Source organism: Acanthopagrus latus, chromosome 10 (assembly GCF_904848185.1).
Source record: "Acanthopagrus latus isolate v.2019 chromosome 10, fAcaLat1.1, whole genome shotgun sequence".
Lineage (NCBI taxonomy): Eukaryota > Metazoa > Chordata > Actinopteri > Spariformes > Sparidae > Acanthopagrus > Acanthopagrus latus.
Window position 1 is genome coordinate 11,649,289 of NC_051048.1, and position 72,089 is coordinate 11,721,377.

Below are 72,089 nucleotides of genomic sequence, written 5' to 3' on the forward strand. Positions count from 1 at the left end.
TGACTCTAATCCTGTAATTCTTAAGTCCACTTTGGCATGGTTTTATGAAAAAATAAACTGATACAGGGAAACTCATGACAAACACAATGTCCCCTGGTTAAAATCTTGTGTGTGTGTGTGTGTGTGTGTGTGAAAAGATTTTAAAATTGCAAACTATATAGAGTCAGTGTTCATAAGTATGTATTCATTTGTGTTTATCATCTCTTTTTTCTAATGAAATTATATGGACACACTGTTTCTATGTACTTCTAATGTATCAGTGTTACAACACTGACAACATGTCACCATGTCCCAGATTCACAGCTTCCATCTGTCTGCAGGAGCAGCACCAGTTCTGCAGTGTTTCCATGTGGCAGCTGGATGCTATTAGCAGCTGTTTGGACAGTTCAACTACCAGAGCCATGTTGTGACAGAAGTACAATACAGCAGCTATATTAGTTACTGTTAACTGTATTTGTTAGACTCGACATGTTTAAAGTGAAAATGTGATATATGGGTAAAAAAAAAAAAGAAAATTAAAAAAATTAATCACATCATCCATGTTCATGACTGTCACCCACAAATTGAAGGAATCAGGTACTGCAGGTGGATTGGGTGTCATCTCCTCTGCTGTGATATTTATTGGCTACATGTGAACTAAGAACTTCATTAATATAAAATAATCACATTATATTCAGCCTAGTTTTTGGTTTATTGGACTCCTACAGCTGAACTGTCTGTGGTCTGTTTATGAGGAAATCCAATATTCAGTTCAGATTGTTAATTAGTCATAAACAAAGTTAAGTTAGATCAACTCAAAGTTTACGGTGTGATTTTTCTTGACTTCAGAGTTCATTATATTTCATTATTCGGCAGTTTGTCTGGAAGATATTTTGAAGTGAACTGGGTGCATCTTTCTGATTTTGTCTTCTCCTCCAGCAGTTTTTGGGCAGTTTTCAGTTTGTGTCTCCAAAATGTCAAACTCATTCATCAAACATTCCTAGTGTACAGAGATCTGAAAATAGATTCAAATATCAAGTTCATATTAACCAAACAGTACAGTGGATTATGTGATATATTTAAAATTCCAAACGGTGATGTTGAAGCAACAAACTGTAGCTTCCTGGAGAAAGTTAGTTTATTGTGACGTCTCATCTACAGGTCATCAGATTCTGACATTTTGTTTTCACATCTGATCCGAGCTGCCAGTCAAAGGTGTCATTATTAGACGACCCGGAGATGAAACTCAACATCAACAAATCTTTCTCCAGGAAGTTACATTTTGTCACATCAATTTCAAAATCCAACAACCCATCCCGGTCTATAGCTCCTGTTCTGGCGTTGTTAACACCAACACTCCCCCGGTGCTTCGAACACTGCACAGCTTCCTGAGTGGATGAGCCAACAACAGCTACAGTTAGCAGCAGTTAGCAGTTTGGGTATGAATCTGACAGGTGGCCAAATTCAACCATATTGCACCTTTAAATACATTTGAGACGTTTTATTCATTATAAATACTCGCTGCCTGGTGATTTCTGTTCAGCCAGCTGGCTCCTCATTTAGGTTTTTTCTAGTAAAAGTAGAAGGTGTTTGTGTAAATAAGTCTTCAGTTTAACTTCTTGTATGAACTTTTTCTCATGCATGACGTGCTTTCAATTTGAATGACAGGACTGAAAATGGAGACAGGTCATCGGGCTCAGTTACGTTCAGAATCACCACTGTGATGTTACCAGTTATTAATGTGTCCTGTAAAGCAGTTTGTAACTGCCTTCAGTTTATGTTTTCTCAAGAAGACTCAGAGAGACTTTGTGTCAAACTGGAAACACAAAGTAATGTGTTGGAAAATCGACGGCAGGCCTACAAACAATAGGTCATGTTTTATAAGACTATTTGATAAAAAACAAAATGTTGTCAGCTATCATTAAGGTAAAGAAAACAAGACCATCAAACTCTTTATGTTTCAGTTCTCCTCCTCTTCCTGCACAGACTGTGAGTAAATCTAACTGGAGCTCACAGCTGATGATGTATCTGATCTTCTCTTCAGCAGCAGCTGATCCACATGTTGTTACAGGTTGGAAACCACTGGCGCCACCTGCTGACATTAACACATGACTGCAGCTGAGAAGGTTTTATTTTACTGTTACGTTAGACGTCCTCAGGAAAAAGAGAAGCAGGAATCCATTCATCAAAGTGTTATTTATTATATAACACCTTTATTATATAGACCTTTGTCCTTCACACCAAAAGGACATACCAGTTTTTCATTCAAGCACACATACAATGACACAATGACAATCAATAACAATAAATGAAAAAACACAAATGAAAAAGCAGCACTTCATTTTAGTTTAAACTGCACATTACAACAAGTAAAAGTTAAAGCTCTGCAGGAAAAAGTTACATATATTAAAAAATTGTGGACAGATGGTCAAATATGAAGGATTTAAAAAAACAGAAAAAGTAAAATAACAAAACACAGATAACCCAAAGTGCATATAGAGGGATCATATACAACAATATTAAAGACAAATATGTCTTTACAAATGTTTCTAATGTTTTCAGTGGTTCACTGTTCTTCAGTTCACTTAATGTTTTAACTTTAACTGAATGTTCTCTGTTCTATAGTTCACCTGATTCTTCTTTACATCCTACAGGAGGCCAGTACAGGATATACTCAACTCAACTCAACTCAACTCAACTCAACTCAACTCAACTCAACTCAGCTCAACTCAACTCAACTCAACTTGATTTATAAAGTACTTTAAGCAGCCATAGCTGCGACAAAGTGCAGTACATAAATAGGAAATACAGCATGAGAAATAAAAACACAAAAGACAATATCAAAAACAATAAAACAATAACAATAAAAACAATAAGACACTAAAACAAGAGCAGAGTCTCATGCTGGGTTGAAAGCCGAAGAATAAAGATGGGTTTTAAGATTAGTTTTAAAAATGGACAGTGAGGGGGCTCGTCTGATGTGTAGCAGGAGGACGTTCCAGCACCGGGCAGGACCGTAGGGATGGAGCAGCTCAGAGAGGTAAGGCAGGGCGAGACCATTTAAAGAATCTTAAGATGAACTCTAAAGTGCACAAGCAGCCAGTGGAGGGAGGCCAGAATGGGAGTAATGTGCTCCGTCTTACGTGTTCCAGTTAAGAGGTGAGCAATACATATACAGGATATACTGTCAATGTTAATGTCATATCTTATTAATCATATAGGCAACAACATAAAATGTACAGAGTTACACATGTTTCTCAGCATTATTTCAGTAACGTGAACACACAGCAGATTTCAGATCTGTCTAATAAGTGACAGAGTTTGATGAGACGTTTTGTCAAAATAATGGACAACAAAAGTGAAGAACAAGGTTTCCTTGATCAACTCCATTACTGTTTATCTCCTCTGACTCTTTTATCACGGACACTTACTGAACAACAGGCAGGATGTGTTTCAACCGTTTCCACCGATCTTGCTGAGCTGTAACCTTTCTATAATCCTCCACTGGACTTTGTTTCTTAGACAGTGAATAAATAAAAGGCGACAAAGAAACCACACAACGACCACTGCTGCTGTCAGTCCCAGTTCACAGTAGAGGGTAATCCATATCCAACTGACCCTGTTCAGCTATCGTTGTTAAAAATCATTAAGTTGTGGATCAAACTCTTTCCTTGATCCTGCTGAGCTGTAAAATTTGCTCCACTGGACTCTGTTTCTTAGACAAGACAGTGAATAAAAAAAGGCTTTGAAGAAATCACACAACAAACACTGCTGCTGTCAGTCCCAGTAGACAGTAGAGGAAGATCATTCCCCAACTGACCCTGTTCGCTCTCTCACTGTTGGGTCTCTCAGGTTCGGGCCAATCCCTCGCTGCTGTAAAGAGACCAAACAACAGAACAGCTGAAGTTGTGACATATTTCTCAGATACTGTGAGAATGAAATGAAGGATTGTGGACTGTGGTCATCTTCAGTACTTTTCTTCAGGTTCTTGTTGATCCAAAAAAGCTGCTGAATTGAACCTGTTAATAAAGTTCTCAACCAACTTACCAGAAACATTGAGCCGACATTCACCAAAGTCCACACCGTAGTTTGTCCTCACATCACACAGGTACCAGCCTGAGTCCTCAGTCCTGAGTTGTCCGTCACTGAGGGCATCTTTGTCCAAATGGACTCGTCCTACAAACTGTTGATCCTGAGACTCTGGGACCACAACACCTCCATGTAGTAAAAACAGGACTAAGACTGTGTGACCAGTTTTCATCTCACAGAATATTACAAGAGAGTCAGGGGAAGTGTCAGCTGTGGTTGTGAACGTCCATTCCAGTGTGATGTTGTGGTTCTCCTCTGCCTGATAGGAGGTCTGTGTCACATTCACTACAAATGTTCCTGTTGAGGAGACAGAGAGGGAAAGTGAGGAGCAGACACACTGACAGCTTTAACATGGCAGCCTTTAAACTCCATCTACATGTTTCTGTGGACAGTTTAGTGACGTCTCAGAGCTGCAGAGGCTCATCAACATCAACTGTTTGCTCACATGTGGGCGACTTTAACTGATTGATTGAATCACAGTGTAATAAAGTGAAGCTGTAAACTAACCACAGACACAGTTGAGGCTGATGAGCAGCAGGATCCTGCAGATCATCTTCTCCCTGTGAGAGGAGACAGAGGTGAAGAGTCATGTGATCACAGTTCAGTCCTCACATGTACCACAACCAACATCTACTGTCTGTCTTCAGTCTTTACAATACTCCTTTGTCTTTATCATCCTGCTTATTACACACAAGGATTCTTTGACTGGACACAGTCTTGATGCGCATGCTAAGCTGCTGTATTGCACTTCTGGCAAAAGATGGCGCCAGTGGTTAAACCGTAAATATGAAGAGTTAAATCCAACAGCTTTGATGGTGAGTCAGTGAAACATATGAGCAGCTGTTTGATTCAACAGATGAAACTGAAGGCACAGAAAATCATCTAATTTCATAACAAAAAGAATGAAATTCTCAAAAGTGTGTGGACATGTCAGTAAGCAACAACAACGCAATCTAGTGAGAACAACACAAAACAAGTGGTACATTAGACTTCAGTGTCTAGCTGTGGTGAAAATATTAGTGTTGTTAACAGTGTCTACATATAAAGAAATGAGATAACACCTGGAAATAAACACAAACAACCTTGAATTTTGCATCATGTGTCTCTTAGTTTAACATGTCTCTGTATGAACCAACGTTTAAAGTCAAGAAGAACTAATCATTACCAAAGACTTTGAGAAAAGGAAAGTTTCTTGTAGAATTTAAATCCTCAGCTGACAAATACAATCTAAATGAACACTTACACATGTCAGGTCGAGAATCTTTTCCAGATGAAATCATGATAACAGGACAGACTGGAGTGATCTGTATGATGAGTGTTTCTATACCATCTTTTACGCCCAAACTCACCAGGTGCTGGTGTTTTTATAAAGCGGACCCGCCCCTTGCACACCTCAGAGACCTGATAGGCTACATGTGTGAGAGTAAACTCACATGACTTCTTGGTCTGCATGTCAACTTTAGAAATAGATGGTACGAATCCTCTGTATTCTCCAGTCACACAAGTCTGTACACTCGCGTATTGCGGGGTTTATTCGAGTGACTCGCGTTGGTTAACAGTTTTCAACACTGTGATGTTACTTTATATTCACTTCAAACAAAACAACATAGTTTGAATTTTATTCTTTAAATGCCGTAAAACATCTCAAATCGGGATTTCATTCAGTTTTTTAAATGTTGTCAGACATTCATGAGGCATTTAATGCTTGAAGCTTTATGATGTCATGAACAATATGTTCAGTATTATGATTGTTGATCATTTCTATTAATCAGAGGATCTTATTCAAGAAACTGATACAATAAAATATCTCGTGTCTTGTATCTCTTGTGTGTCTCTCCATGTTCAAGTAACTAATGTGACCTGCAAATCAGTTTGTTACTGTTATATCTGTAAATAAAGTTTATCATTATTATTATTATTATTATTATTACTATGATGATATGAATATCATCCTCTCACTTTATTTATTTGATCTGAATCTTTGCCTTCTGATGAACATTTTTACAATGCACTGCCTTTACCTGATGTCCTGATTTTAATTTGGACACACTGTAAAAATCCATTAATATTAGCAAATATCAAATCATGTACTTACATTTAATCAAAGAAAACGCAATGCAATAGTGTGATTGTGGCGCTTCTGACTTTCTGTGACTTCAAGTACAAACATGTCTTGAAAATCCTAGTTGTTTTTGTGGAAGCCACTGTGATTTGGTAGTACTTTGAAAGCCTAAACCATCACAATGGAATGAAATTCCTGTCAAAGCCTGTCTGCTTCCGTGTCTGAGACAACAGAGTACAGTGTTCTGTGTGAGAGACCTGAGCTGACAGGTCCATCACGCCTCAGCTACAAGGTCCACAAGGTCAGTTTTGAAGAGTGCTGTTGGTTAATGCATTGAGGAATGAACTGCTAACTCCTCCCTCAAAGCACTGAGACTTTCACCACCTGAGGATTGTGTGTCAGTTTTCTTTTAACTGAACCCCTCTGTCTCTTGAGTTGTGCTTGAGGGACGTTAACATCAGTGATGTTTGGACACACAGCGGTTACTCCGAGCCTGAGCAGGAAACACCAGAACACAGTCAAGTAGTCAGATCAGTATAAGAACTTGTACCCCAAATGCTTGTGGAAAAGAGATATGAGTTTACATTTCATTTAAGTTAATACACCCCTATTAACTATGGTTACAAGATGAGAGGTTGTGTCAGTTAATATGTCAGATGTATAACTCCTTCCTGATGGAAACATTGCACTGTCATGGTCTGTCTTGTAGCTTAGCCCTTGATATCTGTGGGTTGTGAAATCCTGATAAAGATCTGTTATGAAGAAGCTTCTTAGAACTTGGAAAAATCCCTGTCCTCCCAAGTCTTCTCTTCCCGTCATTGCACTGTGTAATCATGTAATCCCACTCTTGTTTTCCTGTAGTAAGTGTGATCGTATTTTATTTGTGTCTTGTGTGTTTGGTGTAACCATTCTGCTTTTGTGCTGCTGTCTTGGCCAGGTCACTCTTGGAAAAGAAGTTTTAAATCTCAATGAGTTTTTTTACCTGGTTAATTAAAGTATATTGAACTGGCAGATATCATTACACATAAGTTTGAACACTGAAATTCCTCAGTCCAGTCAGAATGTACTGACTATTTGACCAAGTTGTGGTGTGAAGTTTCCTGTGCAGGTTCAGAGTGAAATCACAGTTGTTCATGTTGTTTCCTTTCCATGAGAGATATAAATGAGAGAAAGGTGGAAGGAAACAACATACCTTCTTGTGACCCCTGGAGAAAGTCACCAGACTCCACAAAAAAAAAAAAAAAAAAGAAAAAAATTACACTAAAACTTGAGGCTTTTGAAGTTAAGAGAAACTGTATAAACTTTGTCAAAGCCTGTCAGCAACACATCACTATTGGGCCCATTTGACAATTCAGCAGATGTTATAGTGGTAAAAAATGTACATGGTAATCATTTAACTGGTCAAATAAAATCATCTAGATACATTTAAACAGCAAGAAAACTTCAGATCAAATTTCTTTCCATCAGGGGAAAAGTCGAGTGTTTTCCATCATGCACTGTGTTCTGTGGAGAAAAGGGGAAAAATCTGCAGCTGTCTTTATGATTTAATCCTGATGCTTCAAATACATATTGATATATACAAAGGGAAGCTGGAAAGAAAGCAATGTAACAGTGGTTTGACACTGAGCCTGAGCTGGAAGAACCATAACACAGTCAAGTATTCACATCAGAGCTAAGTAAGGGTGCAAAACAGGCATCGGAATACTTTCATACTTGTTGTTCTGTCACTGAGAAATCTCAGTTATGATGTCTGATGCCAGATAGCAGTGCAAGCCCCGTGCATGGAATTCAAAGTACAGCAAATCAGCCCAAGGAACTCGCCTGGCTGTGACTGTCTTTTCATAAAAACAGAAATGCCATTGTTGCAAGCTAGTTTGTCATTTGTTTATGACATTTTTTTTCTCATACCAGCCTAAACCTTGTCATGCAAAATTCCTTATTGAGAATGTTCTGACTACTTGACTGTGTCCTGGTGTGATGTTTCCTGCGCAGGTTAAATCCCAGTGGTTCAAGTTGTTTCCTTTCCAGCTTCCTCTCCTTTATATTCATATGTGTTTGAAGCATCAAAATTAAACAACAGAGACAGCTGCAGGTTTATCTCTTCTCTCTACACAGAACACAGTGCATGATGGGAAGCACTCGACTTTTCTCCTGATGGAAAGAAATTTGATCTGAAGTTTTCTTGCTGTTTAAATGTAACTAGATGATTTTATTTGACCATGTTCATTTTTACCACTATAACATTAGCAGAATCAACAAGGAGGCCCAATCGTGCAGGTAATGTATAACAAACCTTGAGAAGATCTGCCTTCTGCACTGCACAAGTACTTTTAATTAAAAATCAGGATTTCATGACGTTTTTAAATGTTGTTGATGACGTCATTAAATTCTCGAAGCTTTGTGATGTCATGATCAATATTTTCAATATTATGATTCAAGAAACTGATGCAATAAGAATGTATCTCTTGTCTGTCTCTCCAGATTCTAGTAATTTATGCAACCTGTAAATAAGTTTGTTACTGTTATATCTGTGAAAAGTTTTATGACATAATATGGATCTGTTTGATATAAATATCATCCTCTCTATTCATTTGATCTGAATCTTTGTCTTCTAATGAACATTGTTACGATACACTGCCTTTACCTGATGTTCTGTTTATAATGTGAACATACTGTGAATAAATCCTTTAAAAAGAGAGAAGCTGTTTTCATTAACATGGTAATCATTGAATATGTCAATTAAAATCATCTGGTCACATCTAAACATTAAGAAAACTTCAGATAAGACTTCTTTCCATCAGGGGAAAAGTTGAGTGTTTCCCATCATGCACTGTGCTCTGTGGAGAGAAGAGAAAAATCTGCAGCTGTCTTCATGATGTAATTCTGATCCTCCACCCCATATGGATATATACGAGAAGAAGCTGGAAGGTAAACAACATAAATAACTGTGGTTGTACTCTGAGCCTGAGCAGAAACCTGAGCAAGAACCACCATAGTGGTCAGGTCAGTACATAACTGAAATCAGTGAACAAATAAATTGTCAAGCTTTTTGTTTAATCTTTGAAGCATTCTGCCCGGACAATGGGCTTGTTCTGCTTATAAAAATGGTAGCCCACATAACATACCTGAGTTGTATGTTGCTCATATCTGATAGAATGTTATTCACTGGTGTGGCAGAAAAAAACCTGAGGCATGTCAACGATGAGTGAGAAAATAAGCTGTTACAAAGTCATATCATGTGCTGGATACCCTAATTACTGGCAAAGATGCTGTACTTAACTAGTATTTAGAAAGAAAGGAGGATCAGAGTTTTCTTAATGGGATAAAATTTATTAAACACAATGTTCTGACTACTTGACTGGGTCCTGGTGGACAGTTTTCTGCACAGGTTCAGAGTGAAATCAGAGTTGTTTATGTTGTTTCCTTTTAGCTTCCTCTAATATTTCGATATGTGTTCACAGCATCAGAATTAAACCATACAGACAGCTGCAGATTTTTCTCTTCTCTCCACAGAACACAATGCATGATGGGAAACGCTCGACTTTTCTCCTGATGGAGAGAAGTTTGATCTGAAATGTTCTTGCTGTTTGAATGTAACTAGATGATTTTATTTGACCATGTTCATTTTTAACACTATAACCTGAGCAGAATTAACAAAAAGGCCCAATTGTACTTTAGAGACACACCGACATCTTGTTACAGTGACTGACTCTGTGAGCTGTGGGATGTTAACATCAGTAATCAATAAACATCATCATCAGTACATTTAAAACATCAACATGTTTCTTTCTTTGTAAAAAATATCATTTTCCATCTAGGTCAAAGCCAACTGAGTACAGTGTTCTGTGTGAGGAACATGAGCTGAAAGGTCCATCATGCCTCATCTACACGGTTCACGAGGGCAGTTTTTAATGAGTGCTGTTGGCCCTCTAACAGTAAAAGTGTTGATTGAAGGGAGTGTCCCTCTCAGGTTGTGTTAAGGCTACTGGCCTGTTGGTGAGGTCCAGGTCTAAAACTGATCTTTAACTGTACCCCTCTGTGTGTTGAGTTGTGCTTTAGGGACGTTAACATCAGTGATGTTTGGACACACAGCAGTAAAATGGTGGTTTATAAACCTGCAGTCTTCACCACTGTGATGTTATCAGTCATTAATGCGTCCTGTAAAGCAGTTTGTAACTGCCTTCAGTTTATGTTTTCTCAAGAAGACTCAGAGAGACTTTGTGTCAAACTGGAAACACAAAGTGATGTGTTGGAAAATCGACTACAGACCTACAAACAATGTATGACACATTTTATAAGACCATGCATACTGACTCACCACATGGGCAAACACCTGGACACCCTACAGAACACACTCATTCCACCAGATCAGCTCAGGTACGTTGTCAGATCAGCTCTCACGTTGAAACCTAAGTTCTCACCGGTCCGCTCTGGTTCGTAACTGGTTCACTGCCCAACTGCGCTTTTTAGTTGTTTATCTCCCTCCATATTCTTTATTCCTCAGTCCTATTAAGAATTTTTTTTTTTTGCCTGAAGATGGAAATGCGTTTACCCCTTATCCAAGCTATGGAAGATACACGTAGAGATACAGCAGTTCATGCATTTCATGGCTGGATTCTCCATGCTAGGCGATATTTCGATAGAGTATGATGCACGCTCTCAGAAAATGTGTGTTAACATTCGAGAACAACTGTATTGTATATTTGCACTTTCTCTACGTACTTCATATACAGTACTCTAATCACTGAGAAGTAGAATTCCTAAAAGTGGTAGCAACAGCGGTGTGTAACTGGTTCAGACAGAATTAAGTAATATGAAGCATGTGTGTTTCACATGGTGAAAAACTAGGGTTTTTATGAATTAGGGTATAGTTTTGACTAGAGTGTTTCATTTTGCAAAGGGTCTGAGGTGTTCTGCTGATTGGGTGTTTGGTGTGCTAATTGTGTGTAGTGTTTTGAGAAAATGGGCCCTGTTTTCAAAATCGTGCTGAAGCACTCGAAAAGAACTGTAACACAGTTTGTATCACTATGATCTTTATTTTCACTTAAAAAAAATAACTTTACAACTGTAAATAAATCCATTAATATGAGAGAAGTTGTTTTCATTAACATGGTAATCATTGAATACATCCATTAAAATCATCTTGTCACATCTATACATTAAGAAAACTTAAGATCAGACTTCCGTCCATCAGGGGAAAAGTCAAGTGTTTCCCATCATGCACTGTGCTCTGTTTTGAGAAGAGCAACATCTGAAGCTGTCTTTATGATTTAATTTAGATGCTTCAAACACACGTCGATATTTACAACAGGAAGCTGGAAAGGAAACAACATAACTGTGGTTTTACTCCGAGGCTGAGCAGGAAATACCACAATGCAGTCAATTGGTCAGATCAGTATAAGAACTTCTACACCAACTGAAATTTGTCTCTGCGAGATAATGCTCATTTCTTACAGCTGGCACAGTTTAGAAAAGCGAAACATTGACTTGTGAAAGAATGTTTTTGTATTTTAGTTAACAGCAAGTGTGCGTTGGGGCAGAAAGATCTGATATGAGTATCTGCAGAGAACAGTCCTTTCCTGACTTCTGTGATCTTGGGATTACCCTGTGTTCCTTTCTGTGCTAGCAGTCCAGGCAATTGACATATCTTGTAGCTCTCAGGGGTTTCAAGACAGTTATAAAAGAGAGAGAATTAAGCTCAATTGATGAGCAGCATGACAGGGCATGTGTTTGGTAAATTAGTGGTTACACCATGCCATCCACCTATCCATCCATCTTCTTCTGCTTATCCGGGGCCGAGTCGTGGGAGCAGCTGTCTGAGCAGGAACGCCCAGACTTCACTCACCCAGGACAATTCCTCTAGCTCCTCTAGGAGGATCTCAAGGTGTTCCCAGGCCAGCTGTGTGACATAGTCACTCCAGCGTGTCCTGGGGCCTGAGCCACCCCAGCTGGCTCCTCTCGATGTGGAGGAAACCCTGCGGAGGAAACTCATTTCGGCCTCCTTTCGGCTCAGCTCTCTCTTAACTATGACAAACTGAGACAACGACCGCATTACTGTGGCCGCTGCACCGATCTGCTTGTCAATCTCGCGCTCCATCCTTTTCTCACTAGTGACATTCCATATCCCCATGGCCAGAGTCACCTTCCAAGGATTGGGTTGTTGGGGCTTCCGCCCATGTCTGCTACCCAAATCACATGGCACCAGCCCCTTCTTACACCACGCATATTAAAGAATAAAACAAATCGATGGTAAACATGTCACACTTTACAAATACAGCAAATTAACTACAATAAAGTGCTTCTTAAGACCCTTGGAGAAAATCACCAGACTCCACAAAAAAAGAACGCTAAAATTTGGGACTTGTGAAGCTAAGAGAAAGTGTATAAACTTTGTTAAAGTCTGTCAGCAACACATCACTATTTGGGCCCATTTGATAATGGGTAACATAAGATGTTGTAGTGGTAAAAAATGTATATGGTACACATTTAACTGGTCAAATAAAACCATCTAGTTACATTTAAACATTAAGAAAACTTTAGATCAAAATTCCTTCCATCAGGAGAAAAGTTGAGTGTTTCCCATCATGCAGCAAAATATATGTTATTGTTTCTCTGTAAATTCTGCATTAAATACAAAACATTGATATGTTTCTTTCCTTGTAAAAGGATTTAGTTTGTGGCCTTATCGCTGTCAAAGCCTATCTGAAGTTTTTTTCTTTTACCTATATATCACATTTTCACAGTAAACATACATTTTGCAAACACAGTTAACAGTAACTAACATAAGCTGCTTCTCTTTCCATCAGGGGAAAAGTCGAGCGTTTCCCATCATGGACTGTGTTCTGTGGAGAGAAGGTGAAAAATCTGCAGTTGTCTTTATGATTTGATCCTGATGATTCAAATACATATCGTTAATTACAAGAGGAAGCTGGAAAGGAAGCAATATAACTGTGGTTTTACACTGAGCCTGAGCTGGGAGAACCATAACACAGTCAAGTAGTCAGATCAGACAAGATCTAAGTAAGGCCTTGCAAGATTTATTCATGTCTCATCCTGTCTCTTGTTCTCTCTCTAATAATCTCAATAATGATCTTTTGCATCAGAGAAGAAAACAAGTCTCTCAAATGGAATGCAAAACATAGGAAACTCAGCTGTGACGCTCACTAGTGATAGGAATGGCACTTATTCTTACTGAACTGAATCTCTAGAATCCGTTCAGTAAAATTATTCGCTCAAAAGATTCGTTCTCTGAATTGTTCAGTGCTCTCCAACTCCCTGAACTGATAAACAGCCAAACGACCCGTCATTCAGTCAATAATTCAGCCCTGAGGTTCACGTTCACTTACTGAGGGACGGTGCACTGCTCCGAGTGGTACACATGCACTAAAATTATTACACGGTGAAAGTGTCCTCTGTGAGCAGTAAAATCACTTGACATGATGCTACACGGATGTTGGCAACACAGCGCTAATTTTAGCAATACAGTTACTGGACGTGAATCATCTCCTCTGCCCTGGCTGAGTGAGAGACTCGGCATCACTTTCAGCACAATGCGTGAACGAGAGTCACGCTCTCAGCGTCAGTTCTCTGCCTGCAGTAGGTTCGCCAATCATGAATGAATCACAGCGTGAACGAGAATCACGTTCGCAAACTTGAGTGACGGCAGCTGCTGAGAAGCACGTTTGCGAACGTGAGTTACTTTTACTGCGCAGTAAAACCACTTTAGATAATGCTACACTGATGTTTGCAGAATCACGCCCGGACAACTCTCTGGGTGGGTCGCGGAAAATACATTCCCGGCCGAATGAATCGGCCCATGAAGTGGCAACTTTATTTTACTCACTGATAAGAATGGTCTGCTGACACATCAAATATCCGACCGACATAACACTAGTTTTGACTACGTACTTGACTGTGTTCTGGTGTAATGTTTCCTGCGCAGGTTCAGAGTGAAATCCCAGTGCTTCAAGTTGTTTCCTTTCCAGCTTCCTCTCCTTTATATTCATATGTGTTTGAAGCATCAAAATTAAAGAATAGAGACAGCTGAAGGTTTTTCTCTTCTCTCTACACAGAACACAGTGCATGATGGGAAGCACTCAACTTTTCTCCTGATGGAAAGAAATTTGATCTGAAATTTTCTTTATGTTTACATGTAACTTGATGTAATGTTAGCAGAATTAACAAGGAGAACGAGAGAGAGAGAGAGAGAGAGAGAGGACAGAGTGAAATATCATAACACATCCTTAATCCTGACATCAACTTAAATCTTTTCTTTCTTTTTTTTTTTTTTTTTTTTTTCTTTTAGGTCATTAAAGACCAACTAAACCAAACCTTGTGTTGAGCACAGAACATGATGGAGTGTCAGATCACCCTGCTGTGACGGAAACTTAAATACTGACACAGACGAGCTTGTAAGTGATCGGTGGTGTGTGGATGAAACTGTGATGAGACAACAGAGTACAGTGTTCTGTGTGAGGGACCTGAGCTGACAGGCCCGTCACACCTCAGCTACAAGGTCCACAAGGGCGGTTTTTAAGGAGTGATGTTGGTTACAGCACTGAGGAATGAGCAGCTAACTCCTCCCTTAAAAATTCAAGACTTTCACCACCTGAGGATCAAGAAATGAGAAGTCTTCGTCATGTTGTGTTAAAAAAGGTGAACTCCAAACGGGCTGTCTGTGTTGTGAGGATGAGGAAGTAACTTCGGCTCAACTTGTGACTTTCACCACTGAAACACTCAAACACAGACTGCTGACATCTACTCGTTTACATCGACTGTAGTAAAGTTTAACCACAACCAGAATAATAAAAATATTAGATACATATGAATAGAGAATATATTTATATCAAAGATATTCATTAGAAAAACATTCTCAAATACACTAATTTGTCTGGTCTGACAGTTTAAGATGGAAAAATGTCTAAAATGTCTTTTATTATAGCTGAGGTGGTTTCAGGTGTCTCTCATAGTTTAACGTGTTTCTATATGAATCATTGGTTAGAGTCGAGAATAAGACTGTGTCTTTAAAAGTAGAGGCTGTTTCTTTTAGGAATGCCCTCACATAGGTGACTGATCCCAGTGACAACTGGGTCAAAAGTGACAGAACAAGATGTGATATGAAAACATGAGGATACACTCTTATTTTAAATTCATGTACAAAAGTTCCCTTTATGATGTCTTTTTGTTAGCAGCTGCCTCATGTTCTTATGTGTTGTATGATATTACAGGACATAGTGAACATGAGAACAAAAGGAAAAATTTGGGCAAAGTGAGTGTGGAACCTTTGTTTTTCCCTTTTTGTGCCAAACTTGTCGAACTTGCATAAGTAAGTCAGCTGTACGAGGGATATTCTACGAGAAACATTGTTTCCCTGTTGTAACTCCTGTGTGTGAGAAGATTTTGCTGATGGAAATTAAATAGAATCAGTTTTGATATTTATCACATATTCAAGGTTGTTGTTTGTGTTTATTATCAGTTGTTTTCTTATGGCTTTATATGGACACACTGTTTAAATGCATTTCTAATGTATGAGTGTTACAATATTGACAACACGACAACATGTCCCAGATACACAGATTTCAACTGTCTGCAGGAGCAGCACTAGTTCTGCAGTGTTTTCCTGTGGCAGCTAGATTATGCTATTTGCAGCTGGCTGGGAAGTTCAACTACCAGCGCCATCTTGTGTCAAAGTACAATACAGCAGCTTAGCATTAAGGTGGAATGCTACTTTCTTCCGGCAACAACTATCCACGCGAGATCTCACGTGACTTTTCTGGCTTTTGATTTTAGTATTGTTTCTTATATGAGGCTCCTTCTTCAACTTTAAGGTCAATATTGTTTTTCACAAAGGACAAAACAACAAATTATATGTGCATTTATATGGAACTAAGCTTTAGGAGCGTTCCACCTGAGCTGTCCGCAGTGTTATGTTGCATTCGGAGATCGATACTTGTTAGAAAACACTACTGCTAACGTGAGTTGTTCAAAAACCTTCTTTTTAGTAAACTCTGTGTACACAAACAATGTTCTCAATGCTGGTGTTCATGTGTAGAGACCCTGGTGATACTACCAACAAAGTTTCATGTTGTGTCCAGCCTTGTTACTGTTTTGAAAATAGTGATTTTGATGCTAACATAGTATTTGCACCTAGCGCTCCGTTGAAAATGAGTTTGACCAAAAAACGAAAATACGGTCAATCTTAAAAGTTGCGCTTACGGCGTGATTATGCTTTGCTTTGTCTTTCTGTGTTTTTACGTTCTCTGTTCTGCCTTCTTGTTTTAACACACATTCAAGTCGGCTTCTTTGCATTTGGCTCGACTTTATTCTGTAATATTGTCTTGCTGAGTTTCAAAGCACTTTGAAAACTCTCTTTTTAAAGGTGTTATGTAAATAAAGTTTATTATTAATATTATTAAAGTAATTTTGAATATAATAAACTTAACTTTGCATTGACATATTAGCCCTCTCCTTCTGAGCATGTGCTGATATTGATAAGTGTGTTTCATGTGCAGCGCTGCCTAAGTACATCTTCAAAGAGCGATCAAAGCTCGGAGAGGTTTCACTCAGCTGGTTTTCATCACTGAATGAATGTTATGTCCCTCTTGATCAGGGTGTTAGACAGACCATGTTGACAGTGTGCAAAAACTTCAATACCTCTTGAGGGGTAAAATGTGTTCTCACCTCAAGAAAGACTATGTCTGACATTTTCCATACATTACTGTACAACTGCTACATACTACAAAATAAAGCAATTTGCACAAGAATTTTATTTCTTTGTTTCTTAAAATTCAAATCCAAATTTCAATGATTATTTTAAAAATTGTGAGGAAACCGGAGCACCCGGAAGAGACCCACAGAGACCTGGGGAGGACATGTTGACTCCACACAGACGGCACACATACAGCTCAGAGCTACTGACACAGTGGGGGGAACATTTCTGATTAGCTCCCTGTACAATGTCTGCAAGTTATATGTGTGCTGCTGTGGGAGGTAACAGTGATGGACTGCCCCCCTCATGCCCGACCACAGGTGACATGTGGTATCTACTGGCTGTCCACAGTAGAGAGGTCTTCAGTTTGATGGTTGATCAACTCAAGCTCATGTTTTGATGAGCAAATGTGACAGCTTGCATCTTATTTCTTAAACTTCATCAACCGTTGGAAAAAGTCAGATATTCTCTTCCAGAAAGATTTTTTTGTTTTGACTGGGAGATTCTTCCAAGAGTCTAGCTGTTGAAGATCCAGTGATATTAAGGGGAGCCCCCACTCATCACACAGGTCCTCGTCCTCAGAGTCTAGAGGCACGTCAAACTCTTCAAGGGCCGGTGCTGTATAAGTCAACGGCCACTGGTGCAGCAGCTCCTCCTCAGAGTCTAGAGACAAATCAATCGGTTTAAAGAATGCTGCAGTGGAGGTGGACGCCTGCTGGTCTCACAGCTCCTCCTCAAGGACTTGAGTCTCGTCTGAAAGTTCAGGGTACGGTGCTGTCAAGCAGCCCCACGCATTTCAGCAATGAGTTTTTGTGAGCCTTGGCTTCCTCGCCGAGTTTCAGCGTGTTGTCTCACTGTCATGATTTCAGTTTCATACCCTTGGCTGATATCATGTTGTGGCTCACTGATTCTGTCCAGTTTTTCATGGAGAACGTTGTTCGCCTGGTATAATCTGACTCAGAAAAATGCTGTTGTCTCTGAAAAGAATTGTCCGTATCAGACGTCTTTCTCTTTACGCTTCTCGTTGTGTTAGTGCTCTTACGTTTTCTCAGCTGTGTTAGTGGTAGACTAAGAGCTGGACTGAAGAGATGTTGTCCTGTTGACCTACTGTTAAATCAGAATGGAATGTTGCTTTGATGGAATGGAGGTTCTGTTTGGCTTTGATTCTATTGCTTTGATTCTATTGGCTGGATGCTATTGGTTCTATTCTATTGGTCTGATTCTGTTGCTTTGATCTCAAACACACACACATGCACACACACACAACTGATTCCTTGTCTAACAGCACACAGTGGAGAACCAACAAAGCTCTTGTAGATGTTTCAGTAACCAAATAAAAAATGGCTGAGCAAAGAATTGTTCGGTCTCAAATCCACTTTATTTTTATATTTTTAATGTATTTATTTATGTTTTTGCTGTCCCTGCTCGCAGCTTGTCTGGTGCTAACAGAACAAGTATGAAATATAAAGTACCTGTCAAACACATCTCTTACGCTCTGATCAATGATAAATATGACACCTGTTTCATCGGCTCCTGTGGTTTTTACATACAAGAAATAAAAAATAAATAAGAATGCCAATCCATCTGAACATCTGTTACGATGTGACGGAACATGTCGGATCCCTGGAGGCGACACTGTGGAGTGAACTTGGCTCTGACCTGTCGGGTCATGGACACGGAACCTCTGAGGGTATCCAGAGGTGTCTGGGTCCTTTGAGTCCTCTGGGATGCGAGGTGGGACCCTCATGGATCAGACTTGTTCCAGCACGTTCGATGGATGCTCAGTCGAATTGGGTGCACAACAATTTGGAGGCCAGGTCGACACCCTAAGCTCTCTGTCACGTTCTGATGGTTGAGCAGCGTTTGGGTCAGATATACAAGTCAAGTTGCATCCACATAAATACCAGGACAGCAGTGCAGTTTGAGAGGAACGACCACAGCAGAAACCAAATGTATCAAAGATTTAGCTGAGAGAAGTCTGCAGTGTGATACGTCCTGTGTTGCACAGAGCAGCAGTTTATTTCTCAACCCAATCAGTGAACGGTTGAGTTTGAAAAGTGTTTCCAGAGATGACGAGCGAAAAAATCTTTCCCATTTATTTTTATGGGGAATTTTTCAAATTTCGTTCTGCTACTAATTCAGCATACATTCAGAGAAACAATCAAAATGTTCAGCGTTTTAAGCTCTTTCAGCCTTGTACTTTTCAAATATTCAGCTTTTTCAAAAAAATAAAATTACAATATAAGTAAATGGGAAAATGAATATTGTATATTGTCAATATTTGCTAATTATAAATATTATTACACCTAAAAACTGCAGATCTGCATCTGGATCATTTTCAGATATTGTGAGAAATTAGAAAAACATATTGTATATTTTCAGTTTTCTTGTCCACTTAAACTAGTTTGTTCTTATTTCAGTGTTAAGTAATGTGCTGACAGCTGATGTGTTAAATGTCACAGAACAGCCGATATTGCTAGAAGTTAATGTGTCTGCAAACCGGATACATCGACATCCGACAACAACAACATGGCGAACACAGTTTTAACACAGTTACCTAAATGTCTGTGGGAGAACAAGGTGTTTCTGTAAGGACACCTGGGCACATCAGCTGTTTTATGGTCGACTACAACACCAAAACCAAACCGAGATGTTTTCTGAATCCTGACTGAGTGGGTTTGGCACCTGAACCTCACCGGAGCATCAGCACAGCGTTGTGACGAGAGAGAAATGTAAAGTTTAACCCAGACGAATGTAAAGCAGCAACACTAAGAATCATCTGAAGACTGTCTGCAGTCAACATGTTAATAACGTCTCACTAAAACAGCTTAAGCGTAATTCTTCTTCTTCCTGGTGCGTCCTGTAGAAAACATTGTATATCAGATTTATATTAAGTTAATAAATGTCTCCAAGAACTCAAAGACGCCATTTGAAAATATGTTACCATTTGTACTTTTCATTATGTGATTTGTGACACACTGAAGCAATAAAAGCACATTGATTCATCTCTTGTCTGTCTTTTTATATTCTATTCATTAATGTGGCCTGAAAGTCAGTTTGTAACTGTTTCAGAGTGTTAATAAAGTTTATTATTTAAACTTTGTTGCTGATAAACTCTTTGACTTTACATCTCCTGGGATATTAACAGACTTAGAGAGGAGTCAAAACAACATCTCTCATATAAATATAGATTTATTTACAATATGTACACATTATAAACAGAACATTAGGAGAGGCAGTGTACTGTAACGATCAGAAGGCACAGAGTGAAAACTCTCCATACAGTGATTTACTGAACCAGCTGTGACATTTAGAGATGTGACAGTGAAGGATGTTGAATGGACAAACACAAATCAAACAGCAGCACTTCATTTCAGTTTGAACTGCAGCATTACAACAAGAAGACGTTAAAGTTCCACGAGGGAAAGTTAAATCTGTTCTTAAAATCTAGACAGTAAATAAAATCTTGATAATAAAACAACACAAACAGAAATGTGAACATAACAAACATACAACACAAAGTGAATGTTCTCTGCTCTAAGTTTCACCTAATTCTTCTTTACATCCTGCAGTACAGAATATACAGGTTATACTGTCAATGTTGACAGTTGTCATATCTTATCAATCAGATGCAACAAATGCACAGAGTTACACATGCCGTACAACAGAGCAGATTTCAGATCTGTCTAATAAGTGACAAAGTTTGATGAGACGTCCTGTCAAAATAATGGACAACAAAGGTGAAGAACAAGGTTTCCTTCATCAACTCCATTAACCTCCTCTGACTCTTATGTCATGGACACTTACTGAACAACATCAAGGCAGGGTGTGTTTTAATGGTGTGTCATGCTTAAAACTGTTCACACTGATCCTGATGAGCTGTAACTTTTCTCAAAGCCTCCACTGGACTTTGTCTCTTAGACAAGACAGTGAATAAATGAAGGTGATGAAGAAATCACACAACAACCACTGCTGCTGTCAGTCCCAGTCCACAGTAGAGGAAGATCATTCCCCAACTGACCCTGTTGGGTCTCTCACTGTTGGGTCTCTCAGGTTCGGGCCAATCCCTCACTGCTGAAAAGAGACCAAACAACAGAAAAGCTGAAATTGTGACATATTTCTCAGATACTGTGAGAATGAAATGAAGGATTGTGGACTGTGGTCGTCCTCAGTACTTTTCTTCAGGTTCTTGTTGATCCAAAAGAGCTGCAGAATTGAACCTGTCAATAAAGTTCTCAACCAACTTACCAGAGACATTGAGCCGACATTCACCAAAGTCCACACCATAGTTTGTCTTCACATCACACAGGTAACAGCCCGAGTCCTCAGTCCTGAGTCTGGACACATGAAGTCTGAGTCGTCCATCTCTGAGGACGTCTTTGTCCCACTGGACTCGTCCTACAAACTGTTGATCCCGAGACTCTGGGACCACAACACCTCCACGTAGTTCAAACAGGACTGAGACTTTGTGATCAGTTCTCATCTCACAGAAGATAAAAAGGGAGTCAGGTGAAGTGTCAGCTGTGGTTGTGAACGTCCATTCCAGTGTGATGTTGTGGTTCTCCTCTGCCTGATAGGAGGTCTGTGTCACATTCACTACAAATGTTCCTGTTGAGGAGACAGAGAGGGAAAGTGAGGAGCAGACACACTGACAGCTTTAACATGGCAGCCTTTAAACTCCATCTACATGTTTCTGTGGACAGTTTAGTGACGTCTCAGAGCTGCAGAGGCTCATCAACATCAACTGTTTGCTCACATGTGGGAGACTTTAACTGATTGATTAAAATCACAGTGTAATAAAGTGAAGCTGTAAACTAACCACAGACACAGTTGAGGCTGATGAGCAGCAGGATCCTGCAGATCATCTTCTCCCTGTGAGAGGAGACAGAGGTGAAGAGTCATGTGATCACAGTTCAGTCCTCACATGTACCACAACCAACATCTACAGTCTGTCTTCAGTCTTTACAATACTCCTTTGTCTTTATTATCCTGCTTATTACACTCAAGGACTTCCTGACTGGACACGGTGTTGATGCAAACGCTAAACTGTTGTATTGCACTTCTTACACAGGGTGGTGCCAGTGTTTAAACTGTGAAGATGAAGAGTTCAGTCCAACAGCTTTGACAGTGACTCAGTAAAAACACATCAGCAGCTGTTTGGTTCGACGAATTAAACGGAGAAAACAGAAAATCATTTCATTTAACAATAAAAACACTTTTTTGTTTCATTAGATTTTTACAATAAAAACACTCGAAGTGCCCCGAAAATATGTGGGCAACTCCGGAAGCAATAATGGCGCCATCTAGTGGTGAAGAACATAAAATACCCCACAGAGAGCGGCATACCCAGTAGCATGACGTCGGTGTTTGATTTAGTATTTCACTTCTTTAATGATTCAAACTGATGTATAAAACTTATATAATGTTGTAAACATGTGACACTGAGACATCGTTCACATCACTGTCTCACAGGACATCAGGAGCTCACAACTCACTGTTTGACTGAATACTGATGAATGAATGTGTTTAACTGTGTAGATCTGACACCTTATATTTCAATGACCTCAGCATTTTATTTTATTTACCTCAGTATTTTATCCTATTTTATAACTGCTTAAGCATTTTATTGTATACAGTACTTCTGTGTTTTTGCATATTGTATATAGACATTATTGTTTGTTATTGTTTCTATATTGGCCCTTATATTTTGATTGTACTTGTATTTGAATATATCTACTGCTATAATGACCTTACGGGAACTCATCGATGCAGATATCAGAAGGTAGAGGTAAATATAAATACTCACTCTGGTTAGTTTCTAATCAGACACAACACGAATGGAAATTAACTTAGTAAAATGTCGTGATTACAACAACTGGGTTCTCAGGACAGACATATCGTATAGTACTCACATATCAGGTCTGCTGAGCTGAAGACAACTGCTGCTCCACGTGCATGTAAGTTTCAAAGATAGTTTGTGTTTTGCGTAGAAAATCTCACACATATCATTAGGTTCCCCTGGTTAGTTTCATCGGTATATTGTAATGAAAGACAACACAAGGGTAAGTTGTCTCCCGTTTAAAATGTGATGATCACAACAAACTGTTTCTCTGAGAATACGTACCTTGCAGTTGTTTTACACCTCGTAGGCGAGACTGAAAGTTTGTCAAACCGCCCACTGTAATCAGACTTCTGCTTTCTGTGGTCCACCCCTGCACCGAAAGTGCTACTTTCTGCTACTGCTTTTTTTCACTGTTTCCTGTTTAATTTTCTTCAATTAATTTGTTTATGTCAAATTTGCCTTTACATTGGTGACCACGTCACTGGGTCATGGTTTCCCACTTATGAGTCCAACTACAGTCATTTAAGTTGTTTACTAAACACAGGTATCTTGTATATCCAGATATGTGTTTGAAGCATCACAATTAAACTACAAAGACAGCTGCAATTTTATTCTCTTCTCTGCACAGAACACAGTGCATGATGGGAAACACTCGACTTTTCCCCTGATGGAAAGAGAGCAGTTTATATTAGTTACTCTTAACTGTATTTGTAAAATTGTACATGTTCACATTAAAAAATGGCTAAAAGAAAGCAAACACAAAAACTTCACACAGGCTTCGACAGCGATGAGGCCACAAACTGACTCTTTTTACATGGAAAGAAACATCCTAATGTTTTGTATTTAATGTCATGCCATGTCATTATCCGTAACCGCTTATCCCTTTCCATGGGGTCGTGGGATGTTGCTGCTGGAGCCAATCCCAGCCTTGTCTCAGGGCGAGGGCAGGGTATTCCCTGGACAAGTCGCCAGTTCATCACAGGGCCCGTACTGATGAGCAATGTGGGGTTCAGTGTCTTGCTCAAGGACATTGTATTTAATGTTTTGTATTTAATGTTTTGTTTTGTATTTAATTTACAAAAAGCATCTATGATGCACATTTTGCTGAAGCTGTTTCCCAAAGTTTCTCCTCATGCACCAACTCTTAAAATCATGTGATTTGTTAAGGGAGTCTGGCATGCTGCCGTTTCTGGTGACTATAGTTACTGTGTAAAGTATGCTTATATGTATTCTAATAGTTTTTGTTATATTTTTATTGAAACTGTTATTTCGTTCCTTGTTACTTATTTCCCTGCGATTTACATGTGATTTTCTCTCAAGGTGGATCAATAAAGGAACATCTTGTCTTATCTTACATACAGTATATGAGCTTGTGAGTCTTCAGTCATTTGTGGACAAAGAAATGAGAACAAGTCTTTGTCATGTTGTGTTAAAATATGTGAACTCCAAACACACTGTGTGTGCTGTGAGGATGAGAAAGTAACTTTGGCTCAACTTGTGACTTTCATCACTGGCCAACACTCAAACACAGACTGCTGTCATTGACTCGTTTACAGTGACTGTAGTAAAGTTTAAGAAGAACCAGAATAATAAGAATGTTAAATACATATAAATAGAGTATGATATTAATATCAAAGATAATACACTCATTTGTCTGGTCTGGAAGTCTAGGAGGGAAAAGTGTCTAACAAGTCTTTTATTCCAGCTGAGATGGTTTAATGTGTCCCATTAGCACGTCCTGGAGGCTTTTTGTTAGCAGTAAGCTGCCTTATACAGAGAGAAAGAGAGAGAGAGAGGATGATATTTATATTAAAAAGATTCATTCGCAAAAAAAGACTCCGGCAGGATGTCATGAAGCTTCAGGTTGATCTGATCTGCTTGCTCTCGTGTGCTGTGTGATGTTACAGGACACGCAGGAAGTGACGTTTTCATTTCTATTAGTTTTTATATTTGCCCTCTGATGAACATGACAGAAGCTGTTTTTTTAATTTCAATATGGTATCATTTACTAGGTCAAATAAAGTCATGTAGTTACATTTAGACATACAGAAAAGCCGAGTGTTTCCCATCATGCACTGTGCTCTATGGAGAGAAGAGAAACATCTTCAGCTGTCTGTGTAATTGTATTCTGACGCTTCAATAACATGTCGATATATATGAGAGGAAGCTGGGAAAGAAACAACTTAAGATGTCATGATTTGACAAATACATAGTAACACTAAATGTGCACAGGAAACTTAGACCCGAAGAAGATGCACCATCAGAATAAAGTGGGAAGTCCCAACAATCAGACTGTATAGTCCAATTAGTGAAAAATTGTATGCTGCAACCTACATTTTGTTATTTCCTTCCTTGTCTTTTATAAACTACACTTTACAGGTGTCACTTGGTTGGGGAAGAGGTGTGGTTTGTTATTAATGAATTCTGAACCTGTAGTACATATGTGAATTGTGAGAGGGCCAGAAACTGAGAAATAGTTCTACATTGAGTGTTTTTTATGATAAAAACAGAATACTCAGTGTTAATATTTAACATTCAAGGTTCATTGTGTTTGTCATCAGTTGTCTACTTATGGAATTAGATTGTGCAAGTGATGGGATACTGGATTCCTTTTGCCGACTTGAGTTTGTGTGATTCACCCATTAAAGTGAATCGGGTTTTCGAGTCACTTGAGTCAGTCACCTGAGCGTGAAACACACTCGATAATTTTCCATCTTCTGGGGCGGAACTGCAGGAGAGGGACAGCAACATGGTTGTAGTTAATTTTTTTGTTTTTACATACACACACATACAAACACACACACACGAACACATACACACATACATACATACTGATTTTGTGTTGAGAATAATGTCTGCGCCGTCACTCAGAGACTTCCCGTGAATGGAGCGGAGCAGCACACTGCTCAGGTGAGGGAGCGGCTCTCTGAGAGCTCGGGAGCAGGGAGGGAGGGAGAGAGAGAGAGAGAGAGCTGTGAACTGGAGCTACTGGCTCAGTCAATCACTCTTTTTCTGTATCAGCCTGTGATACAGTTCAGCTCGGGGCAGAAAGGAGAGCAGACAGGGGAGTCGAGCTGAAATAATGACAAGAGCCGTTGCTTCAGCCACGGAGCTAATGCAGCAATTAGCTTGATGCGTTTACACAAGTGCAGTTAGAATAACAGTTGTGTAGCATGTCTCCTCTTTACAGTTAGCTGGCGGTAGCAGCGGTGAGTCAGTGAACGAGTTAATGGAGACAATGACTCGTAACTCCCGAGTCAGTAAAAAGAATCTGGAGTTTTGAAGGATTTGTTCACGACTCGCACATCACTGATTTGTGCCAGAAGAAACAAAAAAAACTTCTTAAACGTCAAACAAAAATAGGAATTTGAGAGAACATAAAACTAATTTTAAAAAATAAAACTTGCAATCAAATCATTTGTCAAATAGTGTAAAGTATTGGTCTTTTACTCTTGTGATAATGTGTTATTTTGTTTACGGTTCCCTCCACTCTGCTTCTCTCTCTACACTCAGACTCTAGCGCATGTTTGGCACAAACCTCTCAGGTGGGCGGGCTTTTTCAGTGTCAGGGGAAAAGTCGAGTCCCATCATGCATTGTGCTTTGTGTAAAGAGAAGACAAATCTGCAGATGTCTGTATGATTTGATTCTGAGGCTCCAATCACATATTGACATATACGAGAGAAAGCTGGGAAGGAAGCTTCTGAAAATGTCATTTGACAAATACACACTAATACTTAATGTGCACAGGAAACCTAAACCAGAACACACTGAGGTGTCTGATCTGATCTGCACGAACAGCAGCAGCTGTTTCAAGTGTCATGAAGTCAGAAAAGCTGAAAAAGGGAAGTGGTAACTAGTGTTAAATTAGTAGAGACTCCTGAAGGAGAAGCATAACTATGAATGTGAAACAATAACAATTTAAACTACTGAGTTTACAGACAGAATTAAAACAGAATTTCAACAGATAACTTGTCAGTTGATTCTAGTCCTGTAATCCACAAATCCCTCTTGCAAGGTTGTATGAAAAAATAAACTGTTAGAGGAAATCTCACGACTAACATGATGTCCCCTGGTGAAAATCTTGTGTGTGTGTGACAAGATTTTAAAAATGCAACCTACTATATACAGTCAGTGTTCATAAGTATGTATTCAAGTTTGTTTGTGTTTATCATCTGTGTTTTCGTAATGACATTACATGGACACACTGTTTCTATGTATTTCTAATGTATCAGTGTTACAACACTGACAACACGTCGCCGTGTCCCAGATTCACAGCTTCCATCTGTCTGCAGGAGCAGCACCAGTTCTGCAGTGTTTCCATGTGGCAGCTGGATGGACAGTTCAACTACCAGAGCCATGTTGTGACAGAAGTACAATACAGCAGCGATATTAGTTACTGTTAAGTGTATTTGTTTGACTCTACATCAGCGGTCCACGATGGGCGGTCCCCGACCCGGCGGCCTCCTGTTTGCGGCCCCCGAACTGTTATTCCTTCACTATGTACTTTGGTTGGTTCAGCTCGTGTACACCAGGACTTGTCTCCATGCAAACGATACACAGACAGCTGGATCACTCACTGCTGCGAGCGCAACCTTTAACTTTCGCTTTCAGAGAAGTTCCTGTATTCTCATTTTGCCTGTTGTAAACAATTAAAAATAGGAGTGTTGCAATCAAACAGCTAGAAGAAAGTGGACAGCAAAAATGTGCAACTTATTGAAGTTTAACTTTACTAAATTCATTAAAAATTGCCTCAATATGGGCACAAATTCATTGACAGAGTAAGATGACACAAAGATGCAGTTATTGTTAACACATTTGAATGGCATACATCATGCATTTTCACATTAATGTATCCTGTAACAGATGAGGAGTTTCTCCCAGCAAACACCCTCTCACTGACAGTGCCAAAATTTTTATCATCCATGTTAAAACTCAACACCATTAATCACAGAACAAAAGACGGGAATTAACCCACAACTGCTTATTTTAGTTCATATTTTTCCTGTTGTTTTGAATGAAAAGGACATTTGGTTTTGAACATTACAGTATGTGGACTGACCAACCTCAATACATGGACCTTTGAGTCACTGAAAAAAATCTTTGTGGCCCTTTAAGATTTGTATTCGAGTAGCCCTGCTCTACATGCTTACTGTGAAAATGAGATATATGGGTAAAATATAAAAAAATAAAACAAAAAAAAACAAAAACATAAATACTTCGGGAGTCTGGTATACTGCCCTCACTGGTGACTTCATCACATCGTCCACGTTCATGACTGTCACCCACAAATTGAAGGAATCAGGTACTGCAGGTGGATTGGGTGTCATCTCCTCTGCTGTGATATTTATTGGCTACATGTGAACCAAGAACTTCATTAATATAAAATAATCACATTATATTCAGCCTAGTTTTTGGTTTATTGGACTCCTACAGCTGAACTGTCTGTGGTCTGTTTATGAGGAAATCCAGTATTCAGTTGATTAGTGTTGATTAGTCATAAACAAAGTTAAATTACATCAACTCAAAGTTTACGGTGTCATTTTTCTTGACTTCAGAGTTCATTATGTTTTTTTATTTGGCAGTTTGTCTGGAAGATATTTTGACCTGCTGGACTTTATTAGAGATCAAGTACAACAAATACTGAGAAATTACTATCTTCATAAGAAATGCAGTCAACTCCTGGATTACACACGTTCGCCAAGTGCATTATTACACATAATTAAGACTTTTGGATGTCAAACGTTAAAATGAGTAGAAAAATACATGAACAAAAGGTTCAAATGTGAAAATTCAGAGCTCTGTGGTTTTATACCTACAAAATATAACTGAATTTACATAAATGATTGCAAAACTAAATTGATCTTGTCCTGGTGATTTCCTTTCAGCCAGCTGGCTCCTCATTTAGGTTTTTCTAGTAAAAGTAGAGGGTGTTTGTGTAAATAACTCTTCAGTTTAACTTCTTGTATGAACTGTTTCTCATGCATGACGTGCTTTCAGTTTGAATGACAGGACTGAAAATGGAGACAGGTCATCGGGCTCAGTTACGTTCAGAATCACCACTGTGATGTTACCAGTTATTAATGTGTCCTGTAAAGCAGTTTGTAACTGCCTTCAGTTTATGTTTTCTCAAGAAGACTCTGGAAACCACTGGTGCCACCTGCTGACATCAACACATGACTGCAGCTGAGAAGGTTTTTTTTTAAAACTGTTTCGTTAGATGTCTTAAGGAAAAAGAAAAGCAGGAATCCTTTCATCAAACTGTTATTTATTATATAACATCTTTATTATATAGACCTTTGTCCTTCACACCAGCGTTAACAAAAAATACCAGTTTTTCATTCAAGCACACAGACACAGACACAATGATGATCAATAACAATAAATGAAAAAACACAAATGAAAAAGCAGCACTTCATTTTAGTTTAAACTGCACATTACAACAAGTAAAAGTTAAAGCTCTGCAGGAAAAAGTTACATCTATTAAAAAATTGTGGACAGATATGAAACACAGATAACCCAAAGTGCATATAGAGGGATCATATACAACAATATTGAAGACAAATATGTCTCTAATGTTTTCAGTGGTTCACTGTTCTTCAGTTCATTTCATGTTTTAACTTTAACTGAATGTTTTCTGTTCTATAGTTCACCTGATTCTTCTTTACACCCTACAGGAGGCCAGTACAGGATATACTCAACTCAACTCAACTCAACTCAACTCAACTCAACTCAACTCAACTCAACTCAACTTTATTTATAAAGCACTTTAAGCAGACATAGCTGCGACAAAGTGCAGTACATAAATAGGAAATACAACATAAAACATAAAAACATAAAAAAACAACATAAAAAAACAATAACAATAAAAACAATAAGACACTATAACAAGAGCAGGGTCTCATGCTGGGTTGAAAGCTGAAGAATAAAGATGGGTTTTAAGATTAGTTTCAAAAATGAACAGTGAGGGGGCTCGTCTGATGTGTAGCGGGAGGACGTTCCATAGTTTGAGACTGGCAACAGAAAAAGCTCTTTCTCATCTGAGCTTCTCTCGGTACCTCCAGGAGCAGCTGGTCAGCTGACCGGAGGCACCGGGCAGGACCGTAGGGATGGAGCAGCTCAGAGAGGTAAGGCAGGGCGAGACCATTTAAAGAATCTTAAGATGAACTCTACAGTGCACAGGCAGCCAGTGGAGGGAGGCCAGAATGGGAGTAATGTGCTCCGTCTTATGTGCTCCAGTTAAGAGGTGAGCAATACATATACAGGATATACTGTCAATGTTAATGTCATATCTTATTAATCATAGAGGCAACAACATAAAATGCACAGAGTTACAAGTGTTGTACGAGGTCGACATGTTTCTCAGCATTATTTCAGTAAAGTGAACACACAGCAGATTTCAGATCTGTCTTATAAGTGACAGAGTTTGATGAGACGTCCTGTCAAAATAATGGACAACAAAAGTGAAAAACAATGTTTCCTTCATCAACTCCATTATTGTTTATCTCCTCTGACTCTTTTATTACAGACACTTATTGAACAACAGGCAGGATGTGTTTCAACCGTTTCCACCAATCCTGCTGAGCTGTAACCTTTCTAAAATCCTTCACTGGACTTTGTTTCTTAGACAGTGAATAAATAAAAGGCGACAAAGAAACCACACAACGACCACTGCTGCTGTCAGTCCCAGTTCACAGTAGAGGGTAATCCATATCCAACTGACCCTGTTCAGCCTGTGTCATTGCTATCATTGTTGTTAAAAATCATTAAGTTGTGGATCAAACTCTTTCCTTGATCCTGCTGAGCTGTAACTTTCCTCCACAGGGCTTTGTTTCTTAGACAAGACAGTGAATAAACAAAGGCGATGAAGAAAACACAAAACGACCACTGCTACTGTCAGTCCCAGTAGACAGTAAAGGAATGTCAGTCCCCAACTGTCCCTGTTCGCTCTCTCACTGTTGGGTCTCTCAGGTTCGGGCCAATCCCTCGCTGCTGTAAAGAGAACAAACAACAGAACAGCTGAAGTTGTGACATATTTCTCAAATACTGTGAGAACGAAGAGAAGGATTGTGGACTGTGGTCGTTCCCAATACTTTTCTTCAGATGCTTATTGATCTAAAGAAGTTGCTGAATTGAACCTGTTAATAAAGTTCTCCTGATTTCTACTCAACCAACTTACCAGAGACGTTGAGCCGACATTCACCTGAGTCCACACCATAGTTTGTCCTCACATCACACAGGTACCAGCCTGAGTCCTCAGTACTAAGTCTCGACACATGAAGTCTGAGTCGTCCGTCTCTGAGGACGCCTTTGTCCCACTGGACTCGTCCTACAAACTGTTGATCCCGAGACTCTGGGACCACAACACCTCCACGTAGTTCAAACAGGACTGAGACTTTGTGATCAGTTTTCATCTCACACAAGATAAAAAGGGAGTTAGAGGAAGTGTCAGCTGTGGTTGTGAACGTCCATTCCAGTGTGATGTTGTGGTTCTCCTCTGCCTGATAGGAGGTCTGTGTCACATTCACTACAAATGTTCCTGTTGAGGAGACAGAGAGGGAAAGTGAGGAGCAGACACACTGACAGCTTTAAAGTGAAACTCTTGCCAAAAAGTAACCTAGACTTTCCTTGAAATGGAATATGAATCAAACCTCTGTGTAAAAGCAATTACGACTAAAGAGGCACTTTTAAGATTTACAGTAGTTTCATTTTTGGGCAAGCTAGTGCGGGGGCAATTTAGTGACGTCTCAGAGCTGCAGAGGCTCATCAACATCAACTGTTTGCTCACATGTGGGCGACTTTAACTGATTAACTGAATCACAGTGTAATAAAGTGAAGCTGTAAACTAACCACAGACACAGTTGAGGCTGATGAGCAGCAGGATCCTGCAGATCATCTTCTCCCTGTGAGAGGAGACAGAGGTGAAGAGTCATGTGATCACAGTTCAGTCCTCACATGTACCACAACCAACATCTACAGTCTGTCTTTAGTCTTTACAATACTCCTTTGTCTTTATTATCCTGCTTATTACACATAAGGATTCTTTGACTGAACACAGTCTTGATGCTCATGCTAAGCTTCTGTATTGTACTGTATTGTAATCCAACAGCTTTGATGGTGAGTCAATAACACATGAGCAGCTGTTTGGTTCAACAGATGAGAGTGAAGGAACAGAAAATCATCTAATTTCATAATAAAAAGAATGAAAAAAAAGTATGTGGACATCTCAGTAAGCAACAACAGCGCAATCTAATGCGAACAACACAAAACAAGTGGTACATTAGACTTCAGTGTCTAGCTGTGGTGACAATGTTAGTGTCGTTTACAGCGTCTACATATAAAGAAATGAGATAACACCTGCAAATAAACACAAACAACCTTGAATTTTGCATCATGTGTCTCTTAGTCTAACATGTCTCTTTATGAACCAATGTTTAAAGTCAAGAAGAACTAATCATTACCAAAGACTTGGAGAAAAGGTTCTGGTAGAATTTAAATCCTCAGCTGACAAATACAACCTAAATGAACACTTACACATGTCAGGTCGAGAGTCTTTTCCAGATGAAATCATGATGATAAGACTGGAGTGATCTGTATGATGAGTGTTTTTATACCATCTTTTACGCCCAAACTCACCAGGTGCTGGTGTTTTTATAAAGTGGACCCGCCCCTTGCACACCTCAGAGACCTGATAGGCTACATGTGTGAGAGTAACCTCACTTGACTTCTTGGTCTGTATGTCAACTTTAGAAATAGATGGTATGAATCCTCTGTATTCTCCAGTCACACAAGTCTGTACACTCGCGTATCGCGGGGTTTATTCGAGTGACTCATGTTGGTTAACACAGTTTTTAACACTATGATGTTACTTTATATTCACTCTTACCAAAACAACACAGTTTAAGTTTTATTCTTTAAATGCCTTAAACATCTCAAATCGGGATCAGGAAGTTTTCAGATGTTGTCAGACATTCATGAGGCATTTAATGCTTGAAGCTTTATGATGTCATGAACAATATTTTCAATATTATGATTGTTGATCAATTCTATTAATCAGAGGATCTTATTCAAGAAACTGATGCAATAAAATATCTCTTGTATCTTGTATCTCTTGTGTGTCTCTCCATGTTCAAGTAATTAGGTCAACTGCAGTTGTTACTGTTGTATCTGTAAATAAAGTTTTTTCATTATTATTACTATGATGTTGATGATGATGATATGAATATCATCCTCTCACTTTATTTATTTGATCTGAATCTTCATTTTCTGATGAACATTGTTACAATGCACTGCCTTTACCTGATGTTCTGTTTATAATGTGGACACACTGTAAAAATCCATTAATATGAGCTAAGTTGTTTGCATGAACACAGCAGTCAATCAGAATCATGTATCACAATGTCATGCTAAATGTGTACAATTTTACAAATACACTTATAGCAACTAATATAAGCTGCTTCTCTTTCCATCAGGGCAAGAGTCAAGTGTTTCCCATCATGCACTGTGTTCTGTGGAGAGAAGGTGAAAAATCTTCAGCTGTCTTTATGATTTAAGCCTGATGATTCAAATACATATCGATATATACAAGAGGAAGCTGGAAAGGAAACAATATAACTGTGGTTTCACACTGAGCCTGAGCTGGAAACACCAGAACACAGTCAAGTAGTCAGATCAGACAAGACCTAGGTAAGGCCATGTGCTGGCTATGCTTTCTCACTAGCAATCTCAGTGATGATCTCTGATATCATAAAAGAAAACAAGCTCCATCAATGGAATTCCTAACATGGCATATTAAGTTGTCATACTCAGCAGTTATAACCATCCTCTCATAACATCAACATCACTATAAATGTGCGAATTTAGCAGTTGTTTATGACACTTTTGTCAGGCAAGCCCAAGCTTTGGCATGCAAAATTTATTACTGAGAATGTTCTGACTACTTGACTGTGTTCTGGTGTAATGTTTCCTGCACAGGTTCAGATTTAAATCCCAGTGGTTCAAGTTGTTTCCTTTCCAGCTTCCTCTCCTTTATATTCATATGTGTTTGAAACATCAAAATTAAATAATAGAGACAGCTGCAAGTTTTTTCTCTTCTCTCTACACAGAACACAGTGCATGATGGGAAGCACTTGACTTCTCTCCTGATGGAAAGAAATTTGATCTGAAATTTTCTTTATGTTTACATGTAACTAGATGATTTTATCTGACAATGTTTATTTTTACTGCTGTGATGTTAGCAGAATTAACATGGAGGCCTTATCATGCTTCAGGGTCACACAGACTTCTTGTGACAGTGACTGACTCTACAGCAGCTGCAGTGTGTGAGCTGTGGGATGTTAACTTCAGCAGTAAAACATCATGATGTTTCTTTCTCTGTAAAAAAACATTAACTTTTGTTGCCTCATCGATGTCAAAGCCTGTCTGCTTCTGTGTCTGAGAACGAGAGAGAGAGAGAGAGAGAGAGAGAGGACAGAATGAAATATCATAACACATCCTTAATCCTGACAACAACATCAATCTTTTTTTTGTTTACTTTTTTCTTTCTGTTCATTGAAGAAATCTGTATCAACTAAACCAACTGAACAGACGGCAACATGAAGAACAACATCTGTGCACCTTCACAGCTTTAATGTGATCACTGTGTGCAGCTGTGCTGTCCAAATAATAAACAGCACTGGTAAAGTTATTCTAATAGTGGGTTATTTAAAATACATGTATCATACGGTTTTAATCTTCTGTTGTATTTGGCATAACAAGTTCAGATTATCATTTATAATAACTGAAGTGGTTTGTTGTTTAGGTCCGGTATGTTCTTGTACACAGCTGACTGGTCCCTAAAAATAGAAGATGACATGAAGAGATCACCTACAGAGAGGTTCAAATCAAGCCAAGGTTAAAATTGTTGTTTGCTAAAATTGGTGCATAGGTTTTTGAAATTTACAAAGTTATAAGTAACTATTTACATTTAAATGCAGGCAATGCCTCAAGCTCAGGGCCACAGTCAGCAGTCTCCTCATTGTTTTGACTCACAAAACAGAAAAGCGACTACACTACACACTAAACACACAACACTAAATACTATATGACACACTAATTACACACTCCAAACCCGCTATATGTCACAAATCTCTCAACTCTCACAACTCGCCATCTCTATCGCTTTCTCTATCTACCGTCTGTGATGCCTTTTGCCAGGCGCGCCGGCAGGATCGTCGACTCTTAAGGGTTAAAACAAACTCAAACGGGATCCGCCTGAATGAAGACAGCCCTGCATGTATTTTCACGCCCATCCAACTGCGCGAATTCACTGTAATCGATGTTTGATCTCTTTAAGAAAAAATCCTAATCAAAATGATTCTGAGTACAAGACTGTTTTCTGGTGTTAAGTTTCCTGTGCAGGTTCAGAGTGAAATCTTTTTGATATAAATATTAACACCTCTCTCTTTATTCATTTGATGATAATCTTTGTCTTCTGATGAACATTGTTGCAATGCACTGCCTTTAGCTGATGTTCTGTTTTTAATGTGGACACACTGTGAATAAATACATTGATATGAGAGAAGATCTGAAACATGGTAATCACTAAATACAAGGTAAAAGAAAGAAAACATACATAATATGTAACGCGGCCATGATTTTCTGACCCGCCCATTAAATCCTGAATACAGAAATCCTGAAACACAGTTTGTGAGCCTAACTCCAAAATGAAATTCTAAATGGCTGAATGCTTTTTACATCTTTTAAAGAAAAACATTCATGACCTTTTAATGTGTTTAGAGGAAAATGGCTGAAATTTCTTTACAGGGACTTTAAGGAATGACCTCAGTATTAACTGTTTAATATTATTGTACACACTGTCATGATCAGCTAACTGCTGGTATAAACAGGCATGTTGGTGCAGGATCAGGGTCTCTGCAGGATTTGAAGTCAAATTTAAGACTTTTTAAGACCTTTTTGAACTAAACTTAAGATTCTACATGAAGGAAAATTAAAGTCTCAGAATTAGTTTCAAAAATAACAAAATTTATTTCCATTCACAGAGCAACTCAAACAATAAAGAATAGATGAGTGTGTGTGTGTGTGTGTGTGTGTGTGTGTGTGTGTGTGTGTGTGTGTGTGTGTGTGTGTGTGTGTGTGTCAGGGGTTATTGTAGTTTTTACATTTTCATAAGTTTTTATTTTAATTGAGTTTTTCAGTTTGTTTTTCATTTCACTTGAGTTTTAACAAGTTTAAGAACAACATTAAGAGTTTTAGTCTAGTTTTTATCCGGGAATTTAACTTAATTTAGTGAACTATATTATATATTCCAGTGTGGGAGTTCAGGTCGAGCACAACCTGTAAAGATTATCTGGCTGGATGCTATTGGTTCTATTCTATTGGTCTGATTCTGTTGCTTTGATCTCAAACACACACACATGCACACACACATACACAACTGATTCCTTGTCTAACAGCACACAGTGGAGAACCAACAAAGCTCTTATAGATGTTTCAGTAACCAAATAAAAAATGTCTGAGCAAAGAATTGTTCGGTCTCAAATCCACTTTATTTTTATATTTTTATTGTATTTATTTATGTTTTTGCTGTCCCTGCTCGCAGCTTGTCTGGTGCTAACAGAACAAGTATGAAATATAAAGTACCTGTCAAACACATCTCTTACGGTCTGATCAATAATAAATATGACACCTGTTTCATCGGCTCCTGTGGTTTTTACATACAAGAAATAAAAAATAAATAAGAATGCCAATCCATCTGAACATCTGTTACGATGTGACGGAACATGTCGGATCCCTGGAGGCGACACTGTGGAGTGAACTTGGCTCTGACCTGTCGGGTCGTGGACACGGAACCTCTGAGGGTATCCAGAGGTGTCTGGGTCCTTTGAGTCCTCTGGGATGCGAGGTGGGACCCTCATGGATCAGACTTGTTCCAGCACGTTCGATGGATGCTCAGTCGAATTAGGTGCACAACAATTTGGAGGCCAGGTCGACAGCTGCTGGTCACACTGCTCCTCCTCATCAAAGTCTAGAGGCGCGTCAAGCTGTTGAAGATCCGGTGATATTAAGGGGAGCCCCCACTCATCACACAGGTCCTCGTCCTCAAAGTCTAAGGACAAGTCAAAATCTTCAAGGGCCGGTGCATTGGAGGTGGACGCCTGCTGGTCCCACAGCTTCGCCTCAGAGTCTAGAGACAAATCAATCAGTTTAAGGAATGCTGCAGTGGAGGTGGACGCCTGCTGGTCACACAGCTCCTCCTCAAGGACTTGAGTCTCGTCTGAAAGTTCAGGGTACGGTGCAGTAGAGATGGACTCCTGCTCACATGGCTTCTGCTTGGGGACTTTAGAGTCTCTCAAGACCTCGAGCTCTGCGGAGAGCTCAACGTTGAGAGAGATCTGAATATTAATCTGTTTTTCAAGCTCCAGCTGTCTCTTATAATATTCCTCCTTTTTGGTCATCTTGTGACGGAGGTCAGCCCACTCAGCATTAACGCTGTCAAGCAGCCCCACACATTTCAGCAATGAGTTTTTGTGAGCCTTGGCTTCCTCGTCAAGCTCCTGCTGGAGAGTTTCCGCGTGTTGTCTCACCGTCATGATTTCAGTTTCATACCATTGGCTGATATCATGGTGTGGCTCACTGATTCTGTCCAGTTTTTCTTGGAGAAGGTTGTTCTTCTGCTTCTCCACCTGGAGCTCAGCTCTAAGAAGCTTGTGTTTGTCCTTCTCCACCTCGAGGTCAGTTTGAAACTTCTGCCTGGTGTTAGCTCTCAGCTGAGTAGCTATCTTTAGATTGCTAACAGTTTCATCACCGCTGGTTTTTAACCGCTTATCTCTGTGGTTATTTCTTTTCCCCTGTTGGGAGGGATTTCATACACATGTATTGGCCTTTTCTGCCTCGTCTTTGTGTCTTCGACCTCTTGATGAAGACCTTGCCAAGACATTTCTCTGTGGTGCTCCTTAGAGTCCATTTTATTCGCCTGGTATAATCTGACTCAGAAAAATGCTGTTGTCTCTGAAAAGAATTGTCCGTATCAGACGTCTTTCTCTTTGCGCTTCTCGTTGTGTTAGTGCTCTCACGTTTTCACAGCTGTGTCAGTGGTAGACTAAGAGCTGGACTGAAGAGATGTTGTCCTGTTGACCTACTGTTAAATCAGAATGGAATGTTGCTTTGATGGAACGGAGGTTCTGTTTGGCTTTGATTCTATTGCTTTGATTCTATTGGCTGGATGCTATTGGTTCTATTCTATTGGTCTGATTCTGTTGCTTTGATCTCAAACACGCACACATGCACACACACACACACACACATCTGATTCCTTGTCTAACAGCACACAGTGGAGAACCAACAAAGCTCTTATAGATGTTTCAGTTAACACATAAAAAATGGCTGAGCAAAGAATTGTTGGGTCTCAAATCCACTTTATTTTTATATTTTTATTGTATTTATTTATGTTTTTGCTGTCCCTGCTCGCAGCTTGTCTGGTGCTAACAGAACAAGTATGAAGTATAAAGTACCTGTCAAACACATCTCTTACGCTCTGATCAATAATAAATATGACACCTGTTTCATCGGCTCCTGTGGTTTTTACATACAAGAAATAAAAAATAAATAAGAATGCCAATCCATCTGAACATCTGTTACGATGTGACGGAACATGTCGGATCCCTGGAGGCGACACTGTGGAGTGAACTTGGCTCTGACCTGTCGGGTCATGGACACGGAACCTCTGAGGGTATCCAGAGGTGTCTGGGTCCTTTGAGTCCTCTGGGATGCGAGGTGGGACCCTCATGGATCAGACTTGTTCCAGCACGTTCGATGGATGCTCAGTCGAATTGGGTGCACAACAATTTGGAGGCCAGGTCGACACCCTAAGCACTCTGTCACATTCTGGTGGTTGAGCAGCGTCAGTTTGAGAGGAACGACCGCAGTAGAAACCAAACCGCTCTGAATGGATTGTTGGATTATTTTGAAAGCGAAAGTCTGAGACTGAGATGAAACTAATACGGTGGATATGAAGTACAGTTGTGCGACTGTCCAGCAGTTTTCAACCTGAGATCGACTTCGGGATTTTTCACCATCAGGGTCTATAAAATTTGCTGAAACGTTGTGGAAATGAGCGTACACTCGGATGATGAGCGAGGCAGCTGGTCTCTGCTGTTATCTGTTGTTGTGTTTGTCGCGTACACGTGCTAACAGGTTTACACAGGTGACATCACGCAGGAAAGCACACAGACAGCTCTGCTGAAGGTTTGAGCTCCAGCTCAATTCAAGTTCAAAGAACTCGGGTCTGAGAAGCAGAGACTGACAATTACTGCAACAAAGGCATGACCGACAGGGAGAGAGGCTTTAATTGAGTTAAGATTGAGTTTCTGAATAGATCATTGTGTTAATTTTAGGATAAATATGGCCCTTTTTTCTGCTCTTTCATTTCTCGTCTGGCAGCGTATTCAATTTCTTTCCTGTGTTTATCTGTGATAATACCATGATCTGTGCTTCGCCTGAGGTACAGTATCAAAGATTTAGCTGAGAGAAGTCTGCAGTGTGATACGTCCTGTGTTGCACGGAGCAGCAGTTTGTTTCTCAACCCAATCAGTGAACGGTTGACTTTGAAAAGTGTTTCCAGAGATGACGAGCGAAAAAATCTTTCCCATTTATTTTTATGGGGAATTTTTCAAATTTCGTTCTACTACTAATTCAGCATACATTCAGAGAAACAATCAAAATGTTTAGCGTTTTAAGCTCTTTCAGCCTTGTACTTTTCAAATATTCAGCTTTTTCAAAAAAATAAAATGACAATGTAAGTAAATGGGAAAATGAATATTGTATATTGTCAATATTTGCTAATTATAAATATTATTACACCTAAAAACTGCAGATCTGCATCTGGATCATTTCCAGATATTGTGAGAAATTAGAAAAACATATTGTATATTTTCAGTTTTCTTGTCCACTTAAACTAGTTTGTTCTTATTTCAGTGTTAAGTAATGTGCTGACAGCTGATGTGTTAAATGTCACAGAACAGCAGATATTGCTAGAAGTTCATGTGTCTGCAAACCGGATACATCGACATCCGACAGAAACAACATGGCGAACACAGTTTTAACACAGTTACCTAAATGTCTGTGGGAGAACAAGGTGTTTCTGTCAGGACACCTGGGCACATCAGCTGTTTTATGGTCGACTAAAAAAGATATTTTAAACCAAACCGAGATGTTTTCTGAATCCTGACTGAGTGGGTTTGGCACCTGAACCTCACCGGAGCATCAGCACAGCGTTGTGACTAGAGAGAAATGTAAAGTTTAACCCAGACGAATGTAAAGCAGCAACACTAAGAATCATCTGGAGACTGTCTGCAGTCAACATGTTAATAACGTCTCACTGAAACAGCTTAAGCGTAATTCTTCTTCTTCCTGGTGCGTCCTGTAGAAAACATTGTATATCAGATTTATATTAAGTTAATAAATGTCTCCAAAAACTCAAAGACGCCATTTGAAAATATGTTACCATTTGTACTTTTCATTATGTGATTTGTGACACACTGAAGCAATAAAAGCACATTGATTCATCTCTTGTCTGTCTTTTTATTTTCTATTCATTAATGTGGCCTGAAAGTCAGTTTGTAACTGTTTCAGAGTGTTAATAAAGTTTATTATTTAAACTTTGTTGCTGATAAACTCTTTGATTTTACATCTCCTGGGATATTAACAGACTTAGAGAGGAGTCAAAACAACGTCTCTCATATAAATATAGATTTATTTACAGTATGTACACATTATAAACAGAACATTAGGAGAGGCAGTGTACTGTAACGATCAGAAGGCACAGAGTGAAAACTCTCCATACAGTGATTTACTGAACCAGCTGTGACATTTAGAGATCTGACAGTGAAGGATGTTGAATGGACAAACACAAATCAAACAGCAGCGCTTCATTTCAGTTTGAACTGCAGCATTACAACAAGAAGACGTTAAAGTTCCACGAGGGAAAGTTAAATCTGTTCTTAAAATCTAGACAGTAAATAAAATCTTGATAATAAAACAACACAAACAGAAATGTGAACATAACAAACATACAACACAAAGTGAATGTTCTCTGCTCTAAATTTCACCTGATTCTTCTTTACATCCTGCAGGAGGCCAGTACAGGATATACAGGATATACTGTCAGTGTTAATGTCATATCTTATTAAGGGCTAATTCATCATATAGAGCTAGAAATGGAAATGTTAACAATATAAAGTGCACAGAGTTGCTACACGTGGTGTATGAGGTCGACATGTTTCTCAGCATTATTTCAGTAAAGTGAACACAGAGCAGATTTCAGATCTGTCTAATAAGTGACAGAGTTTGATGAGAAGTCCTGTCAAAATAATGGACAACAAAGGTGAAGAACAAGGTTTCCTTCATCAACTCCATTATTGTTTTTCTCCTCTGACTCTTATATTATGGACACTTACCTAACAATATGAAGTCAGGATGTATTTTAACTGTCTGCTACGTTGATGACTGTTCACACTGATCCTGCTTCAGCTGTTACGTTTCTTAAATCCTCCTCTGGACTTTGTTTCTTAGATAAGACAGTGAATAAATAAAGGCGATGAAGAAACCACACAACACCCACAGCTACTGTCAGTCCCAGTCCACAGTAGAGGAAGATCATTCCCCAACTGACCCTGTTCGCTCTCTCACTGTTTGGTCTCTCAGGTGTGTCTGTGTTGGGTCTCTCAGGTTCGGGTCAATTCCTCGCTGCTGTAAAGAGACCAAACAACAGAACAGCTGAAGTTGTGACATATTTCTCAGATACTGTGAGAATGAAGAGAAGGATTGTGGACTGTGGTCATCCTCAATACTTCTCTTCAGGTTCTTATTGATCAAAAAAAGCTGCTGAATTGAAACTGTTAAAGTTCTGCTGACTTCTCCTCAACCAACTTACCAGAGACGTTGAGCCGACATTCACCTGAGTCCACACCATAGTTTGTCCTCACGTAACACAGGTACCAGCCTGAGTCCTCAGTCCTGAGTCTGGACACATGAAGTCTGAGTCGTCCATCTCTGAGGACGTATTTGTCCAACTGGACTCGTCCTACAAACTGTTGATCCTGAGACTCTGGGACCACAACACCTCCACGTAGTTCAAACAGGACTGAGACTTTGTCATCAGCTACCATCTCACAGATGATAAAAAGGGAGTCTGGGGAAGTGTCAGCTGTGGTTGTGAACGTCCATTCCAGTGTGATGTTGTGGTTCTCCTCTGCCTGATAGGAGGTCTGTGTCACATTCACTACAAATGTTCCTGTTGAGGAGACAGAGAGGGAAAGTGAGGAGCAGACACACTGACAGCTTTAACATGGCAGCCTTTAAACTCCATCTACATGTTTCTGTGGACAGTTTAGTGACGTCTCAGAGCTGCAGAGGCTCATCAACATCAACTGTTTGCTCACATGTGGGCGATTTTAACTGACTGATTGAATCACAGTGTAATAAAGTGAAGCTGTAAACTAACCACAGACACAGTTGAGGCTGATGAGCAGCAGGATCCTGCAGATCATCTTCTCCCTGTGAGAGGAGACAGAGGTGAAGAGTCATGTGATCACAGTTCAGTCCTCACATGTACCACAACCAACATCTACAGTCTGTCTTCAGTCTTTACAATACTCCTTTGTCTTTATTATCCTGCTTATTACACACAAGGACTTCTTTAGTGGACGTCTTGATACCAAAGCTAAGCTGCTGTATTGCACTTCTGACACAAGATGGCGCACGTGATCAAACTGTGAAGATGAAGAGTTCAGTCCAAGAGCTTTGACGGTGTAAAAAAAAAAAAAACATCAGCAGCTCTGTGGCTCAACAAAGGAAATAAATAAAACAGAAAATCATTTAACTTCACCATAAAAACACTTTTTTTGCTTCTTCAGTTGTTCACAATGAAAACACTTGAAATGCCCCGAAAATATGTGGACCACACCGGAAGCAACAATGTCGCCATCTACTGGTGAAGCACAGAAAATACAGCACAGTGTTCTGCATGTGTGTGTTGGTGACCACATACATTTCCCATTTATATTTCACTTCTTCAGTGATTCAAACTGATGTATAAAACTTATACTATGTTGTAAACATATGACACTGATACATCATTCACATCACTGTCACACAGGACATCAGGAGCTCACAACTGACTGTTTGACTGAATACTGATGAATGAATGTGTTTAACTGAGTAGATCTTACACATTATGTTGCAACTACCTCAGCATTTTATTTGATTTACCTCAGTATTTTAACTTAATTCATAACTGCTTAAGCATTTTATGGTATACAGTACTTTATTGCTTTTTGCATATGGTATCTAATACGTATTTTATTTTATTTTTTTCTATACTGACCCTGGTATTTTCATTGTACTTGTATTTGAATGTATCTTCTGCTATCATAACGTCACAGGAATTAATCGAGGTAGATATAATAAATTCGAGTTAAAACTCAACAATCAGCTCTGCTAGTTTCACCAGTTTAATCCAGACAGTCACAGTACCGACGCAATTAAAAGTGTAGCTAAACTTAGTCAAATACAATTAACAGTACTAGCTGGTTTAAACATGAAAGGGTACTTACATTCAAAAAGTTTTCTTTAAGTAACTCCTTCATGTGACTAGACAAGTACCAGGCGGGGGTTGTTCGATATATATGTAACAGCTAACGGCGACGCGCACCAGTTCAAGGAGAAATCTGGTGCGTGGCACATACAAGAGTTGTATCCGAAAGGCAGATTTGTGTTGCGCTGAGAACAATTGTGCCAGCTTCCTCATTTAATTGGTCACCATCTGACTGTGTCATGGTTTTCCACTAGCCAGTCAAACCACAGGCAGTTAAGTTGTTGAACAAATATTTAACATTTATTTCTTCTATATCCCAGTGTGTTTGAAACATCACAATGAAACCCTGAAGTCAGCTGCAAATTATTCTCTGCTCTCCACAGAACACAGTGCATGATGGGAAACACTCAACTTTTCCCCTGATGGAAAGAGAAGCTGCTTATATTAGATACTGCTAAATGTATTTGTAAAATTGCACATGTTTTTGGTAAGAATGTGATATATCGGTAAAAGATTTGACAACAGAAGAAACTTCACACAGGCTTCGACAGCAATGAGGCCACAAACTGACTCTTTTTATTCTTACTCTTTTCAACTTACCAGAAGTCCACGCCAAAGTTTGTCCTCACATCACACAGGTACTGGTCTGAGTCCTCAGTCCTGAGTCTGGACACATGAAGTCTGAGTCGTCCGTCTCTGTAGACGTCTTTGTCCCACTGGACTCGTCCTACAAACTGTTGATCCTAAGACACCGGGACCTCAACACCTTCATGTGGACATAACAGGACTGAGATTTTGTGATCAGTCTTCATCTCACAGAAGATAAAAAGGGAGTCGGGTGAAGTGTCAGCTGTGGTTGTGAACGTCCATTCCAGTATGTTTTTCTTATATTTTTGTTGAAATTGTGATTTTATTCTTTGTTACTTATTTCCCTCTGTACTGCTGTGTTACCTGTGAATTTCCCCCAAGGCGGATCAGTAAAGAAACATCTTGTATTACCTATGTGAGATTGTATAAATATAATATAATGTAAATGTTAAATACATTTTAATAGGAAATGATATTTATATCAAAGAAATTCATCAGAAAAACCTTTTCAAATACACTAATTTGTCTGGTCTGGAAGTTTAGGAAGGAAAACCATCTAAATTGTCTTTTATTCCAGCTGAGGTGGTTTAATGTGTCGATTACGATGTCCTAGAGGCTTTTTGTTTGCAGTAAGAAGCGGTTTTATGTTTATGTAGTTACACTGAAACATAAAGAAAACTTCAAACCATCCTCTTACCGTCAGAGGAAAAGCCGAGTGTTTCCCATCATGCACTGTGTTTTGTGGATAGAAGGGAAAGGTCTGCAGCTGTCTGTATGATTTAATTCTGATGCTTCAATCACATTTCAGTATTAACGAGAGGACGCTGGGAAGGGGACAACTTAAGATGTTATTTGACAAATGCACACTAATACTAAATGTGCGTCAGAAACTTAGACCACGACACACTGAAGTGTCTGCTCAGGATAAATAAGGAATTTACTTCTTTCAAGAATGCATTTGTTAGTTGCGCAAACTAAGAAAACCCAAAGAAGTGTCAATTGTAAGTTTATATCCTGGTATTTGTCAACAGATACTTTTACTAAAAGAGGAAGAGAGAAGTTGGCCACCCTTAACACCAGACACTTAAAAGCTCACAGTTGAAGTTAATAGAAGTCATGTGATTAAGTCAACTCTGTGAGGGTCATCCTGCAAAAAATGTCATTCCCTTTGTGGAAGTCCTGCATGTGAGAAAACTTCAATAATAAACTCTTCAAAGTCTGTATTGATAATCAGGTATTCAAGCTTGTTTGTATTTATCATCAGTTGTTTTCTCATGACTTTATATGGATGTTTCTATGTATTTCTAATGTATCAGTGTTACAACACTGACAACACGTCACCATGTCCCAGATTCACAGCTTCCATCTGTCTGCAGGAGCAGCACCAGTTCTGCAGTGTTTCCATGTGGCAGCTAGATGCTATTAGCAGCTGGTTGGACAGTTCAACTACCAGCACAATCTTGTGACAGAAATACAACACAGCAGCTGTATTAGCTGCTGTTGACTGTTTAATGACTTTGCCCCTGTTTATTGTTTATTATTAAGCACAGGAAAGTGTGAAATACATATGAAAACAAGAGTAGTATACATTCTGAAAACTAGCATTTAATTACTGAAAGACATGGCATCTCTTGATTTGTAAATACAATGTCTATTTTATAATTGTGAATGTTATGTGTAACAAGAAAGGTGAATTGTCAACTTCTTCTTAAGATTGGTGAGCATCTAACTGGGCCATGGTTTTCTAGTTGGAATTGAACCTACAGTTGTTTGAGTTATTTAATATCCACCTTCCTCTCGTGTATATCAATGTGTTTGAAGCATCAGAACTGTATCATAGCTGCACATTTTTCTCTTCTCTCCACAGAACACAGTGCATGATGGGAAACACTCGACTTTTCCCCTGATGGAAAGAGAAGCTGCTTATGCTAGAAACTGTTAATTGTATTTGTAAAATTGTGCATGTTAACGGTAGGAATGTGAAAAATAGCTAAAAGGAAATAAATATTGTAACGTCACACAGGCTTCGACAGCGATGAGGCCACAAACTGACTGTTTTTATGAGGAAAGAAACATCTTAATGAAAAAGCATCAATGATATACAATTGTCGCTGTCTAAGTTTCTCCTCATGCACCAACTCTTAAAACCACATGATATGTTAAGGGAGTCTGATATACTGTTGTTCCTGGTGACTTCATCACATGGTCCATGTTCATGACTGTCACCCACAAATTAAAAGAATCAGATACTGCAGGTGAATTAGGTCTCCTCTCCTCTGCTGTGATGTTTATTAGTTACATATGATCCACAAAGTTAATTCACTTCACATAATCACATTCTATTCAGCCTGGTTTTTGGTTTATCGGACTCCTACAGCCGAGGAAATCAAATATTCAGTTCAGAGTGTTAATATTCATACACAAAGTGAAATTAGATAAACTCAAAGTTTACGTGGTCATTTTTCCTGACTTAAGACTTCATTATATTTCATTATTTGGCGGTTTGTCTGGAAGCTATTTTGAAGTGAACTGGGTGCATCTTTATGATTTTGTTGTCTCTTCCAGCAGTTTTTGGGCAGGTCATTATTTTAAGATATTATTACGATCAAACACTCCTGTTGGCTGTCAAGAGAAGTGTGTTTGACCCTGGACGCTCCTCACATGAACCATCTCTGTACAGAATGTGTGTGTTTGAGATCTGAAGGACACAAAGAGGCGATGCTGCCTGCTGACCTGCTGGACTTTATTAGAGATCATGTGCAACAAATACTGAGAAATGATTATCTTCATAAGAAATGCAGTCAACTCCTGGATTACACACGTTCACAAAGTGCATTATTACACGAGTAAAACATGCAGATGTCAAATCTTAAAATACCTCGACAAAAGGTACAAATGTGAAATTTCACAGTTCTGTGTTTTTATACCCACACAATATATCTGTGATTTTACACAAATGATTGTAAAACTAAATGAATCATAAGTTTTAAACAGGTTGAATATGTTCATGCTGGTGAACTGCTTCTGTTGTTAATGTTCCAGTTATGTTGAGTCATAATGCAGTGGATCCTTTTCACATCAATCTGCACTTTGACCTGACAGCTGCAGTACAACATGATGAGACCTGATGTTCACTGACATTGATCCTGTCTGAATTGTGTCATGAATCACACATATGATGTTTGTCAGTTCGCCATCAAGCTAATGAATATCAGACTGTAAAGATAAGTCGTTATAAAGACGATACAGCCAACAGACTGGTCAGTGACGTCTTCTAATCACTTAAACATTGTAGATCTGTTCCTGTATATCAGCAGCTCACAGAACTCAGAACCAACTCTCCTTTCACAGAGCTGCAGCTGTCAATGTGAGCAGATTTGTTGCGATTTTCATCTTTTTTTACTATTATTACATCGACGAACAGCAGCTGCCAGAAATCTCTGAGCTGCGACGAGGAGATCTATCAGATTAGCGAATAAAAAAGCTCCATTTCTGCTTTGCCCCAATCGTGTGATGTCACTTCCTTCTTCGGCCCTCCTGTTGTGTGTTCTGCATCTGCATGAAGACAGAAACCCAGTGTTAGTATCTGATATCAGGAGCATCAACTCATCAGAGTCAAAGCACCACATCAAAAACATTTATACCTCAGCAACTCAGCAAACTGTGCTTGTACTGTAGCAAATGTATTGACTTATTTACAAGAACCTGCTGAACAGAAACAAACTTTGTTCTTCTGGATTGAATTATCCAACATTTTGCACTTCATGTAACGTTCCTGCTTTTCACTTTGTGAAAATGTCAAACTCTTTCATCAAACATTCCTTGATTGAGTTCAGTTCATGCTGATACGCTGTTCAATTCAGTGTTCAGAGATGTGAAAATAGATTCAAATATTAAGTTCATATTAACCATATGGTACGGTGGTTCATGTGATGTATTTAAAATTCCAAATAGTGACACTGAAGCAGCAAACTGTAACTTCCTGGAGAAAGATAGTTGATTATGAAGTCTCGTCTACAGGTCATCAGATTCTGATGTTTTGTTTTTGACATCTGACCTGAGCTGCCAATCAAAGGTGTCAACATTAGACAGCGATGAAACTCAACAGTCAACAGCTTCAAACACTGCACAGCTACCTGAGTGGAGGAGTCAACAACAGCTACAGTTAGCAGCAGTTAGCAGTGTTTCTGGTTCCCCATATAGGTTTTTTCTAGTAAAAGTAGAGGGCGTTTGTATAAATAACTCTTCAGTTTAACTTCTTGTATGAACTGTTTCTCATGCATGATGTGCTTTCAATTTGAATGACAGGACTGAAAATGGAGACAGGTCATCGGGCTCAGTTACGTTCAGAATCACCACTGTGATGTTACCAGTTATTAATGTGTCCTGTAAAGCAGTTTGTAACTGCCTTCAGTTTATGTTTTCTCAAGAAGACTCAGAGAGACTTTGTGTCAAACTGGAAACACAAAGTAATGTGTTGGAAAATGGACTGCAGTCCTACAACCCATATGTCATGTTTTATAAGATTATTTAATAAAAACAAAATGTTCTCAGTTATCATTAAGGTAAAGAAAACAAGACCAACACACTCTTTATGTTTCAGTTATCCTCCTCTTCCTGCACAGACTGTGAGTAAATCAAACTGGAGCTCACAGCTGATGATGTATCTGATCTTCTCTGCAGCAGCAGCTGATCCACATGTTGTCACAGGTTGGAAACCACTGGCGCCACCTGCTGACAGTAAAACATGACTGCAGTTGAAAATATGAGAAATATGTCTACAAATGTTTCTGTTTTCACTGGTTCACTGTTCTTCAGTTCGTTTCATGTTTTAACTTTAACTGAATGTTCTCTGTTCTATAGTTCACCTGATTCTTTTTTACACCCTACAGGAGGCCAGTACAGGATATACTCAACTCAACTCAACTCAACTCAACTCAACTCAACTCAACTCAACTCAACTTTATTTATAAAGTACTTTAAGCAGCCATAGCTGGGACAAAGTGCAGTACATAATTAGGAAATACAACATAAAATATAAAAGACAATATAAAAAACAATAACAATAAAAACAATTATACACTAAAACAAAAGCAGAGTCTCATGCTGGGTTGAAAGCTGAAGAATAAAGATGGGTTTCAAGATTAGTTTTAAAAATGGACAATGAGGGAGCTCGTCTGTAAAAAACAAATAAAAGAATCTTAAGATGAACTCTACAGTGCACAGACAGCCAGTGGAGGGAGGCCAGAATGGGAGTAATGTGCTCCGTCTTACGTGCTCCAGTTAAGAGGCGAGCAATACATATACAGGATATACTGTCAATGTTAATGTCATATCTTATTAATCATATAGGCAACAACATAAAATGCACAAAGTTACATGTGTTGTACGAGGTCGACATGTTTCTCAGCATTATTTCAGTAAAGTGAACACACAGCAGATTTCAGATCTGTCTTATAAGTGACAGAGTTTGATGAGATGTCTTGTCTTGAGTTTCCTTCATCAGCTCCATTATTGTTTATCTCCTCTGATTCTTTTATCACGAACACTTACTGAACAACAGGCAGGATGTGTTTCAACCGTTTCCACCGATCCTGCTGAGTTGTAACCTTTCTAAAATCCTCCACTGGACTTTGTTTCTTAGACAGGGAATAAATAAAAGGCGACAAAGAAACCACACAACCACTGCTGCTGTCAGTCCCAGTCCACAGTAGAGGAAGATCATTCCCCAACTGACCCTGTTCGCTCTCTCACTGTTGGGTCTCTCAGGTGTGTCTGTGTTGGGTGTCTCAGGTTCGGGCCAATCCCTCGCTGCTGTAAAGAGACCAAACAACAGAACAGCTGAAGTTGTGACATATTTCTCTGATACTGTGAGAATGAAATGAAGGATTGTGGACTGTGGTCATCTTCAATACTTTTCTTCGGGTTCTTATTGATCCAAAAAAGCTGCTGAATTGAACCTGTTAATAAAGTTCTCAACAAACTTACCAGAGACGTTGAGCCGACATTCACCAAAGTCCACACCATAGTTTGTCTTCACATCACACAGGTACCAGCCTGAGTCCTCAGTCCTGAGTCTGGACACATGAAGTCTGAGTCGTCCGTCTCTGAGGACGTCTTTGTCCCACTGGACTCGTCCGACAAACTGTTGATCCCGAGACTCTGAGACCACAACACCTCCACGTAGTTCAAACAGGACTGAGACTTTGTGATCAGTTTTCATCTCACAGAAGATAAAAAGGGAGTCTGTTGAAGTGTCAGCTGTGGTTGTGAACGTCCATTCAAGTGTGATGTTGTGGTTCTCCTCTGCCTGATAGGAGGTCTGTGTCACATTCACTACAAATGTTCCTGTTGAGGAGACAGAGAGGGAAAGTGAGGAGCAGACACACTGACAGCTTTAACATGGCAGCCTTTAAACTCCATCTACATGTTTGTTGTTAGACTTTCTTTGAAATTGAATATGAGTCAAAGTCAAACCTTTGGGTAAAAGCAATTACAACTAAAGAGGCACTTTTAAGATTTACAGTAGTTTCATTTTTGGGCAAACTAATTTTCAATGGAGTGTGGGGGCAATTTAGTGACGTCTCAGAGCTGCAGACGCTCATCAACATCAACTGTTTGCTCACATGTGGGCGACTTTAACTGATTGATTGAATCACAGTGTAATAAAGTGAAGCTGTAAACTAACCACAGACACAGTTGAGGCTGATGAGCAGCAGGATCCTGCAGATCATCTTCTCCCTGTGAGAGGAGACAGAGGTGAAGAGTCATGTGATCACAGTTCAGTCCTCACATGTACCACAACCAACATCTACAGTCTGTCTTTAGTCTTTACAATACTCCTTTATCGTTATTTTCCTGCTTATTACACACAGTGACTTCCTGACTGGACACAGTCTTGATGCTCATGCTAAGCTACTGTATTGTACTTCTGACACAAGATGGTGCCAGTGATTAAACTGTGAAGATGAAGAATTTAAATCCAGCAGCTTCGATGGTGAGTCAGTAACACATGAACAGCTGTTTGGTTCACCAGATGAAAGTGAAGGGACAGAAAATCATCTAACTTCATAATAAAAAGAATTAAATTGTCAAAAGTATGTGGACATCTCAGTAAGCAGCTCAGTTTGTGTTAACAACACAAAACAAGTGTCTCTTTATGTCTCTTTATGAACCAATGTTTTAAGTCAAGAAGAACTAATCATTACCAAAGACTTTGAGAAAAGAAAAGTTTCTGTTAGAATTTAAATCCTCAGCTGACAAATACAACCTAAATGAACACTTACACATGTCAGGTCGAGAGTCTTTTCCAGATGAAATCATGATAACAGGACAGACTGGAGTGATTTGTATGATGAGTGTTTTTATACCATCTTTTACGCCCAAACTCACCAGGTGCTGGTGTTTTTATAAAGCGGACCCGCCCCTTGCACACCTCAGAGACCTGATAGGCTACATGTGTGAGAGTAACCTCAAATGACTTCTTGGTCTGTATGTCAACTTTAGAAATAGATGGTGCAAATGATCTGTATTCTCCAGTCACACAAGTCTGTACACTTGTGTATTGTGGGGTTTATTTGAGTGGCTCATGTTGGTTAACACAGTTTTTAACAATATGTTACTTTATATTCACTCTTAACAAAACAACACCGTTTAAGTTTTATTCTTTAAATGCCTTAATCATCTCAAATCAGGATTTCATGAAGTTTTCAAATGTTGTCAGACATTCATGAGGTATTTAATGCTTGAAACTTTATGATGTCATGAACAATATTTTCACTATTATGATTGTTGATCATTTCAATTAATCAGAGAATCTTATTCAAGAAACTGATGCAATAAAATATCTCTTGTATCTTGTGTCTCTTGTGTGTCTCTCCACATTCAAGTAATTATGTCACCTGTTACTGTTGTTGTTACTGTTATATCTGTAAACAAAGTTTATCATTATTATTATTACTATGATGATGATGATGATGATGATGATATGAATATCATCCTCTCACTTTATTTATTTGATCTGAATCTTCATGTTCTGATGAACATTGTTACAATGCACTGCCTTTAACTGATGTTCTGTTTAAAATGTGGACACACTGTAAAAATCCATTAATATGAGCTAAGTTGTTTTCATTAACACAGCAGTCATTGAGTATGTCAGTCAAAATCATGTAACACAGTGTCATGGTAAATGTGTACAATTTTACAAATACACTTATAGTAACTAATATAAGCTGCTTCTCTTTCCATCAGGGGAAAAGTCAAGTGTTTCCCATCATGCACTGGATTCTGTGGAGAGAAGTTGAAAAATCTGCAACTGTCTTTATGTTTTAATTCTGATGCTTTAAACACATATTGACATATACAAGAAGAAGCTGGAAAGGAAACAACATAACTGTGGTTTTACTCTGAGCCTGAGCAGGAAACACCAGAACACAGTCAGATCAGTACAAAACCAAAATAAAGACTCATCATAATTAGGTGTAGCTTTCTCTTGCATGCCAAAGCTTGAAGAGGTGTCAAAGCAGAACAAAGCCAAAGATATCATCACCAAGCAAGTTTGAACATGTTGTAGGAGACTTACTACCATTTCATAAGCCTGTCTGTTGACAATAACAACAGTGAAATGTGGCGTGGGTTGGGAGAGCCTTCTGCATGCAGCTGACTACACGAAAATTTTGCAGCATTTACTTCAGGTCACTTTCAATGATAACATGCAAAATTGCTCAGTGAGAAGAATATCCAGACTACTTTACTGTGTTCTGTTGTAAAGGTTCACGGTGGTTCATGTTGTTTCCTTTCCACCTTCCTCTCCTTTATATCAACATGTGTTTGAAGCATCAGAATTAAATCATGAAGACAACTGCAGGTTTTTCCTCACCTTTCTACCCAGAACATGATGGGAAACACTTGACTTGCTGTTTGAATGTAACTAAATGATTTTATTTGACCATGTTCATTTTTACCACTGTAACATTAGCAGAATTAACAAGGAGGCCCAATCGTGCAGGTAATGTATCACAAACATTGAGAAGATCTGCATTCTGCACAGTACAACTGCTTTTCATTAAAAATCTGGATTTCATGATGTTTTTAAATGTTGTTGATGACGTCATTGAATTCTTGAAGCTTTGTGATGTCATGATCAATATTTTCAATATTATGATTGTTGACAGTTTTTATTCATTCAAGAAACTGATGCAATAAGAATGTATCTCTTGTCTGTTTCTCCATATTCTAGTAATTCGTGTGACCTGTGAATCAGTCTGTTACTGTTATATCTGTGAAAAGTTTTATGTCATAATATGAATCTGTTTGATATAAATATCATCCTCTCTATTCATTTGATTGGAATCTTTGTCTCCTGATGAACATTATTACGATGCACTGCCTGCCTGATGTTCTGTTTATAATGTGGACATACTGTGAATAATCCTTTAATATGAGAGAAGCTGTTTTCATTAACATGGTAATCATTGAATATGTCAATTAAAATCATCTAGTCACATCTAAACATTAAGGAAACTTGAGATCAAACTTCCTTCCATCAGGGGAAAAGTCGAGTGTTTCCCATCATGCACTGTGCTCTGTGGAGGGAAGAGAAAAATCTGCAGCTGTCTTCATGATGTAATTCTGATCCTCCACTCCATATGGATATATATGAGAATAAGCTGGAAGGTAAACAAGATAAATAACTGTGGTCGGGCTCTGAGTAGAGGTAAGATCGGGCCTAAAAAATCCAGCCCGACCCGACCCAGGCCCGCAGGCATTAAAGCCCGACCCAGCCCGAGCCCAACCAATTAACTTGATTTGCAGGCCCGAGCCCGAAGCAAACCCGAAATTTCAAGATTACGTTCACGAAATGTCCGCAAAGCCGTGCGCAAAGCGTGCTCTTGCTCTGCGCCTCCTGTTTAGTAGTAGTTATATAGCAATTACCTTACAGCGCCGCCTTCTCTGTTTTATCCAAATTATTTATTTACAAGTATTCCTTAGTTTAGTATCCACACATCGTTTTAGTATACATTTTTATAAACATATATTTATTTAAAAAAAAGTCAGCGAGAGAGAAGCCCGAGCCCGACCCGACCCGAACGTAATGATTGACATTTTAGGCCCGACCCGACCCGAATTTCGGGCCGGGTCGGGCTCGGGCTCGGGCTAAAGTTCTTACCTCTAGCTCTGAGCCTGAGCAGAAACCTGAGCAAGAACCACCATAACACAGTCAAGTGGTCAGGTCAGTATATAATTGAAATCAGTGCTTTAATCCTTCTTTCAACTACTCATTTAACCTTTAAAGCATTCTGCAAGGACAATCAGCTTGTTCTGCTTATAAAAATTGCAGCCTTAATGTGATGGAAGATTAAGTTATTCATTACTCTGATAAAATGATTTCAACTGGTACAGAGATAAAATTTAGGTATGGTTGCAGAGTTGAACTGTTAAATATGCAAGTCATGTCATCTGCAGAATGTTCTGACTACTTGACTGGGTCCTGGTGAACAGTTTTCTGCACAGGTTCAGAGTGAAATCAGAGTTGTTTATGTTGTTTCCTTCTAGCTTCCTCTCATATTTCGATATGTGTTCACAGCATCAGAATTAAACCATACAGACAGCTGCAGATTTTTCTCTTCGCTCCACAGAACACAATGCATGATGGGAAACACTCGACTTTTCTCCTGATGGAGAGAAGTTTGATCTGAAATGTTCTTGCTGTTTGAATGTAACTAGATGATTTTATTTGACATTTTTACCACTATAACGTGTGCAGAATTAACAAAAAGGCCCAACTGCACTTTAGAGACACACCAACATCTTGTTACAGTGACTGACTCTACAGCAGCTGCAGTGTGTGAGCTTTGGGATGTTAACATCAGTAATCAAGAAACTCATTAGTACATTTAAAACATTAACATCTTTCTTTCTTTGTAAAACATGTCATTTTCCATCTATGTCAAAGCCAACAGAGTACAGTGTTCTGTGTGAGTAACCTGAGCTGACAGGTCTGTCACGCCTCATCTACACGGTTCACGAGGGCAGTTTTTAAGGAGTGCCGTTGGTTAATGCATTAAGGAATGAACTCCTCCCTCAAAACATTGAGACTTTCACCACCTGAGGATTGTGTGTCAGAGCCGAGGGCTGGGTCTGAGCCGAGAGTTCTGACTCTCGGCTCAGACCCAGCCCTCTAACAGTAAAAGTGCTGATTGAAGGGAGTGTCCCTCTCAGTTTGTGTTAAGGCTACCGGCCTGTTGGTGACGTCCAGGTCTAAAACTGATCTTTAACTGTACCCCTCTGTGTGTTGAGTTGTGCTTTAGGGACGTTAGCATTAGTGATGTTTGGACACACAGCTGGTGGTTATAAACCTGCAGTCTTCACCACTGTGATGTTATCAGTCATTAATGCGTCCTGTAAAGCAGTTTGTAACTGCCTTCAGTTCAAGAAGACTCAGAGAGACTTTGTGTCAAACTGGAAACACAAAGTGATGTGTTGGAAAATCGACTACAGACCTACAAACAATGTATGACATGTTTTATAAGACCATGCACACCGACTCACCACATGGGCAAACACCTGGACACCCTACAGAACACACTCATTCCACCAGATCAGCTCAGGTACCACCGGGCCGCTCTGGTTCGTAACTGGTTCACTGCCCAGCTGCGCTTTTTAGTTGTTTATCTCCCTCCATATTCTCCATTCCTCAATCCTATTGAGAATTTTTTTTTTTTTGCCTGGAGATGGAAATGCATATACCCCTTATCCAAGCTATGAAAGATGCACGTAGAGATACAGCAGTTCATGCTTTTCATGGCTGGATTCTCCATGCTAGGCGATATTTCGATAGAGTATGAGGAAAACGTGTGCTAACAATCGAGAAAAACTGTACTGTATATTTGCACTTTCTATATGTACTTCATATACAGTACTCTAATCACTGAGAAGTAGAATTCCTAAAAGTGGTAGCAACAGCGGTGTGTAACTGGTTCAGACAGAATTAAGTAATATGAAGCATGTGTGTTTCACATGGTGAAAAACTAGGGTTTTTATGAATTAGGGTATAGTTTTGACTAGAGTGTTTCATTTTGCAAAGGGTCTGAGGTGTTCTGCTGATTGGGTGTTTGGTGTGCTAATTGTGTGTAGTGTTTTGAGAAAATGGGCCCTGTTTTCAAAATCGTGCTGAAGCACTCGAAAAGAACTGTAACACAGTTTGTATCACTATGATCTTTATTTTCACTTAAAAAAAATAACTTTACAACTGTAAATAAATCCATTAATATGAGAGAAGTTGTTTTCATTAACATGGTAATCATTGAATTCATCCATTAAAATCATCTTGTCACATCTATACATTAAGAAAACTTAAGATCAGACTTCCGTCCATCAGGGGAAAAGTCAAGTGTTTCCCATCATGCACTGTGCTCTGTTTTGAGAAGAGCAACATCTGAAGCTGTCTTTATGATTTAATTTAGATGCTTCAAACACACGTCGATATATACAACAGGAAGCTGGAAAGGAAACAACATAACTGTGGTTTTACTCCGAGGCTGAGCAGGAAATACCACAATGCAGTCAATTGGTCAGATCAGTATAAGAACTTCTACACCAACTGAAATTTGTCTCTGTGAGATAATGCTCATTTCTTACAGCTGGCACAGTTTAGAAAAGCGAAACATTGACTTGTGAAAGAATGTTTTGGTATTTTAGTTAACAGCAAGTGTGCGTTGGGGCAGAAAGATCTGATATGAGTATCTGCAGAGATCAGTCCTTTCCTGACTTCTGTGATCTTGGGATTACCCTGTGTTCCTTTCTGTGCTAGCAGTCCAGGCAATTGACATATCTTGTAGCTCTCAGGGGTTTCAAGACAGTTATAAAAGAGAGAGAATTAAGCTCAATTAATGAGCAGCATGACAGGGCATGTCTTTGGTAAATTAGTGGTTCAACCATGCCATCCATCTATCCATCCATCTTCTTCTGCTTATCCGGGGCCGAGTCGTGGGAGCAGCTGTCTGAGCAGGAACGCCCAGACTTCACTCACCCAGGACAATTCCTCTAGCTCCTCTAGGAGGATCTCAAGGTGTTCCCAGGCCAGCTGTGTGACATAGTCACTCCAGCGTGTCCTGGGGCCTGAGCCACCCCAGCTGGCTCCTCTCGATGTGGAGGAAACCCTGCGGAGGAAACTCATTTCGGCCTCCTTTCGGCTCAGCTCTCTCTTAACTATGACAAACTGAGACAACGACCGCATTACTGTGGCCGCTGCACCGATCTGCTTGTCAATCTCGCGCTCCATCCTTTTCTCACTAGTGACATTCCATATCCCCATGGCCAGAGTCACCTTCCAAGGATTGGGTTGTTGGGGCTTCCGCCCATGTCTGCTACCCAAATCACATGGCACCAGCCCCTTCTTACACCACGCATATTAAAGAATAAAACAAATCGATGGTAAACATGTCACACTTTACAAATACAGCAAATTAACTACAATAAAGTGCTTCTTAAGACCCTTGGAGAAAATCACCAGACTCCACAAAAAAAGAACGCTAAAATTTGGGACTTGTGAAGGTAAGAGAAAGTGTATAAACTTTGTTAAAGTCTGTCAGCAACACATCACTATTTGGGCCCATTTGATAATGGGTAACATAAGATGTTGTAGTGGTAAAAAATGTATATGGTACACATTTAACTGGTCAAATAAAATCATCTAGTTAGATTTAAACATAAAGAAAACTTCAGATCAAACTTCCTTCCATCAGGAGAAAAGTTGAGTGTTTCCCATCATGCACTGTGTTCTGTGGAGAGAAGGTGAAAAATCTGCAGCTGTCTTTATGATTTAATCCTGATGATTCAATAACATATCGATATATACAAGAGAAAGCTGGAAAGGAAGCAATATAACTGTGGTTTTATACTGAGCCTGAGCTGGAAGAACCATAATACAGTCAAGTAGTCAGATCAGACAAGATCTAAGTAAGGCTTCACAAGTTATTGTGAGGTCTCCTCCTGTGTCTCACTCTCTCAAGAATAATTATCTTTGGCATCAGAAAACAAAACAAGTCTCTCAAATGGAATGCAAAACATAGCAAACTAAGCTGTGATGCTTACTAGTGATGGAAATGGCACTTCTGTTTACTGAACTGAATCTCTAGAATCTATTCAGTAAAATGATTTGTTCAAAAGATCCGTTCACTGAATTGTTCAGCGCTCTCCAACTCCCTGTACTGGTAAATAGCCAAACGATCCATCATTCAGTTAATAATTCAGCCCAGAGGTTCACGTTCACTTACTGAGGGACGGAGCGCAATCATTCACAGGAGACGGCAGGAAAACCACTTTAGATAATGCTATACTTATGTTAACAGAATCACATCCTGACAACTCTCTGAGTGAGCCGCGGTATCTCCACTCATCGACATCGGCTACAATGATTCGATCTAATCTGTGAAGGAGTGAACCAGTCCGTGAAGTGATAACCTCACTTCGTTAACTGATGAGATCCGTCCACTGTCGGATCATGTTTCCGGGTTCAGAGTGAAATCCCAGTGGTTCAAGTTGTTTCCTTTCCAGCTTTCTCTCCTTTATATTCATATGTGTTTGAAGCATCAGAATTAAACAATAGAGACAGCTGCAGGTTTTTCTCTTCTCTCTACACAGAACACTGTGCATGATGGGAAGCACTCAACTTTTCTCCTGATGGAAAGAAATTTGATCTGAAATTTTCTTTATGTTTACATGTAACTAGATGATTTTATCTGACAATGATAATTTTTACCACTGTAACGTTAGCAGAATTAACATGGAGGCCTTATCATGCTTCAGGGTCACACAGACTTCTTGTGACAGTGACTGACTCTACAGCAGCTGCAGTGTGTGAGCTGTGGGATGTTAACATCAGCAGTAAAACATTAAGATGTTTCTTTCTCTTTAAAAAAAACATTAACTTTTGTTGCCTCTTCGATGTCAAAGCCTGTCTGCTACTGTGTCTGAGAACGAGAGAGAGAGAGGACAGAGTTAAATATCATAACACATCCTTAATCCTGACATCAACTTCAATCTTTTCTTTTTTTTGTTTACTTTTTTTTTCTTTCAGGTCATTAAAGATCAACTAAACTAAACCTTGTGTTGAGCACAGAACATGATGGAGTGTCAGATCATCCTGCTGTGACGGAAACTCTGTGTTGTGAGGGTGAGGAAGTAACTTCGGCTCAACTTGTGACTTTCACCACTGAAACACTCAAACACAGTCTGCTGACATCTACTCATTAACATGGACTGTAGTAAAGTTTAACCACAACCAGAATAATGAAAATATTAGATACATATGCATAGAGAATATATTTATATCAAAGATATTCATTAGAAAAACATTCTCAAATACACTAATTTGTCTAGTCTGACAGTTTAGGATGGAAAAGTGTCTAAAATGTCTTTTATTCCAGCTGAGGTGGTTTCAGGTGTCTCTCATAGTTTGACGTGTTTCTATATGAATCAGTGGTTAGAGTCAAGAATAAAACTGTGTAGTTTTTTTTCTGGAAGATGTTTAAAAGTAGAAGTTGTTTCTTTTAGGAATGCCCTCACATACGTGACTGATCCCAGTGACAACTGGGTCAAAAGTGACAGAACAAGATGTGATATGAAAACATGAGGATACGCTCGTATTTTAAATTCATGTACAAAAGTTCCCATTATGATGTCTTTTTGTTAGCAGCTGCCTCATGTTCTTATGTGTTGTATGATATTACAGGACATAGTGAACATGAGAACAAAAGGAAAAATTTGGGCAAAGTGAGTGTGGAACCTTTGTTTTTCCCTTTTTGTGCCAAACTTGTCAAACTTGCATAAGTAAGTCAGCTGTACGAGGGATATTCTACGAGAAACATTGTTTCCCTGTTGTAACTCCTGTGTGTGAGAAGATTTTGTTGATGGAAATTAAATAGAGTCAGTTTTGATATTTATCACATATTCAAGGTTGTTGTTTGTGTTTATTATCAGTTGTTTTCTTATGGCTTTATATGGACACACTGTTTAAATGCATTTCTAATGTATGAGTGTTACAATATTGACAACACGACAACATGTCCCAGATACACAGATTTCAACTGTGTGCAGGAGCAGCACTAGTTCTGCAGTGTTTTCCTGTGGCAGCTAGATTATGCTATTTGCAGCTGGCTGGGAAGTTCAACTACCAGCGCCATCTTGTGTCAAAGTACAATACAGCAGCTTAGCATTAAGGTGGAATGCTACTTTCTTCCGGCAACAACTATCCACGCGAGATCTCACGTGACTTTTCTGGCTTTTGATTTTAGTATTGTTTCTTATATGAGGCTCCTTCTTCAACTTTAAGGTCAATATTGTTTTTCACAAACGACAAAACAACAAATTATATGTGCATTTATATGGAACTAAGCTTTAAGAGCGTTCCACCTGAGCTGTCCGCAGTGTTATGTTGCATTCGGAGATCGATACTTGTTAGAAAACACTACTGCTAACGTGAGTTGTTCAAAAACCTTCTTTTTAGTAAACTCTGTGTACATAAACAATGTTCTCAATGCTGGTGTTCATGTGTAGAGACCCTGGTGATACTACCAACAAAGTTTCATGTTTTGTCGAGCCTTCTTACTGTTTTGAAAATAGTGATTTTGATGCTAACATAGTATTTGCACCTAGCACTCCATTGAAAATGAGTTTGACCAAAAAACGAAAATACGGTCAATCTTAAAAGTTGCGCTCACGTCGTAATTATGCTTTGCTTTGTCTTTCTGTGTTTTTACGTTCTCTGTTCTGCCTTCTTGTTTTAACACACTTTCAAATTGGCTTCTTTGTGTTTGGCTCAATTTTGAACATGATAAACTTAACTTTGCATTGACATATTAGCCCTCTCCTTCTGAGCGTGTGCTGATATTGATAAGTGTGTTTCATGTGCAGCGCTGCCTAAGTACATCTTCAAAGAGCGATCAAAGCTCGGAGAGGTTTCGCTCAGCTGGTTTTCATCACTGAATGAATGTTATGTCCCTCTTGATCAGGGTGTTAGACAGACCATGTTGACAGTGTGCAAAAACTTCAATACCTCTTGAGGGGTAAAATGTGTTCTCACCTCAAGAAAGACTATGTCTGACATTTTCCATACATTACTGTACAACTGCTACATACTACAAAATAAAGCAATTTGCACAAGAATTTTATTTCTTTATTTCTTAAAATTCAAATCCAAATTTCAATGATTATTTTAAAAATTGTGGGGAAACCGGAGCACCCGGAGGAGACCCACAGAGACCTGGGGAGGACATGTTGACTCCACACAGACGGCACACATACAGCTCAGAGCTACTGACACAGTGGGGGGAACATTTCTGATTAGCTCCCTGTGCAATGTCTGCAAGTTATATGTGTTCTTCTGGGGGAGGTAACGGTGATGTACTGCCCCCCTCATGCCCGACCACAGGTGACATGTGGTATCTACTGGCTGTCCACAGTAGAGAGGTCTTCAGTTTGATGGTTGATCAACTCAAGCTCATGTTTTGATGAGCAAATGTGACAGCTTGCATCTTATTTCTTAAAGTCAGATATTCTCTTCCAGAAAGATTTTTTTGTTTTGACTGGGAGATTTTTCCAAGAGTCTAGCTGTTGAAGATCTGGTGGTATTAAGGGGAGCCCCCACTCATCACACAGGTCCTCGTCCTCAAAGTCGAGAGACAAGTCAAAATCTTTAAGGACCGGTGCTGTGAAGGTGGACGCCCACACAGTCTCGTCTGAATGTTCAGGTCAGGTGCAGTAGAGATGGACTCCTGCTCACATGGCTTCTGCTTGGGGAATTTAGAGTCTCTCAAAACCCCGAGCTCTGTGGAGAGCTCAACGTTGAGAGAGATCTGAATATTAAGCTGTTTTTCAAGCTCCTCCAGCTGTCTCTTATAATATTCCTCCTTTTTGGTCATCTTGTGACGGAGGTCAGCCCACTCAGCATTAACGCTGTCAAGCAGCCCCACGCATTTCAGCAATGAGTTTCTGTGAGCCTTGGCTTCCTCGTCAAGCTCCTGCTGGAGAGTTTCAGCATGTTGTCTCACCGTCATGATTTCAGTTTCATACCATTGGCTGATATCATGGTGTGGCTCACTGATTCTGTCCAGTTTTTCATGGAGAAGGTTGTTAGCCTGGTATAATCTGACTCAGAAAAATGCTGTTGTCTCTGAAAAGAATTGTCCGTATCAGACGTCTTTCTCTTTGCGCTTCTCGTTGTGTTAGTGCTCTCACGTTTTCACAGCTGTGTCAGTGGTAGACTAAGAGCTGGACTGAAGAGATGTTGTCCTGTTGACCTACTGTTAAATCAGAATGGAATGTTGCTTTGTTGGAACGGAGGTTCTGTTTGGCTTTGATTCTATTGCTTTGATTCTATTGGCTGGATGCTATTGATTCGATTCTATTGGTCTGATTCTGTTGCTTTGATCTCAAACACACACACATGCACACACACACACACACATATGATTCCTTGTCTAACAGCACACAGTGGAGAACCAACAAAGCTCTTATAGATGTTTCAGTAACCAAATAAAAAATGGCTGAGCAAAGAATTGTTCTGTCTCAAATCCACTTTATTTTTATATTTTTATTGTATTTATTTATGTTTTTGCTGTCCCTGCTCGCAGCTTGTCTGGTGCTAACAGAACAAGTATGAAATATAAAGTACCTGTCAAACACATCTCTTACGCTCTGATCAATAAGAGATATGACACCTGTTTCATCGGCTCCTGTGGTTTTTACATACAAGAAATAAAAAATAAATAAGAATGCCAATCCATCTGAACATCTGTTACGATGTGACGGAACATGTCAGATCCCTGGAGGCGACACTGTGGAGTGAACTTGGCTCTGACCTGTCGGGTCATGGACACGGAACCTCTGAGGGTATCCAGAGGTGTCTGGGTCCTCTGAGTCCTCTGGGATGCGAGGTGGGACCCTCATGGATCAGACTTGTTCCAGCACGTTCGATGGATGCTCAGTCGAATTAGGTGCACAACAATTTGGAGGCCAGGTCGACAGCTGCTGGTCACACCCATAGACATATAAAGGGTAGACGCCGCAACGGCTGCCGGGCAGTGAGAATTGCGGCGGCCATCTTGGGGCGGTCATTCTACGAGTTGAATGAACGTAAGCTACTGAGAAGAACGAAGAAAAGAGAATAATAAATACGTTTGAGTTGAGAAGCAGGGAGAAAAGATGCCGCAGCATTGCGCAGCTTATTCCTGCTCTAATCGCCGGACTTTATTGAACAGGAGTCGGGGGATTACTTTTCACAAGTAAGATTTAACATTAGTATTTGTTGTCTTTTGTAACGATTTTCCGCCATACGTATCAATTTTTACAAATCAGTTTTCTACCACCCCAGTTAGTTTAGAAACATTTTTTTAAGGTTGAAATGCTACGTTGCGTTACTTTAATAATACATACAACAGATCATCTGATTGTAGAATAGTTTGCAAACATGCTTATTCACAATTTAAGCAGCTTTGGTTGATTATCAACAGAAATGCATCAAAATTGATGTTTTGTTGAAGACATCGTTTTCATTACATGTTATTCTCTCTGCTTTGTTACACAGGTCTGAGCATGTAGAGGCATTCCACTTCCTTCCCGTCCCCATTTGTTATCCAGGTTTTGTTTTAGTCACTCATGATTCTCTCTCTCTCATTTCTCACTCATTGACCTGATATGAGTTATATTGATACTCTATATATGATTTATATATATTTTCATATTCTCTGATATATAAATCTATCTATCTATCTATCTATCTATCTATATCTCTATATATATATATATATATATATATATATATATATATATATATATATATATATATATATGAATCATATTGATACTCTACATGATTTATATATTTTTCATTTTCTCTGATATATAAATGTGTATATATATATATAATATATTATATATGAATCATATTGATACTCTCCATTTATAATGAATAAAATACGCCGGCCCATGTGTCCTGTGTCATAGCTATAATGTATGACGTTTACAGCAAAAAAAAAAAAAAACGCGTGAAAATCAGTTTCTATATCAGAGTTACGATTGATTAAATGCGCTGACACCTAATCGCGCCTGCTGAACAGATTACACTGAGTGGAACGGGTGACCGCCCCAAGATGGCCGCCCCAATTCTCATCAGCGCCAACAGGCAGCAGCGTTCGACGCGGCGTCTACCCTTTATATGTCTATGGTCACACCGCTCCTCCTCATCAAAGCCTAGAGGCGCGTCAAGCTGTTGAAGATCCGGTGATATTAAGGGGAGCCCCCACTCATCACACAGGTCCTCGTCCTCAAAGTCTAAGGACAAGTCAAAATCTTTAAGGGCCAGTGCTGTATAAGTCAACGCCCACTGGTGCAGCAGCTCCTCCTCAGAGTCAAGAGACAAATCAATCAGTTTAAGGAATGCTGCAGTGGAGGTGGACGCCTGCTGGTCACACAGCTCCTCCTCAAGGACTTGAGTCTCGTCTGAAAGTTCAGGTCAGGTGCAGTAGAGATGGACTACTGCTCACATGGCTTCTGCTTGGGGAATTTAGAGTCTCTCAAGACCTCGAGCTCTGCGGAGAGCTCAACGTTGAGAGAGATCTGAATATTAAGCTGTTTTTCAAGCTCCTCCAGCTGTCTCTTATAATATTCCTCCTTTTCGGTCATCTTGTGACGGAGGTCAGCCCACTCAGCATTAACGCTGTCAAGCAGCCCCACGCATTTCAGCAATGAGTTTTTGTGAGCCTTGGCTTCCTCGTCAAGCTCCTGCTGGAGAGTTTCAGCGTGTTGTCTCACCGTCATGATTTCAGTTTCATTCCATTGGCTGATATCATGGTGTGGCTCACTGATTCTGTCCAGTTTTTCTTGGAGAAGGTTGTTCTTCTGCTTCTCTACCTGGAGCTCAGCTCTAAGAAGGTCATTTTCCACCTCGAGGTCAGTTTGAAACTTTTGCTTCTCTACCTGGAGCTCAGCTCCAAGAAGACATTTCTCTGTGGTGCTCCTTAGAGTCCATTTTATTCAGCGTATTCATTTTCTTTCCCGTGTTTATCTGTGATAATATCTGTGCTTCGCCTGAGGTACAGTATCAAAGATTTAGCTGAGAGAAGTCTGCAGTGTGATACATCCTGTGTTGCACGGAGCAGCAGTTTGTTTCTCAACCCAATCAGTGAACGGTTGAGTTTGAAAAGTGTTTCCACAGATGACGAGCGAAAAAATCTTTCCCATTTATTTTTATGGGGAATTTTTCAAATTTCGTCCTGCTACTAATTCAGCATACATTCAGAGAAACAATCAAAATGTTTAGCGTTTTAAGCTCTTTCAGCCTTGTACTTTTCAAATATTCAGCTTTTTCAAAAAAATAAAATGACAATGTAAGTAAATGGGAAAATGAATATTGTATATTGTCAATATTTGCTAATTATAAATATTATTACACCTAAAAACTGCAGATCTGCATCTGGATCATTTCCAGATATTGTGAGAAATTAGAAAAACATATTGTATATTTTCAGTTTTCTTGTCCACTTAAACTAGTTTGTTCTTATTTCAGTGTTAAGTAATGTGCTGACAGCTGATGTGTTAAATGTCACAGAACAGCAGATATTGCTAGAAGTTCATGTGTCTGCAAACCGGATACATCGACATCCGACAGAAACAACATGGCGAACACAGTTTTAACACAGTTACCTAAATGTCTGTGGGAGAACAAGGTGTTTCTGTCAGGACACCTGGGCACATCAGCTGTTTTATGGTCGATTAAAACAGATATTTTAAACCAAACCGAGATGTTTTCTGAATCCTGACTGAGTGGGTTTGGCACCTGAACCTCACCGGAGCATCAGCACAGCGTTGTGACTAGAGAGAAATGTAAAGTTTAACCCAGACGAATGTAAAGCAGCAACACTAAGAATCATCTGGAGACTGTCTGCAGTCAACATGTTAATAACGTCTCACTGAAACAGCTTAAGCGTAATTCTTCTTCTTCCTGGTGCGTCCTGTAGAAAACATTGTATATCAGATTTATATTAAGTTAATAAATGTCTCCAAAAACTCAAAGACGCCATTTGAAAATATGTTACCATTTGTACTTTTCATTATGTGATTTGTGACACACTGAAGCAATAAAAGCACATTGATTCATCTCTTGTCTGTCTTTTTATTTTCTATTCATTAATGTGGCCTGAAAGTCAGTTTGTAACTGTTTCAGAGTGTTAATAAAGTTTATTATTTAAACTTTGTTGCTGATAAACTCTTTGATTTTACATCTCCTGGGATATTAACAGACTTAGAGAGGAGTCAAAACAACGTCTCTCATATAAATATAGATTTATTTACAGTATGTACACATTATAAACAGAACATTAGGAGAGGCAGTGTACTGTAACGATCAGAAGGCACAGAGTGAAAACTCTCCATACAGTGATTTACTGAACCAGCTGTGACATTTAGAGATCTGACAGTGAAGGATGTTGAATGGACAAACACAAATCAAACAGCAGCACTTCATTTCAGTTTGAACTGCAGCATTACAACAAGAAGACGTTAAAGTTCCACGAGGGAAAGTTAAATCTGTTCTTAAAATCTAGACAGTAAATAAAATCTTGATAATAAAACAACACAAACAGAAATGTGAACATAACAAACATACAACACAAAGTGAATGTTCTCTGCTCTAAATTTCACCTGATTCTTCTTTACATCCTGCAGGAGGCCAGTACAGGATATACAGGATATACTGTCAGTGTTAATGTCATATCTTATTAAGGGCTAATTCATCATATAGAGCTAGAAATGGAAATGTTAACAATATAAAGTGCACAGAGTTGCTACACGTGGTGTATGAGGTCGACATGTTTCTCAGCATTATTTCAGTAAAGTGAACACAGAGCAGATTTCAGATCTGTCTAATAAGTGACAGAGTTTGATGAGAAGTCCTGTCAAAATAATGGACAACAAAGGTGAAGAACAATGTTTCCTTCATCAACTCTATTATCGTTTATCTCCTCTGACACTCATGGACACTTACTGAACAATATGAAGGCAGGATGTGTTTTATGGATGAGTTAACCTTCTGCTACGCTGATCAAACTGTTCACAGTGATCCTGCTGAGATGTAACTTTTCTTAAATCTTCCACTGGACAGTGGACAGTGAATAAATGAAGATGATGAAGAAACCACACAATGACCACTGCTGCTTTCAGTCCCAGTCCACAGTAGAGGAAGATCATTCCCCAACTGACGCTGTTGGGTCTCTCAGGTGTGTCTGTGGTGGGTCTCTCAGATTCGGGCCAATTCCTCGCTGCTGTAAAGAGACCAAACAACAGAACAGCTGAATTGACATATTTCTCAGATACTGTGAGAATGATGTGAAGAATAATGGTCATCTTCAGTACTTTTCTTCAGGTTCTTATTGATCAAAAAAAGCTGCTGAATTGAAACTGTTCAAGTTCTGCTGACTTCTCCTCAACCAACTTACCAGAGACGTTGAGCCAACATTCACCAAAGTCCACACCATAGTTTGTCTTCACATCACACAGGTACCAGCCTGAGTCCTCAGTCCTGAGTCTGGACACATGAAGTCTGAGTCGTCCATCTCTGAGGACGTCTTTGTCCCACTGGACTCGTCCTACAAACTGTTGATCCCGAGACTCTGGGACCACAACACCTCCATGTAGTTCAAAAAGGACTGAGACTTTGTGATTAGCTACCATCTCACAGAAGATAAAAAGAGAGTCAGGGGAAGTGTCAGCTGTAGTTGTGAACGTCCATTCCAGTGTGATGTTGTGGTTCTCCTCTGCCTGATAGGAGGTCTGTGTCACATTCACTACAAATGTTCCTGTTGAGGAGACAGAGAGGGAAAGTGAGGAGCAGACACACTGACAGCTTTAACATGGCAGCCTTTAAACTCCATCTACATGTTTCTGTGGACAGTTTTTCGACTTTAACTGACTGATTGAATCACAGTGTAATAAAGTGAAGCTGTAAACTAACCACAGACACAGTTGAGGCTGATGAGCAGCAGGATCCTGCAGATCATCTTCTCCCTGTGAGAGGAGACAGAGGTGAAGAGTCATGTGATCACAGTTCAGTCCTCACATGTACCACAACCAACATCTACAGTCTGTCTTTAGTCTTTACAATACTCCTTTGTCTTTATTATCCTGCTCATTACACACAAGGACTTCTTTACCGGACGCAGTCTTGATACTAACGCTAAGCTGCTGTATTGCACTTCTGACACAAGATGGCGCCAGTGTTTAAACTGTGAAGATGAAGAGTTCAGTCCAAGAGCTTTGACGGCGTAAAACATCAGCAGCTCTGTGACTCAACAAAGGAAATAAAGAAAACAGAAAATCATTTAACTTCACCATAAAAACACTTTTTTTGCACCTTCAGTTGTTCACAATGAAAACACTTTAAGTGCCCCGAAAATACGTGGACCACTCCAGAAGCAACAATGGCGCCATCTATTGGTGAAGAACAGAAAATACAGCACAGTGTGCTGCATATGTGTGTGATGGTGACCACATAAGTTTCCCATTTATATTTCACTTCTTCAGTGATTCAAACTGATGTATAAAACTTATACTATGTTGTAAACATGTGACACTGATACATCATTCACGTCACTGTCACACAGGACATCAGGAGCTCACAACTGACTGTTTGACTGAATACGGATGAATGAATGTGTTTAACTGAGTAGATCTTACACATGATGTTGCAACTACCTCAGCATTTTATTTGATTTACCTCAGTATTTTAACTTACTTTATAACTGTCTAAGCATTTTATAGTATACAGTATTTTATTGCTTTTTGCATATGGTATATAATACGTATTTTTTTTTTCTATGTTGACCCTGGTATTTTTGTACTTGTATTTGAATGTATCTGCTGCTATGATAACGTCACAAGAATTAATCGAGGTAGACATAATAAAATCGAGGTAACAGTCAACAATCAGCTTTGCTAGTTTCACCAGTTTAATCCAGACAGTCACAGTACTGACGCAATTGGAAGTGTAGCTTAACATAGACACATACAATTTACTCTATTCGCTGGTTTACACATCATAAGATACTTACATTTGGAGATTCTTCTTATACTATCACTTTACTTTAACACGTTACTACGCACTTTTAAGGCGGTGGTTCATGTGGAGAATATATACCCCTCTGTATACACATGATCGCAGAGTTCATATGACTTCACGCGCCAACTTCCTTTTTTAATTGGTCACCATCTGACTGTGTCATGGTTTTCCACTAGCTAGTCAAACCACAGGCATTTAAGTTGTTGAACAAATATTTAACATTTATTCTCTTCTATATCCAGATGTGTTTGAAACATCACAATGAAACCATAAAGTCAGCTGCAAATTATTCTCTGCTCTCCACAGAACACAGTGCATGATGGGAAACACTCAACTTTTCCCCTGATGGAACGAGAAGCTGCTTATATTAGATACTGCTAAATGTATTTGTAAAATTGCACGTTTATGGTAAAAATCTGATATATCAGTAAAAGACTGACAACACAAAAAACTTCACACAGGCTTCGACAGCGATGAGGCCACAAACTGACTCTTTTTATTCTTACTCTTTTCAACTTACCAGAAACATTGAGCCCACATTCATCAAAGTCCACACCATAGTTTGTCTTCACATCACACAGGTACCAGCCTGAGTCCTCAGTCCTGAGTCTGGATACATGAAGTCTGAGTCGTCCATCTCTGAGGACGTCTTTGTCCCAATGAACTCTTCCTACAAACTGTTGATTTCAAGACACCGGGACCTCAACACCTTCATGTGGACATAACAGGACTGAGACTTTGTGATCAGTTTTCATCTCACAGAAGATAAAAAGGGAGTTGGGTGAAGTGTCAGCTGTGGTTGTGAACGTCCATTCCAGTATGTTTTTCTTATATTTTTGTTGAAATTGTGATTTTATTCTTTGTTACTTATTTCCCTCTTTACTGCTGTGTTACCTGTGAATTTCTCCCAAGACGGATCAATAAAGAAACATCATGTATTACCTATATGAGATTGTATGAATATAATATAATATAAATATCAAATACATTTAAATAGGAAATGATATTTATATCAAAGAAATTCATTAGAAGTTTAGGAGGGAAAACCATCTGAAATGTCTTTTATTCCAGCTGAGGTGGTTTAATGTGTCGATTACGATGTCCTACAGGCTTTTTGTTTGCAGTAAGAAGCGGTTTTATCAATATGGTATCATTTAATAGGTCAATTAAAATCATGTAGTTACATTTAAACATAAAGAAAACTTCAAACCATCCTCTTTCCATCAGGGGAAAAGCTGAGTGTTTCCCATCATGCACTGTGTTCTGTGGAGAGAAGGGAAAAGTCTGCAGCTGTCTGTATGATTTAATTCTGATGCTTCAATCACATGTCGATATTAATGAGAGGACACTGGGAAGGGGACAACTTAAGATGTTATTTGACAAATGCACACTAACACTAAATGTGCATCAGAAACTTAGACCACAACACACTGAAGTGTCTGCTCAGGATAAATGAGGAAGTCCCAGTATCTACATGGGAAGGGTTTTTAAAAAATAAGAAGCAGTTCACTTTTGGAAATGTAAAAACATTAAACCATGCATCCTGTGGTGAAGAACCACTGAAAGAGAATGTGTAGTTGTTTTCAGCATAAACTGAGAACACTAAACACACTCACCCTAGAAATTAGTAGAAGTTTGTGAGTAAGACAACTCTGTGAGAGCTATCCAGCAAAAAACATAATTGCCCTTTGTGGAAGTCCTGCATGTGAGAAGATTTTAATAATAAACACCAAATAGTCTGTCTTGATAATTATGTATTCAAGCTTGTTTGTATTTATTATCAGTTGTTTTCTCATGACTTTATATGGATGTTTATATGTATTTCTAATGTATCAGTGTTACAACACTGACAACATGTCACCATGTCCCAGATTCACAGCTTCCATCTGTCTGCAGGAGCAGCACCAGTTCTGCAGTGTTTCCATGTGGCAGCTAGATGCTATTAGCAGCTGGCAGACAGGTCAACTACCAGCATAATATTGTGACAGAAGTACAATACAGCAGTCTGCTGTGATGTTTATTAGTTACATATGATCCACAAAGTTAATTCACTTCACATAATCACATTGTATTCAGCCTAGTTTTTGGTTTATCGGCCTCCTGCAGCTGAGGAAATCCAATATTCACATCAGAGTGTTAATTAGTCATAAACAAAGTTAAATCAGATCAACTCAAAGTTTACGTTGTCATTTTTCTTGACTTCAGAGTTCATTATATTTCATTATTTGGTGGTTTGTCTGGAAGCTATTTTGAAGTGAACTGGGTGCATCTTTATGATTTGGTCTTCTCTTCCAGCAGTTTTTGGGCAGGTCATTATTTTAAGCTATTATTACGATCAAATACTCCTGTTTGCTGTCAAAAGTGTGTTTGACCCTGGACACTCCTCACATGAACCATCTCTGTACAGAATGTGTGTGTTTGAGGTCTGAAGGACACAAAGAGGCGATGCTGCCTGCTGACCTGCTGGACTTTATTAGAGATCATGTACAACAAAAAGTGAGACATTATTATTATCTTCATAAGAAATGCAGTGAACTCCTGGATTACACACGTTCACAAGGTGCATTATTACACATGAGTAAAACATGCAGATCTTAAAATACCTCGACAAAAGGTTCAAATGTGAAATTTCAGAGTTCTGTGGTTTTATACCCACATAATGTATCTGTGATTTTACACAAATGTTTGCCAAACTAAATGAATCATAAGTTTTAAACAGTGTTGAATATGTTCATGCTGGTGAACTGCTTCTGCTGTTAATGTTCCAGTTATGTTGAGTCATAATGCAGTGGATCCTTTTCACATCAATCTGCACTTTGACCTGACAGCTGCAGTACAACATGATGAGACCTGATGTTCACTGACTCCAGTTTCAAGTTCCACTACAGTGTACTTTGAATAATATGCAATAAAGTTCATGTTATCAGATAAAAGTGCTGGTGGAGCGCAAGCTTGTTTCAGTGCCGTTTGAGAAATCAGGTTTCAGGTTGTGCTGATCTGCTTGATCTAATTTCTTATGTGATGTTACAGGACACACAGGAAGTGATGTCTTCATTTTATTTGAATCTTTGCCTTCTGATGAACATTGTTACAATGCACTCCCTTTACCCAGTGTT

At 39.2% G+C, this 72,089-nt stretch overlaps 3 long non-coding RNA genes across 3 annotated transcripts; all 3 read right to left on the minus strand.

The window, feature by feature from the left end:
* Nucleotides 1–16,876: 16,876 nt before the first annotated feature.
* LOC119027628 lies at nucleotides 16,877–17,940 on the minus strand. Its single transcript, XR_005077439.1, has 2 exons — nucleotides 17,716–17,940; nucleotides 16,877–17,501 (listed from the first exon to the last, which is right to left on the minus strand). It is a non-coding gene; the product is annotated as an uncharacterized LOC119027628 (long non-coding RNA).
* Nucleotides 17,941–20,012: 2,072 nt separating this feature from the next.
* On the minus strand, nucleotides 20,013–21,145 carry LOC119027638. Its single transcript, XR_005077450.1, has 2 exons — nucleotides 21,087–21,145; nucleotides 20,013–20,912 (listed from the first exon to the last, which is right to left on the minus strand). It is a non-coding gene; the product is annotated as an uncharacterized LOC119027638 (long non-coding RNA).
* Nucleotides 21,146–66,186: 45,041 nt separating this feature from the next.
* Nucleotides 66,187–67,411, minus strand: LOC119027646. Its single transcript, XR_005077457.1, has 2 exons — nucleotides 67,355–67,411; nucleotides 66,187–67,180 (listed from the first exon to the last, which is right to left on the minus strand). It is a non-coding gene; the product is annotated as an uncharacterized LOC119027646 (long non-coding RNA).
* Between the last annotated feature and the right edge of the window lie 4,678 nt (nucleotides 67,412–72,089).